General features: G+C 49.7%; 5 protein-coding genes across 6 annotated transcripts; 1 reads left to right on the top strand and 4 right to left on the bottom strand.

Annotated features, from left to right (window-relative positions):
- The first annotated feature begins 2836 nt into the window (after positions 1-2836).
- On the top strand, positions 2837-4468 carry EID2B (EP300 interacting inhibitor of differentiation 2B). Its single transcript, XM_080909178.1, has one exon. It carries the CDS (start codon positions 2872-2874, stop codon positions 3325-3327), a length of 456 nt encoding a protein of 151 aa, XP_080765304.1. The 5' UTR covers positions 2837-2871; the 3' UTR covers positions 3328-4468.
- Positions 4469-11677: 7209 nt separating this feature from the next.
- On the bottom strand, positions 11678-14880 carry SELENOV (selenoprotein V; the record flags this gene model as incomplete). The annotated part of the gene is made up of 6 exons (XM_080909109.1): positions 11678-11755; positions 11834-11908; positions 12002-12055; positions 12178-12202; positions 13868-14417; positions 14676-14880. 6 exons carry the CDS (start codon positions 14878-14880, stop codon positions 11678-11680), a joined length of 987 nt encoding a protein of 328 aa, XP_080765235.1.
- Positions 14881-16462: 1582 nt separating this feature from the next.
- On the bottom strand, positions 16463-25329 carry DLL3 (delta like canonical Notch ligand 3; the record flags this gene model as incomplete). Its single annotated transcript, XM_080908676.1, has 9 exons — positions 25220-25329; positions 24800-25081; positions 23702-23759; positions 22206-22448; positions 21832-22049; positions 19855-20077; positions 18077-18656; positions 17777-17898; positions 16463-16518 (listed from the first exon to the last, which is right to left on the bottom strand). The coding sequence occupies exons 1-9, from the start codon at positions 25280-25282 to the stop codon at positions 16463-16465; spliced, it is 1845 nt and encodes a 614-aa protein (XP_080764802.1). The 5' UTR covers positions 25283-25329.
- A 2590-nt stretch (positions 25330-27919) lies between these two features.
- On the bottom strand, positions 27920-36402 carry TIMM50 (translocase of inner mitochondrial membrane 50). The gene is made up of 11 exons (XM_080908598.1): positions 36271-36402; positions 35254-35404; positions 34477-34508; positions 34250-34271; positions 31886-31944; positions 31676-31795; positions 31275-31379; positions 31092-31190; positions 30349-30505; positions 29968-30074; positions 27920-29355 (listed from the first exon to the last, which is right to left on the bottom strand). Exons 1-11 carry the CDS (start codon positions 36376-36378, stop codon positions 29254-29256), a joined length of 1062 nt encoding a protein of 353 aa, XP_080764724.1. The 5' UTR covers positions 36379-36402; the 3' UTR covers positions 27920-29253.
- A 3448-nt stretch (positions 36403-39850) lies between these two features.
- On the bottom strand, positions 39851-65289 carry SUPT5H (SPT5 homolog, DSIF elongation factor subunit). 2 transcript variants are annotated; one of them, XM_080908339.1, is made up of 30 exons: positions 65223-65289; positions 64872-64955; positions 56858-57020; positions 56196-56261; positions 55654-55665; positions 55179-55248; positions 55009-55077; positions 54850-54915; positions 54618-54648; positions 54278-54346; positions 51932-52183; positions 50257-50346; positions 50075-50145; positions 48785-48890; positions 48544-48637; positions 48332-48468; positions 46209-46364; positions 45959-46105; positions 45014-45160; positions 44797-44922; positions 43844-43928; positions 43493-43600; positions 43320-43422; positions 43079-43206; positions 42877-42982; positions 42439-42597; positions 42165-42333; positions 41871-42074; positions 40313-40408; positions 39851-40234 (listed from the first exon to the last, which is right to left on the bottom strand). In XM_080908339.1, exons 2-30 carry the CDS (start codon positions 64944-64946, stop codon positions 40088-40090), a joined length of 3252 nt encoding a protein of 1083 aa, XP_080764465.1. In that variant the 5' UTR covers positions 64947-64955; positions 65223-65289; the 3' UTR covers positions 39851-40087. The 2 variants fall into 2 exon arrangements, with proteins under 2 accessions (XP_080764465.1, XP_080764466.1); XM_080908340.1 differs by lacking the exon at positions 55654-55665.
- Between the last annotated feature and the right edge of the window lie 4343 nt (positions 65290-69632).

The following is a 69632-nucleotide window of genomic DNA, read 5'->3' as shown; positions in this document are numbered from 1 at the left end:
TCACATAAAGCTGAAAAGAAAGAGAATGGTTGTTGGGGCTGGAGAGATGGCTCAGCCAGTAGGAGCACCTGTCCACCTCACAACTCCAGCTCCAGTGAATCCTGCCCTCTTTTCTGCCCTCCAAGGTCACCCACTGCACTGGCTGGTTTTGTGTCAACGTGACACAAGCTGGAGCTATCAGAGAAAGGAGCCTCCCGTGAGGAAATGCCTCCATGAGATCCAGCTGTAAGGCATTTTCTCAACTAGTGATCAAGGGGGGAGGGCCCCGCCCATTGTGGGTGGAGCCATCCCTGGCCCAGCCCATTGTGGGTGGTGCTATCCCTGGGCTGGCAGACCTGGGTTCTATAAGAAAGCAGGCTGAGAAAGCCAGGGGAAGCAAGCCAGTAAGTGACATCCCTCCATGGCCTCTGCATCTGTTCCTGCCTCCAAGTTCCTGCCCTGTGCAAGTTCCTGTCCTGACTTTTGGTGATGAACAGCAATGTGGAAGTGTAAGCTGAAAACCCTTTCCTCCCCAACTTGCTTCTTGGCCATGATGTTTTGTGCAGAACTACAAATCCTGACTAAGATACCCACACACATTCACACAAAAGTACATAAGCACACACATATAAATGAAAAATAGCATGTTTTTAAAAAGAGAGTTTGTTGAATTTTGTCAAAGGCCTCTTCAGGTTACGAACAAGCGTACATGGTACACACCTGTAATCCCAGCACAAAGGAGGTCAACTTGTGCTTTGTAGCAAGACCCTGTTTCAAAACCCAGAATCTATAAAAGTCCTCCTAAGGTTATGTCAGATCCACAATGATGGATTATGAAATCATGCTGAGAATAATACAGCATGATCTTTTATCTTTTTTTCTTTTTCAAATTTACTAAAACTTATGTAGACCAGGATGGCCTTGAACTCAGGGCTCCTCCTGCCTCAGCCTCAAGTGCTGATTGAGTGCAACACCACGGAGCTACACTCCCAGGTAGTGTGTGTGCACCTCCGATATACACATAGCATCAGAAGACAACCTGCAGGAGTTGGTTTTCCTTCCACTGTGTGGGTCCTGAGGACATAACTCAAGACATCAGCACCTACTGAGTCCCCTAACCCTATTTTTAGTCTTACTTAGACTGTGCCTGAACTCTGTAGCCCAAGCTATCCCTGAACTTTGTCTTTCTGCATCAGGCACCTAAGTAGCTGGGGTTACAGGCTTGAGCTGCTACAGGCCCAGCAGCTACAGTGTTGGGGACAGGTGGACTCTGGATTCCTCAAAGGCACAGGAAGGCAGATGCAGAGTTGATTCAGTGACCGTGGCGCAACTGCATTTCAGACAGAAACCGGGCCAGTTCGAAGGTGGTTGGATGCAAATGGCTCTCATACACTAGTACTGGCTAGTTTTGTGTCAACTTGACACAAACTGGAGTTATCACAGGGAAAGGAGCCTCAGTTGAGGAAATGCCTCCATGAGATCCAGCTGTAAGGCATTTTCTCAACTAGTGATCAAGGGGGGAGGGCCCAGCCCATTGTGGGTGGAGCCATCCCTGGGCTGGTAGACCTGGGTTCTATAAGAAAGCAGGCTGAGCAAGCCAGGGGAAGCAAGCCAGTAAGTGACATCCCTCCATGGCCTCTGCATCAGCTCCTGCTTCCTGACCTGCTTGGGTTCCAGTCCTGACTTCCTCTGGTGATGAACAGCATTGTGGAAGTGTGAGCTGAATAAACCCTTTCCTCCCCAACTTGCTTCTTGGTCATGATGTTTTGTGCAGGAATATAAGCCCTGACTAAGAGACACACTTTTCAACTTTTCACATTAGCCCAGGCTGTCCTAGAACTTGTCAAGTAGCCGAGGATGAACATGATCTCATCTTCCTACCTCCCAATGACTAAGATTGCACTGTGCTCCACCACAGACAGTTTTCTAGTAGGGTTTTTTGTTTGTTTGTTTGTTTTGTTTTTTTAATGATTATTAACAGGCAGTTGCAGCCATGGGAGAGATACAGTGGTGTGTTACAGTTTAGTAGATTAAGTACCACTTCATGGTCAAAAGAAGCACGGAGGGACCAAGACAAACAGCTACAAGACCCGTGACGGGGAGGAAAAAATGAAGACCTGTCCTGAAAAAGAAGCTTCTCGAGAAAATATGCCAGCAAGATGGATCCCTGGATGGCGGCGTTTGCTTGCCAAACCTCACAACCTGAGTTTGGATCCTCGTGGTAGGATGGAACTGACTCCTAAAAGTCAGGTTCTGATCTTCATACACATGCCATGGCTCAAACGTGTGTGCACACACAAAACTAAGCGTGACACAGAAGGCAGAGTGAAGCAGCACTAGCAACTAGAACTAAAAAACAGCCCCGAGATTAAAAGCTCTTTTGCAGATGACCCACGTCCGTTTGTTTGTTTGTCGAGACAGGGTCGTTCTATGTCTCTGGCTGTCCTGGAACTGGCTCTGTAGATGAAGCTGGCCTCAAACTCGGAGATCCACCTGCCTCCGCCTCCAGAGTGCTGGGATTAAAAGACGGGCACCGCCACCACCGCTGATTCCGATCTTGTAGAGGCAGAAGCAGGTGGATCTCTGAGTGTATATATCGGTTCCAGGATAGCCAAGGATACATGGACGCTGCCTCAAACAACACAATAAAATAATAATAATAACAATAATAATAGACAACATTAAAGTACGTGATGCAGCCCCTGCTGGGTTAAGAACTGGAGCGGCCATGGCGGTAATGGCACATGCTTCCCCTAGAGGGCGATAGAGGTCCGGGCACCGTACTTGCGCAACACTTTTGTTTTCCAGGGCGCCGAGGCCCGCGCATGCGCACAGCTTCCCACAGCCGCCGGAGCGGGTTCCCAAGTGCTTCTGAGGACTCCACGGTCTGCAATGTCCGAGCTGCCCGGAGAGAGCGGGATACCGGGCCTGTGCCCCATGAACGGCGTCGGCGACGTCCTGCCGGCGGGAATGGGCGGAGGCAATCGGGTCCCAGAAGCCCAGGAAAGCCCGCTGGCCAGAGCCGCCCGGGCCATGGCGGGGATCCCGGGCCTGGCTCCCGGGCAGTTTCCCGGCTTGGCCGACCTGATGGCCATACCGCACATCCCCACGCCGCTCCAACTTCTAGAGCTGCACGAGCAGCGGATGTTCCAACACTACCTGCACACCAACCCCCTGATCCCCACCAGGCTACTCCACGACATCGAGGAGCGCCGCCGGCTGTTCGTGGAGGGCTGCAGGGCCAGGGAGGCGGCCTTCGACGCCAACCCCCCGCAGATGGACTCGGACGCCCGCGCCTTCATGCTGGCGCTCATGGCCTCCGACGCCCTGGGCCCCACCGCAGACTGAGGGGTGGCCTCCGCCTATAATCCCAGCCCTCAGGCGGGAGGAGGCCCGAGGATCGAGAGTTCAAAGTCATCCTCCGCTATGTAGCGAGTTGGAGGCCAGCCTGGGCTACGGAAGACTCTTATCTTTAAAAAAAAAATGGTGGCCAGGAAGTCAGGTGACTCTTAGGATCAAGGGCAAAGGCAGATGTCTGGGCAAATGTCATGAGGTGGGAAATCCAAGCCAGAATACAGAATATAGCCGCGGGCAGGGTGGAATGAAGCGGGCCCAGAAAGAGATGGACACTCGAGGCTTGAGGCTCTTCTGACTTCCATCTTGTTGACTGTCAGCAATCTTTCCCCTTCCGTGCATTTGTTGGAAATCATGGTTGCTTCACTGTGAAGGGCGATGGTTTTGCAAACATGAAGTCTAAGAATTACCAATGAAAAAGACCGTAAAAATCAACGGAGATGCGGGAAGAAACCAGGGAAGAGTGGTTGTTAGATTCAGTTGCTCCTGGGTTTTATTGCAGTAAGAAGAAGGCTGTTGAAACAACTTGGACATTTCAGAACCGGGAATCATCTCATTGTCGGCTGACAAGCTTAATGTATCGTTCACTCTTGTGTTTGATGTTCTGTAGACGAGTTGTAAATATTCAGATAGGCGAAATCATGTACGTGGTGTGAGATGAATATTTTTTCAAGACCTTGTGTGATTGTATCCATGTGGAAATCGATGAGTTAATATTTTAATGATACAGACATAAGACCCAAAATTAGCAAAAGATACTGTGGGAAGTTAAACTTCTCTGCCAAACTGAAAACAGGTATCCATAGAGATATTTGGGTTAGGGTGGGAAGTTGTTTTCTGTAGGGTTTTCAAAACCGTTTTATAAGGCATATAGGAATCGGTACCAGTCTAATTATCCCCCATCCTGGGTGCTGCGGATGAATCACAAGCCTTCTTCCTTGCCAGTCCTTCTGAATTAGGGTAGGGTCATGGCTCAGTGCTCAGAGATGTCTGCTGCTATGCCTTATTACTGAATTTGAACCCGGAACCCACAGCCATTTCCTCCGAGTACCACGCATGTGCACGTGCTCATACAATGTAAAGAAATCTACAGAGTACATATATCAGCATCTCGGGTTTGTATGTGTTGTTATAAAGGAAGTAACTCTATATCATTTTTTAATGACTACTACTTAAGTCTGTATCTTAACGTATTTAATGAACTAGTTGTCTTCTGAACATCTGGATTGTTTGAAAATGTTTCCTTTTCGTTTTAAAGGCTTACGTGTGTGCGTGTGAGCCTGCATGGAGACGTGTGTGTAACCGTGTCAGCGCGAGAGACCGAGGAGACCAGAAGAGGGTGTCGGGTCCCCAGAGCTAGTTTCAGGCAGCTGTGAGCCCCCATGTTGGTTCTGGGAACTGAACCCATTCCACTGAGTTCTCTCTCCAGTCTCTTCTGTTGCTGGAAACAGGGTCTCTCTTTGTAACTCCAGCTGGCCTAGAACCTGCTAAGTGGGTAGATTAGGCTAGCCTCGAACTCACAGAGATCCTCCTGCCTCATGCCTAGCTTTTTGGTTTTTTTTTTTTTTTTTTTTTTTTTTTTTTTTGGTTTTTTTGTTTTGTTTTTTGAGGAGGGGGAAGGATGGTTCTGTTTGGTTTGGTTTTTGAGCTGGGGCTTCACGGCACTGGGGCTGATGGGAACTAAGGTTGTGTTGCTGTCTCTGGCGTTGCTTTTGTAAAGTTAGGCTTGTGTTGGCTCTTTCCCCCTGCGTGAATGGGAGCAGTTACAGGGCAAAAGCGTTGGTATCTTTCATAAGTATTCCCAGCCCTCTCTGGGCCTCTGTCTACTTCCGTTCACCAAGAAACTTGTGTCTCTTTCTCCACAACAGTCTTGGCTCTGGGGAAAACTCACAGGAATGCTCAGTGGGTCATTAGCTTGCCAAGAATCCTGGTGATACCCGGAACTGTGTGAAGCTGCAAAGGCTGGCTCCTCCAAAGGTGTCACCTCTCCACATGGCCCACTCCCACACAATAAGCCTTTAACAAGACCCCCTCCCCTCTGAAGTACACTCTGGATCCCCCCCCCCCCACGTTGAGTGCCTTTGATCCTCTGCCCGGCAGGAATGCTAATAGCTGTACATGCCCAGCCTTTGTGGTTTCCTGGCTGACTCCTTGCCACATGTAGCCAAGTGTTGTTGACATCTCCAGTCTCCGACTCAGAAAGCTAGGACAGGATGGTTAGATTTGAAGCTAGCCCGACACTTCATTGTGAGACCCTGTCTGAAACACAAAATCTTGGCTACTGTGAATGATAAAGGAGAAATGCTGACATCAGTCTTCATTTGGGACACTTGCAGCTCTAGGAGCACCCTGTCTCCAGAGACTTGGCTCTCTCTCCCATTTTTGCAGGGAGAGGGGTTCAACCCAGAGTCTTTCTGTAACCCTGGCTGTCCTGGAATCCCATAGACCAGGCTAGCCTCAGAGATCCACCTGCCTCTCTGCCTCCTGAGTGTTGTGTCTAAGACATGTGCCAACATCACCTGGCCCTTTTTTTTTTTTTTCCTATAATGCAACTTTAGGATCAATGTGATTATTTTTTACCAAAATGGGTAAAATATATTTTTTAATCTGGGCTGCATTAAATCTGTACGTGGATGAGAATTAGCATTTGTGCTGTGTTTTCTCACACAGTTGCGTGGCCCTCCTCAGTTTGTTTCCTGTCCTTTGTATTCTAAAGCTTTTTATAGGCCTTGCATGATTTTGGCTAAGAATATTCTGGGACTTATGACTGTTGTGAGTGAGGTTTTATTTGTAAATTGGATGCTCTAAGTGCTCCGACTTACCTTTCTTTGAGGGCACCCTTGCCACATGGTGACTGAGGCAGGGGGACCACATGCAGTGATGCTTTCTTCTTGCATCATGTGGCTCTCAGGTATCCAGCGTGGCCAAAACACCTTTACCCATGACACTGCCCCATCTTGTCACCACCATCTCACAAATAAACCGTTTTTTAACTTAATTTTTAAAGATCTATTAATACAAACGAGTGTCCTGTCATATCTGCAGAGGAGGGCATCGGATCCCATTACAGATGGCTGTGAGCCACCATGTGGTTGCTGGGATTTGAACTCAGGACCTCTGGAAGAGCAGTCAGTGCTCTAACCACTGAGCCACCTCCCCAGCCCCCAATAAGCCATATTTTTTTAGATAGGATCTCGCTACATATGTAGTAACCCTGGCTAGCCTGGAACTCAGGATGTAAACCAGGCTGGCTTCTAGTTCACAGAGATCCTGCAGGAATGCTGAGGGTTAAATACATGTGACACTGCACTTAAATAGGATGCTGTAAAACTATTACGTTTTTAAAAACTATTTTAAAAACTTAATTTGTTCTTATATAGATGGGTGTTCTTGCAGGTGTGCCTGAGCCCGGTACCCTCTGAGGCCCAAAGACGCAGTACGATCCGATGGAACGGTAGTTAGAGGCGGCAGTGAGCTATGACGTAAGTGTGGGGAATTGAACCTGCGTCATCTGGAAGAGTTTGATTCCCCAGAGCCCACGTAAAGATGGAGACTGAGCGGAGGCAAGGTAGCAAGTCTCTTTAATCCCAACAGTTAGGGGCAGGGTGATTTGGATCTTTGTATTCAAAGCCAGCCTCATTTACATAACAAAACCCAGGACAGCTAGAGTTGCACACACACACACACACACACACACACACACACATTAAAAAAAAAAAAAAAAAAAAAAAAAGGAAAGAGGACTGACCTCATAAAAATTTCCTCTGATTGTATACACAAGAATAGTAACGATCAAGTCACTCAAGTTTCTGAAATATTTTAATTTGATATGTGTGTGTATATGTGTATAGAATAGAGTTTATTCAGGATATGGGGATGGGGAGGGAAGTTAAAAGGGTAGTAGAGGCAGAGAGAGAGAGGAGTAGAGGCCGGGTCATAAGCATGTGGAGAGAGGGGAAGGGAATGGGGAGAGAAGGGACAGATGGGGAAGAGGATAAGAGAGGAAAAGCTGAAATATATTTTTGAAGAGAGAAGAAAGCTTTAAGATCAATCACAATCTTCCTTTCCATTTCAGTGGTTTGGTTTGGTTTGGTTTGGTTTGGTTTGGTTGTTTGGTTTGGTTTGGTTGTTTGGTTTGGTTTGGTTTAGTTTGGTTTGGTTGGTTTGGTTTGGTTGTTTGGTTTGGTTGTTTGGTTTGGTTTGGTTTGGTTTGGTTGTTTGGTTTGGTTTGGTTTGGTTGTTTGCTTTGGTTTGGTGGTTTGGTTTGGTTTGGTTTGGTTGTTTGGTTGAGACAGAGTCTCTCTCTGCAGCTCTGGCTGTTCTGAAATTCAGGGATCTGCCCGCCTCTGCCTCCTGAGTGCTGGGATTATAGGTGTGAGCCATCACCACCTGGCTTCGACTTTTAACAGAGCCAATAGAATCAAAAGTTTTCCAAAGATGCCTTGAGCTAGGTAGGCCGTTGGAAGAGATGACGAGACAAAAGTTACAGACTGGCTCTGACTGGCTCTGACAGGATGAGGAGTCGAGGCTGGGCCACCAGGAACCTGGTGTTCCTCTAGCCTTATATTCCAAGGGATTTACTTAATCAGCTTCCCATCATGGTCCTGAAGTACTTAGACATCAGTTTACAAGGAGAAAAGGTTCACTTTGGCTCATAGGTTCAAAGGCCTCAGGCCATGGCCACTGACCTTGGGCATATGGTGACATGGTACGCCATGGCTTACCTCCTGGTAGAAGGAAAGCAAGGAGAAAAAGGAAAGGTCTGTGGTCCCAATATCTCCTTCCTGTGCACACACCCAGCAACCTAACTTCCTCCCACAAGCCTGACCTCCTAATGCGGTTTCCACCACCTCCCACAGCACAGCCTGAGGGCCAGGCCCTTAGTGTATGAGTCTTCCCAGCTCTGCCTTGGACCAGATGGGAGAGATGCTGAAAGCCCCGTAGCAGGGGATGGCCTCAGACCTCAGGTGTGAGTGCAGTGGTGACAGCAGACTTTGTCAGACGCCAACACAGGGGAGCAGATTACACTCTTCTTTACTCTCCCAAACCCTACCCAAGTCCCAGCCACCATCAGAAAAGGACCTGGTCTGGCAGCATTTCAGTCCTTCTCATCATCCTGCTGAGGTTCCTGAGATGGGGAGAGAGAAAAAAAAAAAAAAACAGTAACAATTCCCCGTAAAAATATTAGTATCTCTATAGGGCTTCATATTCTAAGGCAGTGCTTGGCTATCACTCATTTGAGATACAGGTATATGTGTATGTCGGCCACTGAGCTGCATGCCCAGCCCTTTTATGGTTGGTATATGCGGTATATGTGCATTTGTGTGTATAGGTGCTTATGTTCTGTGCCTATACACATACACGTGGAGAACAGAGGCAGATGTTATCTTTTATCACACTCCAACTTATTGTTTTGTTTTGTTTTTTTTGTTAAAGTACATGTCTGTGTATACCATGTACATGAAGAAGCCAGGTATTTGAGTCCCTGGAACCAGAGTTACAGATAGTTGCGAGCCACCAGGTGGGTGCTGGGAACTGAACTCAGGACCTCTGCAAGAGCAACAGAGTACTCTTAACCCCTGAGCCTCTCTCCAGCCCCTTTTGACCAGGGTCTCGAGCCCACAGTTTCAGCTAGACTGGCTTGGTGGTGAGATCTCAGGATCTACATAGTCTCTGCCTCAAACACTGGAGTCACAGGAACACATATACACGTCCAATTTTATAGCCAAGTGCTGTGTGAATTTGAACTCAGCGTCTCTCTCTTCACAACCAGTGCTCTTACTCACTGAGCTAGCCCCTTAGCCTCCCCAGTCTTTTGGTTTCTTGAGACATGCTCTGAGGAGCCCCATACTGTCATCAAACTCTCAGTGAGTCTCCTCCTGCCTCAGTTTACCCAGTCCTTGTAAGTGGAATTACAAGTAACAGCTACCATGCTTAGCTGTTAAATATATATATATATTTTGAGACCCTAGATGGGATATTAAATGATCTGAAGACCTTTTTTCAGGTGTCATGATGGCCTCATATTCCCATTTTTAAGACTTTTCTCTTAGAGCCAAGTGGTAGCCCATACCTGTAACCCAGCACTTAGGAGCCTGAGGCAAGATATTCCTGAATTTTAGGCCAACTTGAAATATTTATTACCTCCCAAAGTCTAGGAACAAAAACTTTCCGTATCAGCTCAGAAGTGGAGCGCTTTCTTAGGATGCACCAATGAGGGGTTAAGGGCGTGACTCAAAATAGAGCACCTGGGGGCTGGAGAGATGGCTCAGTGGTTAAGAGCACTGACTGCTCCTCCAGAGGTCCTGAGTTCAATTCCCAGCAACCACATGGTGGCTCACAACCATCTGTAATGGATCTGATGCCCTCTTCTGGTGTGTCTGAAGACAGTAACAGTGTGCTCACATAAAAAAAAAAAAAAAAAAAAAGTCTTTAAAAAAAAATAGAGCACCTGCCTAGAATACCCCAGTGAAGGGGTGGGGGTGTGGCTCAGGAGATCAAATCTCTGCAATTCATGCCTCACACATCCAAAGAGAAAAATCCAAGCACCAATGGTATTTAAGTCATTGCAGACATCTTTTACGATCTTAAAATAATGCCGATTGTCTTTGAGCACTGTATCTACAATCCAATGCAGATCCACATAGCCCAATATACGAGCTACATCTCACTGCTGAGGAATCGAAATATGTCATGGCAACTAAGAACTGGGCTTTTAATGATTTTAGCTTTGATTACTCTTTTGCTTTGAGACAGGGTCTCTCTATGCAGTCCAGGATGGCCTTAAACTCACCTCAATTCTCCTGCCTCAGCTTCTTGAGTATTGGGGTTACAGGCATGTGCTACCACACCCTATCTCAAAATAAGACAGGAGAAAAAGAAGGCTTTGGATGTAGCTCTACAGTAAAGCTTTCAATTCCCATGAGTGAGGCCCAGGTCTGATGCAGGATATTTGATTACATTGTGAGCCCTGAAACTGTGTCATTTATTAAAAAAAAAAAAAAAAAAAAAAAAAAAAAAAAAAAAAAAAGGTGTTTTTAGGTGTGGTCTGGCTCAACCCTTAGCACACACCTTTAATCCAACAACAAAAGGAAAATTAGTTTGTAGAAGGAAGCAGCCATGTTTGAAAGTGATGTCTAATTGAGTGGCAGACAAAGTGACGAATCAGAGAAAGATTTGACAAAATAGGATACGCCCAGCTCTCACAAGGAGGGAGAGGAAAGGAAAGCTACATAAGAGGGCAGTGCAGAGAGAAAACTGGAGAAATGGAGAAGGAGTTTGACTAGGACAGTTGTGCAGAGGCAGGTTGCAAAGAGATAACAAGCTAGACACAAGTGAAGACAGAATGAGAAGGAGCCAGAAGATTAGAACAGATTCCCTAAGTTAGTGTGAGGCCAAGCAGAGCAATTCAGTGAGAAGCTGAGAGAAGCCAGAGTGAATCAGTCAGCTGGGAGAGGAGTTTGAGCAGAAAAGCCGCGTTGAACCAGCCAGAAGAACAAGAAAGGACGAGCTTATTCAGCAGCAAGTCTCAGGCTGGAAACATTCTAGGCCCAGATAAGATTGTACAGAGTCTAGAAGCTTCCGGGACTAGGCCTAGGTCAGCAGAAGGAGGCAGTAAGCCTCAGAGATGACAACTACATCAGGAGAATAAAAATTACTTCACACAGGTCAATCTTCAGCACCACAAGGAGATAGGAGGACTGAGAAGAGGGCGTGAGGAACGTGCCGTTGGTAAAATGCCTGCCTGGTTATGCAGGCTCTGGCTTCACCTGCAATACCTAAGAAACGACAGATGGTGGCCACGCCTGTCATCCCCAGCCACTGGGAGGTAGAGGCAGGTGGATCAGTAGTTGAAGGTCAAGTCTCAGCCCCAGAACAAGTATGTGAGATTCTGTCTCAAAAAGGCAGGTGAAGAGTTGAGGAGGTAGCTCAGACCTGTAATCCCAACACTTTAAGAGGCTGAGGCAAGGGAGTTCAAGGGTAGCCTGAACTACACGAAGGATTCTGGGACAGCCTGGGCTCTACAGTAAGACTGTCTCAAGTCGGAGACAGGGGAGTGGTAGTATTGCTCATTGAGTAGAGGCACTTGTTGCCAAGTTTGATGATCTGAGTTCAGTCCCCAGAAACCACACTGTGGAGACCTCGAACTTCCATATACACGTTATGCCATTCGTCTCTCTCCCTCTCAATATAAAACAAAAGGATGTGATGTGCCGTGATTTTAAGGTGAGGGTCAGCTGAACCGTGGTAGATCCTAAATGTTACCCTGCCCCTATTCACTTACTTGCACGCCTCCTCCCGGTCCTCCATCGCACCTCACTCATGTCCAGCTCCACTATTGCTGCTACCTTTTCTTGATCTCTTCATCAATAGCACTCACAAGTTTCTTCAGACCGGACTCGTCCACAAAGCCATCACCTTTCTGGGTATGGAGGAGAAAGAGTCCAGATGTGACTCAACCTCCCAGTACCCCATCCCTACCCTCTGATCCCAGAATCACCTTCTTGGAATGGACCAGCTTCCCGTCCACAAACACTTCAAACTCCCCTGTAATCTGGGTAGCTCTTTCCTCTTCCTGCCAAGAGTGTTGTGGGTGGAGGAGACTGGAGGGTTCTCAGGGGTCTGGGAACCCTGACCACTCCTCTCCCCGGGCTACTGGGACACTTACAAACTCCAGAAGGTTTGGAAACTGATGCTCCAAGGTCTTCTTCAGTAGAATGTACTGAGAGGGGGGAGAGGAGGTTTTGAAGTCATGGGGTCACAGGAGAGGAAAACAGGGACGCCCCTCCCCTTACAGTCTTCACATCGTTTGCTCGCTCATATTCTGAAGGAGAAACTACTCACCCGAAGGCCATAGCTTCAGAGGCCACTGGGAGCAGAGGGCAGGAGAAGGGATGCAGGGAAGAAATAGGGGACACATTATAGCAGCAGTGAGCCTGAATCTACCCCCATCCCTGCCTGCTTGGACGTTTCCCCCACTCCCATGGTACCAACTCGGGAGAAATCCTCCTCCTCCTCATATTCCTGAGTGCCCACGCAACTGTGCCCATCATACCTCCCCCTTCATCCCCCACCTCGCCCAGCCACAGGACCCTCCTTGCTGGGCTTTCAACATGCTGCTGGGGTGCAGGTGTGCGCTGCCTGGGGCCTTCGTACTGATAGGTGACTGCAAAATGCTCCTCCCTAGGAGGTGCATGGCTCCTCTCCCTTCCTCAGGTCACCTCAGCAAGGCCTTCTTGACCCTCCCAGTAGAAGTTGTGACCCTCGAGGATGCCTGTGCATCCTGCCCCTCCGCAGTAGCGTGTCAGAGCAACAAGGACAGGAGTCTCCCTCTGTGCCACAGACACCTGACGGGTGCTTAAGCAATAGCTGTTGAGCCGGGTGTGGTGGTCCATACTTTAATCAGGAGGAGCTCTGTGGATTCCAGGCCAGCCTAAGCCACATAGTGAGTGGTCCGGGACAGCCAGGGCTACGTAGGGAGGAGAGAATAGAGGGAACAAGAGAGAACTGAGCTTGGGAAGAGGAGGAACAGACACTGTGGGGCAGGAGAAGAGCAGATGGAAGTTACCTGGCAGGGCCAGAGGAAAGAGGAAGAGTTGAGGCAAGGGTCTGGAGTCCTCCAGAGCAACAGAGGTGATGATGGGGAAGACAGCCCTGACCTATGCCACTCCACCCAGGTGACTGCCTAGCCTGGGCCGGCATCTGAGAGCTGCATTCAGCCTCCAGAGCCTCTGTGCTTGCTCACCAGCTGCCCTACTATGTTCCCCACCCCGACCCCGGCTCTTCATTCCGCAGCCTCACTCCTCTCCTCTGAGAAGTGGCAGCTCAAGGGTCACCAGGGAGCAAGACCACCCTGACCACCCAGTTCAGCTCTGAAGTGGACAGCCTCTCCTCCTTCCTCAGGAAGTGCCTCTCTGTCACAATTCTGCAGGTTGGCTTAGGGTATACACCGCCAGGCCTGCTGGGAAGTGCAGGGGGACATGGGAACGGATTGCCAACCTTAAGAATCAACCGATGAATGTGTGAATGAATGAATGAATGAGAATACAGTTTAGAGCCATCGATCATGCTAATGGTGAATGGATGACAGTGGATGAAGAAGCTTGGCGCTTCTACCAATCGTAAGAATGAACGAATGAACGAACGGAAGAATGAACAAAGGAGTGAGTCCATGCATGAAGTTGAGAGGCAGGATTCAAGAAGCTAAATGAATGGTTCTGACTGCCGGGTGGGAAACGCACCAATGAAAGAATAAAAGCAAAAGACAGCAGCCAAGTCACCAATAGGAATGTCTGAAGAAGGAGGAGCGGAAACATGCAAATGAAAGCACGTGAATGAGTGAAAATCAAAGACAGAAATCACAAGGGTGGGTGGGGGTGACTGAAAGAAAGAAGCGAGCCAGGGTGGGAAACTGAACAGAGCTTTCGTGGATCTGCCTCCCTGCCTAGCTTGCACACCTGGGCCTGCACACACATGCCCAGAGCTCCAGCACCCGTCCGGCCCAGTTCTTTCCCGGGTAGGGGGAGCCCCTCACCAGTACATCACACGGATCAAGATTCTATTGCCCGCTGGGACGTCCTCGCTGGTGGAGGGGACCTCCTTAGAGGAAACGAAGCTGTGTGCTGGGGAAATTGTGGAGAGCCTACCCAGGTCAGGGGGTTCCTTCAGCGAGGAGGCCAAGAACTCTAGTGTAGGGTTGGAGCCCGGAGTGGGGTCCAAAGTACTGGAGGCCATGGCAGTGGAAGCCAAGGAGTCTACCGGAGAGGCGGAGTCCGGTACGAAGCTGTGTGTTTTGGAGGCCGAGGGAGTGAACGCTGAAAAGGGGACCTGGATGGCCTCCGCTAGGCTGTGGGTCGAGGGTTTCTGCTTTTGATCGAGCGTGGGATCTTTTGAGGGGGAGCCAGCACCCCCGGAAGAAAGGGGCTGTGCCGTGGGCGAGGACAAAGGCGGGAAGAACCTTGCTGGAGAAATCTTGGGAAAGATCCGACCTAGATTCGAGGCCCGGACTGGCGCTGGAGTCGGCACCGGTGCTGCGGCCGGGACAGGGGTTGGAGCTGGGGCTGGAGTTATGGCTGGGGCAGGAGCTGGGGCAGAAGCTGGGGCAGAAGCTGGGGCTGGGGCAGAAATTATGACTGGGGCAGGACCTGGAGTTATGGCTGGGGCAGGAGCTGGGGCTGGAGTTATGGCTGGGGCAGGAGCTGGGGCTGGAGTTATGGCTGGGGCAGGACCTGGAGTTATGGCTGGGGCAGGAGCTGGGGCTGGAGTTATGGCTGGGGCAGGAGCTGGGGCTGGAGTTATGGCTGGGGCAGGAGCTGGAGCTGGGGTTATAGCTGGGGCAGGAGCTGGGGCTGGAGTTGGGAACCGGATTGGAGCAGGGTTAGGGATTTGGGCAGGAGGCCTGACCCGGATAGGGGTTCGGATCGGCGACGGGTTGTGCGCCGGGCTCGAGGTCCTGACTGGGGTCGCAGTTCGGATGGGAGTGGGTGTCCTGGACCGGGTGTTTGCCCGGACTGAAGAGGGAGCGGGGATCCGCGCCTTGTTATTCATGGGGACCAGGTGAGACCCGGGTACCCCAGGCTGTGCGTCCCTCCTCGCCCTGCTTCCTTGGGCGGGGAGAGCTTTCACACCCCAGGGTTCTAAAACGGAAGCTACCACAAACAGGCACTGTTACACCGGGTTCCAGTGAGGCGGAGATTCCAAGCTCTGGGCCTGGAAGGTGCTGCTGTCCTCAGATCTGATCTAACCGAATGGACCCCGCCCCTGTCTCCATCCCACCGCCACCCTGACACTTGGTGTTTAGCCTGTTGAGTTCTTTAAGCGCCCTCCTAGCGCTGGGGATTCTGGGGACAAAGCATCTCTGCCCCCTTGTGTCCTGCCCACGATAGGAGATCACACCAGTATCCGCCTAAAGCCGGCAGAGCAGGGGAGAATCCCGGGACCCATAAAACCCAGCAAGGAGGCCCCTCTGCAGGTCCTCTTAGAGAGGACCTCTGAGACTAGGCAACAGCGACAAGGTCCAGAGAAAAAGAGCAACATGTCACACAGCCCTATTTCCACAGAAAACAGAAGCTATGCAATTGCCCAGTAAGGAGCTGAGTCAAGATTCTCACATCGGTTTGTGGGTGTGGTGTGATTTTAACCGCTGCAGACAGTTCCCCGGGAGTGGTCAAAGTAAGACCCTGTCCTCGTGCTGTATTTCCCCAGCTCCTAGAACAAGACCTGGGTCAACAAATTCTGGGGAACCCGAGTTAGGGAGATAAAGGGGAAGCCTGCACCAGGAAAGGGGAAGCCTGCACCAGGAAAGGGGACAAGTTTGAGAGCTGGAGTCTAGGCAAAAGGCAGAGATGACAAGTATTGGTGCCAGAGACAGTGACCACGTAAGGCCAGCCAGACTTCTGAGGCTCAGGAGGGCTAGTAACTCTATCTACCGGACCCAGACCCCGTGAAAACTGTAGGCCCCAGAGTGCAGATGTGCGTCCTGGTATACAGTGTTTCGTGTGCATCACCATACTGTGTCCCCCGAGAAGCCAGCTAAGTCGCCATCTTTGCTTCCATAGGAAGAGCACCCAGATGTTGTACTAGGAATTGACGGACCCCCTTCTCTAGTTGGCTGGGTTTTAAATTTATTTTTGTTTTGGCTTTCTTTCTGTTGTCTTTGAGAAAGACATACAGCTGTATAGCTTAGGCTAGCCTTAAACTTATCATCCTCCTGCCTCAGGCCCCCCCACCCCCATCTGAGACAGGTCCCCACTATATATCTCTGACTTTCCTGAAATTTGCTCTGACCAGGCTGGCCTTGAACTCACAGAGAGCCACATGCCTCTGCCTCCCAAGTGCTGGGATTAAAGGCCTGTGCCAGCACACCAGACTAATTTTAATTATTTTCTAATTTCTTAAAAAAGATTTATTTTTATGTATATGAGTACACTGCAGCTGTCTTCAGACACACCAGAAGAGGGCATCGGATCTCATTACAGATGGTTGTGAGCCACCATGTGGTTGCTGGGAATTGAACTCAGGACCTCTGGACGTGCAGTCGGTGCTCTAACCACTGAGCCATCTGTCCAGCCCTCTATCTAATCCCTTGTACTACAGCATAACCACAGCCTAAAAACTTTCAGTGAGCCCGTCAATCAAAGGACCAAGCCTCGTCCAGTGCGCTGGTGAATGCCTGTAATTCCCAGTCTGCAAGAAGCAGAAGCTGGAAAGTTGCAACAGATTTGATGCTAGCTTGGTTTGCAATCCAGTAGGTCTACAGTGAGTGAGCCCCAGGGCAGCCCAGGCTACAGAGAAACAACAGGCTCTTGCTCTTCTCTCTTGCCTTCTTGCTCTTTCCCCCTTTGTCCCCACCCCATTGCATCCCCCCCCCATCTCTCTTCATGTGTTCATGGCCGGCCTCTACTTCTCCTCTCTCTCTACCCCTACTGCCCTCTTAACTCCCCTCCCCATGCCTTGAATAAACTCTATTCTATACTAAAGAAAAGAAAAACAACAGGTTGGAGAGATGGCTCAGTGGTTAGAGCACTGGCTGCTCTTCCAGACGTCCTGAGTTCAATTCCTGGCAGCCACATGGTGGCTCACAACCATCTGTAATAGGATCTGATTCCTTCTTCTGGTGTGTGTGAAGACAGAACCCTCATATAAAATAAACACATTTTTTAAAAAAAAACAACAAAGAAAAAAAAGAAAACAATCCAGTGACTCTCAACCTTCCTAATGCTTCCAGCCTTCAATACAAAATCATCTTATTGCTACTTTCATAACGGTGGTTTTGAAATTGTGACGAATCGTAATGGAAATATCTGATAAGCAGGATCTCTGATATGTGACCCCTGTGAGGTTGTTCATACCCCAAAGGGATTGCGACCCACAAGTTGAGAACTACTGGTTTACATAATAAGCTTCCCTCTCAATTTAAAAACAACCAAATACCATTATTCCCCTTCTGAGACAGCTCTCTTCCTTAGTTTCAACATCAAAAACAAAGTTCACCTGTTGGGGTAGCACACGCCTTTAATCCCAGCACTTGGGAGGCAGAGGCAGGTGTATTTCTGTGAGTTCGAGACCTACCTGGTCTACAGAATTCTAGGACACCCAGGGCTTGTTACCCAGAGAAACTCTGTCTTGGGGCGGGGGACAAAAGTTCTCAGCCTGATGTAGCTGATCAAAATAAGAACCTTTATAGATGTCTCTGGGGAGATGAGAAAAATTAGGTTATAAATAAGCAATATGTACAATAAAGCCCTTTCAAACAGCCTCCAGTCAGGGAGGGGGCAGAGACTGGACACCACGGAGCAAATAGAATCATTCGGGTTCCATCTCCAGGCAATGATCGAGAAGGGGCAGCATCAGGCCTGGAAAAAAAAAAAAAAAAATGAGAAAGGAGCGTTAGAAAAGATAGTGGGCGTGGGGTGGGGAGGCTGGCTGCGGCTGAGCCAAGTGCCCAAGGCCTGGAATGTGGGAAACCGGGACGTGGCTACCTCTCGTGCATAAATGGAAGGGGCTGGTATGACATAAATGGGTCGAGAGTCTCCATCTTCGGGATGGTTCCAGTCAGCCGACGAACTGTGGGAGGAGAGAGACGGGACGATTCAGACGCCATGAAATTCTCATTTTTTTATTCCCCACATCCATCGAAGAGGGAGACCGCAGACTGGCAAGGGGGAATTCTGGGTAAGAAAATCCAATGGGCTAGAACCAGGCCAGTCAATTGGCCACAGTGACAAAGGTGCGCCGCCCTCACCTGGGGCCGTTCCCGGCACCGTCTTGTAACCTCAGGTTGTTGAGTGCATCGGGGAGCGTGTGGACCGAAGGCTCCGGGGTCCCGGAAAGCAGGCGGGTCCCAGTATCCCGGCCAGGACCTCGGCGGCGAACGTGGATGAGCAAGAGTGCGGCGCCGGCCAAAGCTGCGGCCGCCAGCAGCCCCAAGGCGGGAGGCAGAAGAAAGCGCTGCGGGTCAGCCTGCCTCAGGCCCCGCGGGGCCGCGGCCACCGCGTCCGCGCCGTCGGGGCGCACAGCGAACTCGCATCTCACGCCCATGTAGCCGGGCGCGCAGGCGCAGACCAGGCCGGAGAAGTGGGCGTAGCAGCGGCCTCCGTGCGCGCAGGGGCGGGAGGCGCAGGGGTCGGCGCGTTCCCGGCAGTCGCGCCCGCCGAAGCCCAGCGCGCACGAGCAGCGGCGCGCGCCGCCGCCCTCCACGCACGTGCCGCCGTTGGCACAGGCGCGGCCCGCGCAGTCGTCCAGGTCGTGCTCGCAGCGCGGCCCCGCGAACCCCGCGCGACAGCGGCAGCGCAGCGCGTGGCCCAGGTCCAGGCAGAGGCCGCCTGGGGAGGGGGGTGAACGGTGTCAGCGCCATCGATCCCCGCACCCTCACCCCCTTGTGTCTTTTCCACTGTTGGACGGTACTGTTCCCGGGCTGAATATCTGAAGAGCCACGTCGTTGAGCTAGCCTGGAACATAGGGTCCGCCTGGATTCTCCTCCCAAGTGCTAGGGTTACAGGTGAAGGCCGGCATGCAGCCTTGTCCATGGCTACTTGAACCTAGGCATCTTCTCATTCCTTTACCCCCCTGCCCACCACTTTTCCCTCCAGATCTGTCTCTGTCTGCTTCTGTCTCTCTGTCTCCCTCCCTCCCTCTCTCCCTATGCCCTTTTCTCTGGGAAGCCCTCTAGCTTTCCTTCCGTTTCAGCCCAGAGCCACTGTGTCCTGTGCCCTCATCCAGCCCTGCTGTCTGAGTCCTGAGAGTGGGTAAGAGCCCCTGGGAAAAGGCAGCTAAAGGGCATGGTCTAAAACAGTCCCTTTGGTCTCTAGGTCCAAAGGTAACAATTAGCCCAGGCAAGCTTTGAATTTATGGTCCTATGGCCTCTGGCCTCCAGAGTGCTAGAATTAACTAAGCCGACGTGTTCAACTGTCGACAGTATTTGACTCACTGTATTTACCAGGGTCATGGTCGTATTTAACCTTTTGTTTGGTTTTTTTGTTGTTTATTCGTTTTGGGCTAGCATGAAACTCATTATATAACCCAGAATGACCTTGAACTCTTGATTCCCCTGTGCCTCTGCCTTCTAAAGTGCTGGGGTTTATAAGCATGTGCCACACTACCCAGCTTGGCCTCATTTAATCATTTAGTACCTGTGTCAAATCAGGGTTCTCCCCTGCTTCAAATCTTCCTGTGGTTCCATCTCACCCCCCATCCTAGCAGGTCACAGGGTCTGTCCCTGTCACCAGCCTAACCTCATCTCTCACCAGTCTGTTCCTGCCACACTGTCCTCTCTTGAACAACAGGGATTTTATCTCTCTGCTAAATCCTCCACACCTAAATTTAAGCCAGACAGGCAGTAAATCTTAATAAAGACCTACGAGATGAATATTCTTCCTGTTTCATAGACCAGGCCGGGAGGGGGGGGTCATGTCCCCAGGATTTAGGCCACACAGCACGTACAGGCAGCCTTCCCACCCAGGATCATCTGAGCTTTGCAGAGACCCCACCCCCACCCCTGGCCACTCTGGCTTCCCCACTCACCATTCTGACATGGCTGCAGGCTACAGCGGTCCACCCTCTTCTCACAGTTAGAGCCTTGGAAACCAGGTGGGCAGTGGCAGACATAGGCAGAGTCGGGATCTTCGCCACCGACACACAAGCCGCCGTTGAAGCAGGGTCCGTCTGCGCATGTCACCCCGCTCACCTCACAGCGAAGCCCATAGAATCCCCGGGGACAGGCACATTCAAAGGAGCCAGAGGTTTCCTAAACAGAGAGAGAAGATGACTTTGGGCAAGACACTCCTTGGAGCCAAACCCCTTCCTTCTCCTTTACCACTGTGGGTGGCTCTGTGTTCAACCCCAAGTCCCCGGGAATGGGATTTCCCGTAGGAGTGGGGTTCATACCCCTTTATCCCATGCTGTTCCACACTTGGAATCCTAGAGTGAGGGAAACTCTATAAGCCCAGAAAGCTGTTCCCATCACATCCAAGCCTACCACATGACATTTACCTGCCCCACACACACACACCCACACACACACACACACACACACACACACTGCTCACATCCCCCAGAAGAGCAATTTTAAAAGACAGGCCTATGTCCCCAGAGGCCAGGATGGCCTGGAACTCAGGAGCCTCAGTGTCCCAAGCGCTAGGGTTACAAGAATGAGCCACGCTACACCTATCCCCAGGAAACATTTTTTTTCCTGCCCAGATGAGACCTAGCACTGTGTGTGTGTGTGCAAGGCAAGTGGTCAAACACTGAACTGTGGTCCCAAATTTCCCACTAAGCTCCTTCATGTATGAGGGATTGAACCCTGGGCCTTTCTAATGTTAAGAAAGTGCCTGGTGGTTTAGTCTCTGGAGCTCTGGAGGGTCTGGTTGGTTGATAATGTTGTTCTTCCTGTGGGGCTGAACATCCCCTTCAGTCCTTTTTCTAACTCCTCCATTGGGAGCCCCGTTCTCAGTCCAGTGGTTGGTTGAGAGCATCCAACTCTGTTTCTCGGGCTCTGGCAGAGCCTCTCAGGAGACAGCTCTATCAGGCACCTGTCAGCAGGCACTTCTTGGCATCCACAATATTGTCTGGGTTTGGTGACTGTATATGGGATGGACCCCCGGGTGGTGGCTTTATCAGGCATCAAAGAGAGGCCCTTGGTCCTATGAAGGTCCAATACCCCAGTGTAGGGGAATGCCAGGGTGGGGAGATGGGAGGGAGGGGGTGGGTGGGGGAGCACCCTCATAGAGGCAGGAGGAGCGAGGATGGGATGGGGATTCTAGAGGGAAAACTGGGAAAGGGGATAACATTTGAAATGTAAGTAAAGAAAATATTCAATAAAAAAAGATAAAGTAAAAAGAAAGAGAAAGAAAGAAGGTGCTTGACTCTTGAGCCTGCACCCCAACCCTCCCCGGTGAACAAGTGCTCTATTGCTCAGTCACAACCCCAGATCCCCAGTTCCTTATTGGAGGATTCCAGGCAGGCCCTCTGTTGAGCCAGTCCCCAGGCCCTCACTGGTGAATTTCTGACAAGGGACAAGGACGCTTACCACTGAATTTTAGCCCAGCAAGGACTCAGGAGCTCCCTTTAGCTTGAGTCTCACTGTTTCGCCCAAGGCCTAAACAGTTCTCTGGGAGTTCAAGACCAGCCTGGTCTACGTAGTGAGCTCAAGTCCAGTAAGGAGCTACACCGTCAGACCCGGGGATGCAGCTCAGAAGGTAAATAATTTCTGTGCAAATACGAAGAGCTGAGGTCAGATCTCTAACACTCATGTAAAAGCAGGCTTGGTGGTGCACGTCTGTGATCTCAGTGATGCTGAAGGAGTCGAGACAAAAAGACTGACCAGACAGACAGACAGACAGGTCAGCCAGACTGGCCAGCTCCAGGCTCAGTGAGAGTCCTGTCTCAAAAATTAAATGGAGCTTGATTAAAACACTGGTTTCTATCTGGTCTCCACATCTGCACGCACGTGCACTCAAGCACATAGACACACACACACACAGTTGTAATTAAAATACTAACACTACAGCTGCCCCCATTGGCACATGGGTTTCCATCACAGGGTCCAGGGCCAGGTATAAGGCATCCAGTGCTGACAGGACCGGGGACCCTAGAGTTCAGGCAGCTGCTGGTGGAGACAGGGACCGTGCAGTGGGGTCCGGTCCAGCCCTCCAGGCAGTGGCATTCACCAGGTTCTTCACAGTAGCCGTGCTCTGGGCTGCAACCCGCTCGACATACCGCTGCAGGAAGCAGAGGAGAGGCAGAAAAGAACACGATGTGAATGCTAGAGCAGGTTGGGGTCCAGGACCCTCGGTCCCTAAAGGAGATCAGTGGGGCGTGAGAAGGGACTGGGATCCGCACTTAAGCAGAAGAGTAGGACACACATAGGGACTCACGCGGAGCTTCGCACTCGGCTGGGAACGGCGCGCAGGGGCGCAGTCCCGGACCACACCGCGAGGTGGCGCTGTGCGAACGGCACAGGCGCGCACAGGCGGCCCCGACGGCTGGCGGCTCGCAGCGCGCGCGGTATGAGAAATGCAATTCCCATGCGCCTGTGCGCTGCACATCGCGGGCCCACGGTCCCCCAGCCGCCAGGCGTCTGCGACCGGCCACACGCGCTAGCAGGTTCCAGGCAGGCCCTGAGGGGAGAAAGTACAGCACTAAGATTCAGGGCATCCCCACCCCTCGTGGGAGTTCCTTGTCGTGGATAGGTAAAGAGTAGAAACCCTCCTTAGCAAGCCTGGCCTCCCCTTAATGCACCTAGTGTTAAGATAACAGGTTTCTCAGAAACCAAATTACTCCTGTATTTGCCCCAAGACGTTTGAATTTTAAGACAGGAGACTTCTAACGTCGTGTGACATCAAAAAGTGAAGTCATAGCGCCCCCTCGAGGTCTTCTTATGCATAATGGCTCCACTCACGCCTGGAATCCCAGCCAAAGCCTCAAAAAAGAGCAAAGCAATGGGAGAGCTTTATGCAGAAAGCTAAGAGACAACCAATCTCTGAGTGGTGGCTCATGCTCATAACCCAGCATGCAGGAGGCTGAGGCAGGAGAATTGTGAATTCAAGGGCAGCCTGGGCTAAGAAGCAAGTTCAAGATCTGTCTACATTAGGTGACACCCCATTTCAATAAAAAGTCTTAACATTTAAGTGCAGCGTAGTGGGGGCAACTCCTGTAATCCTGGTATTTGGAAGGTAGATGGGGAGAGCCAGAAGTTCAAGACCAGCCTCAGTTATATCCGCATTTTGAAGACAGCCTGGGCTACAGGAAACATTGTCTCAAATACAAGAAAAACAGGGCTGAGATGGCTCAGCAGTAGAGAGTATGCCAGGGAGGGACGAGGAGCAAGGCTCAGTGACAGAGTCCTGCACAGCATATGGGGAGTTCTGCTGCATTACAAGGGATTAGCTATGATAAATAGATGTTGGAGCCCTTTGGATGTCTCATTTTTGGATCAGAGATGCTGAACCTATACCAGGATATGGTCTTTACATTGCTACCATAAGGACTTTAAAAAATACTTTTTAAATATATATATATATTAATGTGTGCGTGTGTGCGCTTTACTTGCATGTTTGTGAGCAGCATACAAGAGAAAAGCAAAGAACCTTCCAGAATTAGTCATGGACGTGAGCCACTCCATGGGTTCTGAGAACAGAACCTGGTCCTCCACAAGAGCAACAAGCACTCCCAACTGGTTGAGCTATCCCTCGGGACTCTTCTATACACAAATTGCCCACAGATTTATAACCACTAGCCCAGCACCATACCGCAGGAGCTATGATGACATCGTAGGCCCAGCACGAATGCTCCACTTTAGAGGTAGCCCCATTATCTGCCCTGAACCCCACACTGCCACTACCTACCTACCGGTGAGACTGAAGACACTCACCTCCAGCGTGATCTCCCAGCTGCTCTCTCCAGGCTTCGATGATGACGGAGAAGGTACCCTGGTTGGCCAGAGAAGGGAAAGAGGAAAGAAAGGAGGCCGGTGGTCAGGGAAGCTCAGTAAAGACCAGAACACAGCATGGAGTCTGGAAGCTGGTTATAGGACTGATGGATGGAGCACTCCCGGTGGGGGCTGCCCAGGGAGCCGGCAGCATGCTGGTCTCATTCCGGATACCCCGTCATGCCAGGTGCGTTTGTATATACCTGTAGTCCCAGCGCTCAGGAGGCCGAGGTAGGAGGGTTTTAAATATGAAGTCAGTTTAGGGTATCTAGCAAGACCCTGTCCAGAAGGAGGTATTTGGGTGTTTCCATCTAAGGTGAGGAAATTAAATATGGAAAAAGTCCCCAAAGATGTCTACATTTCAAACACAGGGCCTGATCCTTTCTGAGATCCGGAGGGTACAGGGATGGGCACCAGGATTCAGAAAGTGACCTGATATCCCAACCAGATGAGCTAAGGTGGAAAACGTGAGAGATTAGGGGAGCTCAAGAAAGTGCTGGGGAGGAGCCCCGGGTTCAAAGAGATCTAGAATAAAGACAAAGGTCCCAAACCCAGCTTGCTAGTTGTGCCCCTGTAATTCCAGCACTTGGGAGATGGGAGTGGAGGCAGGGGGATCGGGAATTCAAGACCAGATTCAGCTACATAGTGAGCTCAGAGACAGCCAAGCTTGTCTGTAAAAATACAAAACAAAATGCAAACAGTAACAACAAAACCGGATGACAAAAAGCTTCACTGGGTAAAAAGCACTTGCTGGAAACCTTAGTTCGATCTCTGGGTCCCACGTGGTAAAGGACAGACCTGAAATTGTCCACATATCACTTTCACGTATTTGTGAGGACAACACACCACACACACACACACACCATATATAACCAACCAACCAAAACCACAAAGAGATAAGAGGCCCAGTTTTTAGACATCCATAAAGAGGGGAACTGAGGGGTCTGGGAATGTGGGTTTAGAGGTGGAGGTAGTTAAGGCTCGGGGGCACGGGGTGGTGTCGGGAGCTGGGAGACAGAAAGAGGCGGCGGTTGGGCTTACCGGCCAGGCATCGCGGAAAGGCACTCGTACGAGGCCATCGGGCAGCGGCAGGGCAGCCGCCTGCACTCCGGGCTGCTCCGTGTAGACCGGGCCGCTCGTGCTCAGTGCCGCGCCCAGGGCACACAGGGACTCGGCGGCCTCCTGGGAAACTCCGGGCTTCAGGCAGACCCTGAAGAAGAGGCGGCAAGGGCCTCGGGCGCTGCAAGGGGAGCGTGGGGTCCCGGGGCCTGGTCCTGGTCCGAAAGAATGAATCTGTAGCTCGAAGACACCAGCTGGCAGTGCCTGGGACAGAGAGGGCCACAGGGTTAAAGGACCTCGGGGACGTAGGTGTCTGGTCTGCCCCACGAAACTCTCCAAGACTTCCAGGTCTCAGCCCGATCCCATCTGTTCCTCGCCTTTCTGTGTCCCTCCGAATCTGACCTGAGGAAGGAGAAAAGCCAGGATCAGCGTCTGGGGAAGTAGAGACACCTGCAGGGAGACCATCGCTTTGGGGGACAGGATGGGGAGATAGTCTCAGGAGTGGCAGCTGCTGGATCCCGGAGCCTTATATCTGAGGGAACGCCCCGCCCCCTCAAGCCAGCCTCCTGGTTACGGACGGGGAGAGGGGTCGCAGGAAAAAGGACATAGTAACTAACTCTTATGTGGGCGACTTGGTGAGGTTCATCCTGAGTGTGACTGCATGCACCAATCTGGAAGTGACAGGGGTTAATAAGCCTCTGTGTGCTTGGTGGTACAGGTAAGGCCCACTGAAAGATGAACTCGTGTGTGTGTGTGTGTGTGTGTGTGTGTGTGTGTGTGTGTGTGTGTGTGGTATATGGCTCAACCTGTGTGGACAGTTAACACGGTTGCGAGGTTATAAAGAATTCTAAGATTCTGTGCATACTGGGGTGGAAGAACGGAGATACAGGTGACTGTACTGTGGCCGTGTGCAGTCCTCTCTATCTCGTACGTATTTATGTGAGGACCCTATGAACCCGAGTGCTGTGAATGCGTCTCCAGCCGGCTGCGTGTGAGGTTACAAGTAAGCGTGTGTTTGCGAGACCCACAGATGAGGCGGTGAGTAAGAATCCTAGGTTCTTTGTGTGGACCCCTGTGTGTATGCATGTGTGTTTCCCCTTCTTAAAACAAAGCCTCCCTCCGCGAAGCCAGCACAGCCACCAGACGCCAGGCTAGGAGCCCTGTCTAGGAGGGGCTTCCAGCTGTATGTAAATGTCGCCATCTGCCGGGCGGCCGGGCCCCTCCCCCTCGGGCCGCAGCTGGGCCTCCCATTTGGGCTCAGGAAGGTGTGAGGGGCAAACGGGCAGGAAATTAGTCTCCAGGCACCAGGGGCCCACTCTCCATCCACCCCAAAAGAATGTAGCCGCCCATCCCACCCCCCGGGGGTGGGGGCGGGATGTCGCAGGATCCAAGCAAATAAAACCACTTAGATGCAGGTGCAGGTGCCCAGGCTATGGTCACAGTACGTCGGTGTCACACACGAAGCAAAGCCGCTTAAACAGAGGAAACCCACTGCCCATCCCCAGTAAATAGTAAGTTAATACTCAGAGCTAATAATTTGAGGGAAAATACAAGTTGCACCTGTATCCACATTTATTTGTCTTGCAGAGGAGAGGCAGCTATAGACCCACACTCAGTGTATGTTTAGTAGAAAAAGAGCCATGGGTGGACATGGCAGACCCGTGATCGCAGCACTCAGGGGCAGGACACGCAGGAGAAAGAGGCCAGCCTGGACTACATAAAACCTTTCTCAAAACCAGTGCACAAAGGTACCACAGAACCCTACCACACCTGGTTTTGCTTCAACCACAAGGCAAGGTGATATTTCCAGAACTCTGAATCACAAATAAACAGACTTTAAGGATTTCTGAAAGTTTTCTTAGCTGTTTAGGACTTTTTGTTAAATACAGAAACAGAGGCCATGTTAAGGTCTGGGGCACAAAAAGGATCCTGGGAAGAACTCACAGTGAGGAGCAAGTGCAAAGGCCCTGGGGTGACTGACCATGCCTGCTCAACCAGCCATCCCAGTTTTTTCTCTCATTTCATTCTAGGCGCTGCGGTCACACACACCTTCCCGAGAAGCCTTCTAGAACATTCCATCTAGTCTAAAACAGCATCTTCCAGTTGGTGAGGTGGCTAAGCCAAGGTGCTCACTGCCAAGCCGGTGACGTTTAGTCCTTTGGATCCACATGAGGAACTGCCCCCAAATGCTCTGACCACACGTTCATGCCCACCCTACCCCCATACATATAAAAATGTAAAATAGATAAAACACCTTCAAGGCCCCAAACCACCGCCTCTCTCCTCAGTTCTCAGTCCTGTGGGAAAGACTGAACACACCTCATGCCTGTTAAGTTAGCGCTGTGGCTGAGCTCCATTCCCAGCCCTTTACTATTTTGACAGTATGGCCACCCTGAGACTCTCCATCCTCCTGCCTGTTTCCTGAATAGGTAGAATTGTAGGCTTATGTGTCCCCCTTTTCTCTGCCCCTCCTTTAATCTTATCCCCCCACAATTGCCTGCCTTGCATCTCCCCTGAGGGAACAGTGGGACACTGCTTCCTAGCAGCCTTACTCACTACAGCCTTGGGGGGACTGGGCTGAATCAGCTGGTGCTTAAGCAACAAACTGCCATGAAACTAAAGCTCACCCCCAGAGACAGATGCCAAGGCCTTGTCCCAAGAGCTTCAGTGGTGGGATCTCGGGATTCTGACCCCACAGCTGGGTGTAAGGACGGGACATGATTACACACAAACAACTCCACACAGAGCCCTGGAGCACAGGGCATTTGGGGTTAACTGCCCCAGGCCTCATCAGGGGAGCACTGTCTGGGGGATTCTGTGGCTATGCTCAGCTCTCCTCCAGTGTGAGTGGCAGGAGACAGGGCCAAGGGACCAGACTCAAGTGGAATGTCAATTCCATTCTAGAAGAGTGTTTGGGCACACAGTTGTAACCCCAACACTCAAAAGGCCGAGACAAGAGGTTCACTCAAGTTCAAAGCCAATTTGAGCAACATATATAGGAAGACCACCTCATCAAACACGATGCTCCCCTCAGAGGACCCTGAGAGACAAAGTATGTTCCTCCTACTCCAAAGGCCAAGTTCCCTCCATCCACAACTCATTCCACCCAGATCCTATTTCTTTTAAGATTTATTTATTATGTGAGTGCACTGCAGCTGTCTTCAGTCACCAGAAGAGGGCATCATATCTCATTACAGATGGTTGTGAGCCACCATGTGGTTGCTGGGAATTGAACTCAGGACCTCTGGAAGAGCAGTCTGTGCTCTAACCACTGAGCCAGCATTACACCAACTGGGTATGGTGGTACATGCCTGCAATGTACCATCAGGAGGTGGCTGAGATCAGGAGTTCAAGGTCATTCTTTGCTACACACCAACAAACTAAAAACCAGAATGAAGGCTCAGGAGGGTGAAAGACTTCAGTAAGGACTGGAGTTCTGTCCTCAAGACCCACACGGAAGAACAGACTCCCAAGTTGTCTTCTCACACACACAGACCCCTACCTCACAGGGAGCAATCCGGATTAGAACAGGGCTCACTAATACGGTGCCTACTTGGTACACTCCACAGTGATAATAAAAAATAACACCAGAGGAATTGGATGGTCTTTTTGTTTTTAAATCTTGATTTCTAACAGAGAACAGTGGCACATACCTCCAGTCCCAGCAACTTAAGACTGGGAATTCCAGGCTAGCCTGAGGTATGTAAGAGCCAGTCTCCAAAAGAAAAAGAAAAACTGGGGCATAGTTGTGCACGCCTTTAATCCCAGCACGTGGAAGGCAGAGCTCTTGAGATCAAGACTAGCCAGCTCTACTCAGTGAGACCGTGTCTCCACAAAGATTAAACAACCCAGATTTCTGGCTTCTATGAGGTGTGGATGACCAAACAGCTCCAGAACCATATTCCCAAGGAGCCACATGAGCCACAGCCAGGCCGACAGCCCTGAGGCAGCTCCCCACGGGCCACACTCCTCTTTATTTCCACAGCACACTAGGAGTCCAGAGAGAGGGGGGGGGGAGGGAGAGAAGGAAGAAGGGAGGGGGAGGGAGGGAGGGAGGGAGGGAGGAAGAGAGAGAGGGAGAGAGAGAGAGGGAGAGGGAGGGAGGGAGGGAGGAAGAGAAAAGGGGAGGGGGAGAGGGGGGGCGCTTTTCTTTACAGCTCATAGAGTACATGGGAAGACGTGTGCAGCAGAAACCCAGGTTTAAGTTTCAGGCTGGCAGGAGCCCCACTCCAAGGACACACTCAGGGCACCCAGCCTAGCGGTGGTGCTCAGTCACTGTGTATGATGACGTCACCCCAGTGCCCCATCTGGACTCTCTGGACACAGGCATTGTGGCATCTGGGACTCGCTTTATTGGACATATAGCCGTCCAAACCTTGCTCTGTGAGGGCTGGGGCCCAAGGCCCAGGCACCGAGTCTCTGAGGAGCTCTAATAGTCAGGGCTGTTTGGATCGAGGCCACAGGCGGCTGGTGAGTGAGCCAAAGAAGAGGCTCTGTTTGTTGGACTTGGAGAGTTCCGCTAGGCGCTGCTGCTCCTCCTGGGGTCAAGGGACAGAAAAAGACAAGGGTCAACTCAGTAGCCTCCCTACCATTACACTCAGCCCAGTACAGAACCCAAGTCCACACATGAGATCCAAACCCTGGAAAGAGCAGCTCTGAGCCCCAGGAGTGCAGGACAAACAGGCATGAGACAGCCTTCTATCCGTAACACACTCAATTCTATCCGTAACACACTCAATGCTGCCAACCAAGACCGTCAGGTGTGAAGCAACACCTGTAAACGTAGCATTCAGAGGCCTGAGGCGGGCAGACTGAGAGTTTAAGGCCAGACAAGATATTGTCTCAAAAAGAAAACTAAGAAAACAGTCTTTCCCAGACCCCGAGGCCAAGACCACAGATCCATGTGTATGAGCTCTAAACACAGGCTACCATGAAAGGTCCCAGGACCACCCAAGGCCATGGAGGATTTAAGTGCTCACTATTTTCTGTGTCTTGCTCTTAGTCCAGGCTGCAAAACCAACAGAACAGTCCTGCAAGACAGGCTGTTTGAGAGCTCCACAGGACGGGTCAGGGCCAAGACGGTGCTCAAGTCCAGGGCACCCACCTCTTTTGGGAGCCTCACAAGTGCCCAGAAGGGACTAGAGCCTAACCTGCTCAAGCCGGCTCTGTCGCTGTTTGAATGCCTCCAATGGGTCATCCTCTAGAGCATAGTGCTCCAGCACGGTCCGGACATCCTCCACTTGGTTCAGCGCGATGGCTGTGGGCACACCAGGAAAGAGGTACTAGTTAGCCAGGCCTCAGCATGCATACCCTGGAATGTTCTCAGTGTTGAAAGGGTTCCTTCCAACATGCCCAAATAGCCCCTAAGAGAAATGCCTGGACATTCCAGAAAGTTCCAGAAGGTTCCAGGATACTCAAAGGTCTCTTGCACTCTGATTGCTCAGTTTTACACCAATGACAAGCCAAAATCAAGTGTCTGCCATTGTCTTCAGGGTCAAGGGCTGTGAACCAGACACTAGGGTAAGTCTCACTCTTGAGGAAGGCAGAGAGGTCCAGCAGGACACGGTCATCTGAGTTGCCATCCCAGGGCCGCAGGGCGACACCGTTGAAGGGCTGCAGGCGGAAAGCTTCCTTCTTGCAGTCCACGACTACTACTCGGGCTGGGTCCCGGTTCAGACATGAGATGTCCTGGAAGTGAGGGTTACGGATCAGGGCATCAGCTCCCCACCCTGCTACCACAGAGGGACAGACAGACACTGAGGATGTGGCTTGCAAAGTCTCCCAAATACAGATTATTGAGGGTAACCTCAGGCTTCTGGAAACTGGGGAGCTGGTAACATGGACACCTAAGCCAGGGGTCTCTGGAGAGAACATGGGCTCTGTCTGGTGGGTTCAATTCATGTTCCATGTCTGCAATAGGCTACCACTAGACTCACTACAAGCCAGGAATTACAGACAGGCCCTTGTCAAGCCTGAGTTTATACTGTACAATGAAACAAACCTCTGAGTCACCAAGACATAAGGGAGAACCTAACAAACACATGTCTAATAGGAACCTGGTCAACACAGATGCTTCTTGGCAAGCCAAAGAAACAGTTTCTATGACAGTCCCAAGCACAGCCTCATGGAAGTCCTTTACATCTCCATCACCACAGCCTAGGTCCCCACCCCTAACACAACCTAGAGGCAAGCACTGACATCAGAGCGAGCAAGGCGCTTTCTCTCAGCACCCCCAAATCTATCCCAGAGGCCCACTGTGGTCCCCACATGGCACCTTCACATGATGTCCCTCCATATATCTGGTGGCGTCCCGGAACAGACGGTAAGAGATGAAGCCGTGGGGGTCCACACTATCAATGAGTGGAAACGCAGTCTGTAAGGATGGAGAGAAAGTGAGGAGAGGCTAGGCCCAGCCCCTGTCTCACCCACCTGATTAATTTCTGCCTCAGAGCCTCACCATGCCAGTCTCTGATGTGAAGATGACTATTTCATACAGAGGGGCAAGCTGTTGAAACAAGGTCTCGATGCCTGGACGCTTCTTAAACCTCCAGCCGGTGGCCAGCTGCAGAGCAGTAAGGACAGGGGAACATTTAGACCAGACAGCCCAAAGGGTCAAGACCCTGCCTGGGGGTCCCAAAAGCAGGCATCTGTCTACTCCTGGGGGTTAAGGAGCATATGGCTTGGCGTCACTCATGTGGCACATCTACTCTGAGCCAAGGCTGATTCATGTTTGTCAACCTAAAGTAGGTACCAAAGGACACAAGGCAGCAGGGAAAAACACAGCAGAGGGGCTGACCCTAATACTCCTAACCCAGCCCCCCAAGAGGATCCCAACACACTGCCTTCTGCAGAACACACCGACCACTCTGGATGCAGCAGAACCCCGGTGAGCTCCAGGACCAGTGTATAAGGCGGCTGGTAATAGGGCTCCCGCAGAGGGTCTGGGAGAAGGCAGGGACTGGTGGGCTCGATGATCATCTGCAGGAGGGAATGGGTCACTCATGCAGATACAGGACTGGGCATGGGGGATGGGGGCTGAGCCGGGCCCCTCTACCCCCACCCACTCACCTGTCTGTAATCTTTGAAGTATTTGTATGTCCGGCGCAACTGCTGAACCAGAATTGGATCTAGAACACCAGGCACAAACGGATTCCAAAGTAAAGTAAGCCGCTGCCCCACCTCCCGGACAGACGAGCTTACTTTATTATTTCTTTACTTGCAGAGCAAACAGCTCTCTTAAGGAAAAGTGATAAAAAATTCCCAGGAGTAGGAAGGTTTTTAAGGGAAGAATACTTATTTTATTGTTTTGGGTTTTTTGTTTGTTTTTTGGCTTGGTTTGGTTTCTCAAAACAGGGTTTCTCTGTGTAGCCCCAGCTGTCCTGGAACTCAATCTATAAACCATCCTGGCCTTGAACTCATGGAGATCCACCTGCCTCTGCCTCCCGTGTGTTGGGATTAAAGTTGGGTGCCACCACACCTAGCTGACATTTTTAAAAGGATTTATTATTTTATGCATATTAATACTCTATCTGTATGTACGCCTGTGTGCCAGAAAAGGGCATCAGATCCCATCAGTTCTGTGCCACGGTGTGGTTCCTGGAAACTGAACTCAGCATCTGGAAGAGGAGCCAGTGCTGCTAACTGCTGAGCCGTCTCTCTAACCACTACCCCACCAGGCAGACATTTTTGTTGCTATTGGAGGATATCCACACCCCCCCCCTTAAAACATTAATTTGTACACGTGGTCTCAGTATGCAACCCTGGCTGTCCTGGAACTCACTATGTAGACCAGGCTAGTCTTGAACTTACATAAAGATCCTCCTGCCTCTGTCTCCTAAGTGTGAGGATTAAGTAAAAGCATGCCTACTTTCATGGTTCTAATACTAGCATCTGATGAGCAGATACCCAGAACACGATTTAAAACATCTCACAACACACAGGACAGAGTCCTGGCAACAAGGAACTACCTGGCTGGAAGTGGGAACACAGCTGGGTTGTAGGGGCATGGGGCTGTCAACCCAGCTATTCAGGTTAAGGCAGGAGAATTACAAATTTGGGGGCAGCCAGGATGGCACATTGAGTTTAAACTCAGAATAAGCAATTTTGTAAACTCTTGTCTCAAAAGGGTAGAAATGGGGGTGGGGATGAGGGTGGCTGCACCAGCAGGCAGGAGATGGCCCAGCAGTTGGGTCCCTGGCCCCCATGCAAAGAGGATGATAAACAGCTGTTACTGTTATCTAGCCTTTGAGGGCACCTGCATTCATGTGTCCCTGCACACACACACCTAAGTTTAAAATGAAACAAGCTGGGGATGCAGACAGCCCTTGCCTAGCACCAATCCTACGACCCCAGTAGCCACTGACCCAATAAAAACCATCAGTGTTAGAGCCAAGGATGAAAACTCTCGACTACACGAACATATTAAGTTCAGTGGAGATACTTCAGTGTGTTGTTCTTAATCTAGCTCTGTGAGCCTGCCTCTTAAAAGTCACAATGTGAAAGCCAGTTTAGTAAACACACTTTAATCTCCCATGTTTACCTGCCCAATTTGGGTAATTTGTTTAAACCGGTGGGGAGCAGGGCATGGTGGTTCAGGCCTTTAATCCCAGCAATTGGGAGAAGAGACAAGTGAATCTCTTTGGGTTCGGGGTTAGCCTGGTCTACTTAGTGAGTTCAAGGACAGCCAGGGCTACATAGAGATACCCTGTCCCAAATAAAAATAAGAAAAATATAAATAAAATGAGGGGATTGACCATTGTCCAGTTAAAAGAGCAGACTCACCCATTGGCCTGGTGTAAACAAAGCAATCAGTGCTTGTACACACTGCACACACCTCCCACAATCAGTGCCTGTACACACTGCACACCTCCTACAATCAGTGCTTGTACACACTGCACACCTCCTACAATCGGTGCTTGTACACACTGCACACCTCCCTTTCTGACCCACCAACCTCACTTTCTCTAAGAAGGGTCAGGTAAAAACCACAACTATTCCACTATCTAACTTATCGGAAGTTCCTTGACAAACTCTGGTGAGTCTGGTGGGTGTGTGGAGAAGCAGGGGCAGAGGCAGACACAGAGAGACATTGTTTTGGAAATGAGGCATGGGTTGGAGTAGGGACTTAGAGATTAAAGAAGAAGGGTGTTATAAAAGAGTGGGGGTCAGGGGCTGCAGATGCCTAGATCTAAGGCACAGAGAGCCTTGTGTCTGGGTGAACTGCTGACTCTCCCTGCCCCCATCTGTTCCTGGCCATCTGCTCCAGGGTGGAAGGGCGGGGAAAGGGAGCTGAAGCTTTTGTCATCCCCAGCCATCTAACTATTGCACCTCCATTGATGGAGGAGAGTAGAGTACAGGATAGGGGAATAGCACTCTAAACAAATAAACAAAGCAGCAGAGGTGGGAACCCCAGCTCTGTGTTTAGTCACTCACCACTGTCGAATTCATCAGGAATCTAGAAGAGAAAAAGGAAAGGTTTGAAATGGCAGCGGCAGGAATCCAGCACAGCCACTCTGGGAGTTCAGGGCTGAGTAGGCAAAGGCCCCAGGAGAAGGGAGAGGCTCACTCCAAACTACAGAAGATCCTGAACCAACGCAAAGCAACCTGCCTGCACCCTTACAGAACAGATTCCTGGAACCTCTGCCTCTCATTCTCCTTACCTTGGTGCCATTTTCATCCACAGGGTTGTTTCCTGCAGGGGAGGGAGACAGAGACAAATAAAAGAAATTGGAGCCTAGTGTGCTGGGACTGGAGTGGAGAGAAAGAGTGAGGGGCTTGTTTCCCCACTTGAAGGGAATATTGCTAGAGGCACAGCTCCTGGAGAAAGGGAGGCAAAGGTTGGGGGCCAGAATTCCAAGTGGGCTATGGCTGAGATGGGCCCACAGGGTTAGTTTTTTGTTACTTAGATGGACACATAGCTTCAGACACTATGATGGCTATTCTATTTCTCCGCCAATACGAATCTCAGTCCCTTGTCCTGGGTCCGAAACCAAACCTACCGGTCTCGCCCTATTCTTCTTGCCATTCCCTTAGCTCCTGAATTAAGGTACAGGGAACAACTAGAGGAGGAACTTTTTTTTTCTTAAGAATTGTTTATTTATTTATTTATGTGTGTGAGTACACTGTAACTGTCTTCAGACACACCAGAAGAGGGCATCAGATCCCATTACAGATGGTTGTGAGCCATCACGTGGTTGCTGGGAATTGAACTCAGGACCTCTGGAAGAGCAGTCAGTGCTCTTAACCACTGAGCCATCTCTCCAGCCCTGAGGAGGAACTTTTAAGTAGAAGGGATAAAGAGGACTTCTTGAATTTCAAGGTTCCTAGTTGATGGCCTTATTGAGGGAGGAGCCAGGGAATGAACTCAGTATGAGGAAAGAAGGGGGAGCTTTACGGTAGACCTGGGGGGGTCAACAATTGAAGGTTATGTCTCTTACCAAAAATGTAGACGATGCTGACAGTCCCACCAGCCCCAAGCAAACCAGCAATCCACAGTGCAATTCTTTTGGCATAGCTGGGACCCTCTGAGCCAGGCTGATGCTGTGACCCTTGGGTCTTGGAGCCCCCACGGTTGGCGATGTCAGTAACCTGAGTGGAGGGGAAAGGAGGTCACAGAGAGAAAAATAACAGAATACTCTGACACTAAATTTGGTCCAAGTAGACTCAAGATCAAGAGCCAGGAAGTGGACACCCAGAACAGCAAACTGTGTCCTTGTAGGGGTAGGTTCAGAGGTTGATCCCCTCAAAAGGTCAAAACAAAACTGTCTAGAGAACCACAGGAGTTCAAGAGCTGAAAGGCGAGATTGCCCAAGGTCTTGGAAGCAAGAAGACTGCAGGGTCTGGTGCCAGGAAGTGTAGGGCAGGAAGAGGGGCGTGTGTGTATATGTGTTAGCACGGGGATGTCAAAACTAGGGGGACAGAGGGCACCCAAGGGACAAGACGAACACCCAAACCCCAAGATGGAGGGGCTTGAAAGGGAAGGAAGCATGGGCAAGGAAAGGTAATCCCCTGTCTGGGACTTAGGGAACCGAAACTCATGGACTTGGAGGTCAGAATGGCTAGGTCGAATCGGATGACCGGCGGGATCCTTCCCGTTGTTTTCGCTCACCGATGCGACTGAAATGTCACTGGGACAGAGCCTGGGTCTCTGGTGTCCTGGGCCTCTCCCCCGTCAAGTATCACCTGAATGGTCACTGATATCAGAACAGGTGACCTCTCCCGGCACCCACGTGGTTGAGACGTGGGCTCCATGGGATGCACTTGGGCCCTCCAAAATCCAGCCCTCGGGGAGCAACTCTGGTCCACACAGGAAGCATGGAGAGATCGAAAACGCGGCTCCATCCCACTCAGCACCCTGAGGTGCGGTATTCCGGACTCCTTGCCGGGCTGTGACCATACGCCCAAAACTTTAGAAAGGATCCCCATAACGGGGCGCTGGTCCCGGCGCCGCTCACCTGCTCTGTAGTGCGGGGAGGTGGCGGCGCCAGCCGCGTGCACAGTCCCCGCGCGCCTACCCGGAGCCCGCTCCGCAAGCGCGAGAAGAGAGCCGCCGAGGCCGCCATCTTGCGCTGACGCCATGCGGCCCCGCCCACTCGCTCCCTCTCTCCCGCCCAGGAGAGGACTGCAACCAATGGGAACGCTGAGGTGGTGCGTGTGGACAGGAACCCGACAGGGACAAAAAGGCGTGGGCGGAGTACCTTGGGTGCGCTCCTAGTCGGTTTTTTTTTTTTCTGGCTGTCCCCGAGCGCGAAATTGGAATACTGTCATCTGGCACCACGCCCCCTGGGCCCCTAAGGACCGCCACCATCCAGTCGCTCGGACTTGGCATTCACCGTCAGAGATGGACAGAGGCCCAAAACACGAGCTGAACCGGCAGCCCTCGGTTTTTCTCACGTGGAGTAGGCGGCTGAACCCGGCTTCTTTCGCGTGTCCGGTCGCTTTTTACCTTCCGCCGCGAGTTTCTAGAAAGGACTGGAGATCTACCAACCGTCTGGATTCAACCAAAGGAACGGTCCATGCTGACTGGTTGAGGCTTGAGAGTGATTAGGAAAGCAGTGAATTTGGAGGACAAGAAGCCACCATGAGTCTTCCCCAGGTTACTTTCTATTGACTGATTGGTTCATTCTCTCATTCATTCGTTCATTCATTTTTTTTTCTTAGAACTTTATTTACAATCGTTCATTCATTTAATGAGTGCACTGTCTGAGTGTACACCTGTATGCCAGAAGAGGGCATCATAATCTCTTTACAGATTGAACTCAGGCCCTTCGGAAGAGCAGCCAGTACTCTTTTTTTTTTTTTTTTTTTTTTAATTTTTTATTTAGTATATATAAGTACACTGTAGCTGTCTTCAGATACACCAGAAGAGGGCATTAGGTCTCATTACAGATGGTTGTAAGCCATCATGTGGTTGCTGGGATTTGAACTCAGGACCTCTGGTAGAGCAGTCAGTGCTCTTAACCACTGAGCCATCTCTCCAGCCCGCAGCCAGTACTCTTAACCGCTGAGCCATTTCACCAGCCCCCCACAAGTTGTTTTCAAGCGGAGGAAGGAGTCAGATTTTTACATTTAAACTTTAAAAAATCCAAAGTACTGAGATAGTGAAAATGCAAAATTAGGCAAAGGAAAGACAGAATTCAGAGCCGTTATTTTTTGGAGTGGGAATGGATTGGGGTGCTGCTTGTGTGTGCACTCTCACGCCACAGGGCGTGGTCAGAAGACAGTTTTCAAGAGTCCGCTCTCTGTTTCCACCCGTGGATCCAAGGAATCAAAGTTGAGTCATTTGAATTAGTTGGGTGAAAAATGTCCGAAGCTAATGGTCAAAACACTACCTTGACATGGTGAGTCTTGTTGGCCTTATATTTCTGTATCTGCGTGGAAGGAACATAGGTCTTCATGAAATGTATCTTAATTTCTAAACGCTAGTTTTATTTTACATACAGGGTCTATGTAGCCTTGGCTGGCCTATAGACTATGTAGACCAGAATTCAGAGATTCCCCCTACCTCTAACTCCCCTATGTGCTGGGATTAAAGTTGTGCACCACTCGCCTGGTTGGGGTTGTCAGTCAAATATCTGCTTCCATTACAGGAGCCCAGGTGAAACTGAACTCAAGGTATAAGGTTTGGCAGCAGTGCCTTGACCCATAGGCCAATCTCACCAGCTGTTGTTTTAGACTCTCTCTCTTAAGATTGATTGATTGATTGATTGATTGATTATAGGTACACTGTAGCTGTCTTCAGACACACCAGGAGAGGGCATCAGATCCCATTACAGATGGTTGTGAGCCACCATGTGGTTGCTGGGATTTGAACTCAGGACCTCTAGAAGAGCAGTCAGTGCTCTTAACCACTGAGCCATCTCTCCAGCCTGAAGGCATGGTCTCATGCAGCTCAGGCTAATCTATGCAACTGAAGACCTTGAACTCCTGATCCTCTTGCTTCCGTCTCCCAAGTGCTAGCATTAGAAGCACATGCTACTTACCCTGATCAATGGGATGTCTTTAATACATGAAGTCTTTTCTAATATATTTCCATTTGGGCCTCAGATATGGAAAGGAGCAAGGTACAAAGCCTAAAATTGTTAGGAGGCTTATTCCTGACCTTAAATTATCAGACTTTCACAAGCAATCCTTCGGTTACTGCTCTGAGCACTTGGAGGGCTGGAGACAGAGCTCAGTGGTAGAATGCTTAGAATCCACTGGGAATGTAGCAACAGCACGGGAGAAATGTAAGAGTCCCTGGGGACACTGACTTGATATTTTACTTAGCTACAGAGGTAATTTTCAGTCATATGGCAATCTGCTTTAAGGAAATCACCAAACAACAGAAAATTTAAATTTCATATTCAGTATAAGCTAGCATTGTTTCAGCTCTTCCATAAAACCTCTGGTTGTTCTGCAGTTGCTTCTGGCACTTGAGGGCTGTATACTGGAAACAAATCTCCTCACCTTCATCTCCGGGCCCACCCAGTTTGACCGAGGTACTACTACATCCTGGGGATTAGTCTCATATTGTCTCCAGACCAGACACTGTATCTTTTTGTGATCCTTTAGGAAGGAGAGTATAGGGCTTGTGGAGCTCGGAGGTCAACCTGCACAAGTCAGTTCTCTCATGTGGGTACTCAGGATTGAACTCGGGCCACCAGGCATGGTGTGAGTGTATTACCAGGTGAGCCATCTGACTAGATCTCAGTATCTGGTCTTGACTCTCAGTTGGTGGCTGTTCTGGTTAAGGCAATGCTCACAAACAGACTCCAGAAGCCAGATTCTTTTTCTAGATTTAGACTTAACTTCTTCCCTCTCGCATTTCACCATAGGTCGGTTAAGTTCTGAACAATCCAAGCTCCACATCCTTAAACATTACTTTTTACAAACTGGGAGGTGAAAGCCATGGCACCACACCGCCTCGGAAAGCACTCATTAGGCTGTCTCAGCTTAACTGAGTAGCCGGTCCACTCCCCAGACAGGGCCTTACTATGTAACTCTGGCTGTAGGCCAGCAGAGATCCACCAGCCTCTGCCTCCCAATGCTGGGATCAAAGCCTCGTACCACTGTGCCCTGCTCTTGGACATCTTGAGACTTGGTCCTAAGGCAGCAGTTCTGAACCACACACTGCAACCCTTAAATAGTTCCTTATGTTGTGATGAACCCCGACCATAGAAGTCTTTTGTTGCCACTTCATAACTGTAATTTTGCTAGTTATGAAATAATGTAAACATCTGGTATGTGACCTCTGTGAAATGGCAATTCAATTCCCCCACCAAAAAGGTTCACTACCCTCAGGTTAAGAACCACTGCAGTCAAGGGGCACGTTGTCCTTAATGGGACTGTTGCTCAGATAAGTCATGAACATGCGATCTTCCTCCCCAGTTTGCTAAGTAGCTTGGGTAACAGTCCTGAATCGCGAAGCCCAGCCCTAATCATCTTTCTTCGATCTTCGTTATCCTCTGAAGAGCGTTTTGGAGATCCAGAAGCATTATTTTTCTAGATGGGGAACTTAGTTAAAAATAAGACTAAGAAAACTCTTCATACCCACACTTTTCAAACAGCTTCTCTTTATTTAAAGACCTAAACACAAAGACAAGCCAGGACAGCAGAAAGAAGACAGCAACACTCCTCAGACTCTGTTCTGATTCCTAAAGTATCAGGGAAGGAGGAAAAGGAAATCCAGAGTGACTGCCCTGGCTTGCTTCAGACTCAGGGTTCCATCCCAGGCCAGACAAGGCCAGAGTGGGCTGCTCGCGCTCCATGCCTGCACTGCACACTTGGGCTTCAGGCCTCCAGGAGCTTCCCGAGGAAGCGGAGGTTTAGGATCTTGATCTGCTGGTCTTCCAGGTCCATCCGGATGATGCCATCCTCACCGTCAATACTCAGTAGGACCCCAGTAGCCTCTCGGTCCTCACCCAGAATAACTTTCACCTGGAGGCAACAGCCATTGTCAGACCCAGCAGCAGCCTGTCATTCCCTCCTATGTCCTACCAAAGGCCCCATGTCTACCTTGTTGTTCTTGGTGGGGGTGATGGGCTCCAGATGTTCACTGGAAATGCTGACCACCTTCTCGCTGTCCTTCAGGTACACGGAGCACATGCCTCCCTGCAGAAGGACAGACAGCCTGCTCAGCCTGTCCTCTCAATGCCACTTGGAGCCCACCATCCAGATGGCACAGGCTGGATAGGGCTGTGGTGTGAGCAGTTAAGACTAAGGAAATCAGTAAAATGTAACTATGTCGGGTCAGGAGAGCCAGGCATTGTGGCGCACACCTCAGTCACAGAGCTCGGACACTGGGCACAAGCAAGATCTCTGGATTCTAGGCCACATCTTTTTTTTTTTTTTTTTTTTGGCTTGCTTTTTTGTTTTGTGGGGTTTTTTTGTTAGTCTGTTTTTGAGACAGGGTTTCTCTGTGTAGCAAGGCAGGCCCTGAACTCAAGTCTCCTCTGCCTCCCAAGTGCTGGGATTAAAGGTGTACACCACCATACCTGGCTGGTCTATATATCCATTTCCAAGCTAATCAGGGCTACAAGATTGGCGAGACTTTATCTCAAAAGACAGTAACAAATCAAGAGATAATCCTAAACTAGCCTCATCTCTCCACCTGTTGATCGATCCTCCAGAGCCCTTGTCTCACATCAGCCCTGACCCCAACCAAGTTCACCCGATCACAGTCACTACCCTCTTGCTGTGAATCCTGTCAAGTCACCTGCCCCTCCTCCCTTCCCCACTTCCCTGCTACAGAACACCCTGACCTCCCTTGACACCAGTGTCACTATCCCAGTGGACCCATGCAACATGGAAAGGCAGGTCCACATCACAGACCTGGTCTCACCACGGCTCCTCAGCACCTCTGGACAGTTCTGTTGCCTACCACTCTCCCAACCTTGCTGCTCACCTTTCCTCCCCCTGGGTATTCTCCCCCCAAGACAGGGTTTCTCTGTGTAGCCCTGGCTGTCTGGTAGACTGCCGGAATTAAAGGCGTGTGGCATTATCCTCCAGTTCTGGACCTACTCTTATTTCCTTCAGTTTCAGCTTCAATGTCTCCTCCAGGAATCCCTTACTCCCCAAAGCTGGGTATGGTGCCCACTCAGTTACCCCTAAGCTTTCTGGGCTCTTCATCCAAATTCTGCCCACTCTGGGCACATATCTCCCATAATGTAAGGTGAGGCCTGGAAGGGCGGGGTCTAGAGCTGCACTTGTCCCTGGTGTTTGCTCAATCCAATCAGAACATCTACAGAGGGTTACAAGGTTCAAAGCCTTTATACAGAAACTTGGGCTCCTAAGGGAAAAAGATACAGGTACTTTCCCCCTTAAAGTTAAACATATGCATTGAGACTTTAATTACCCAAGCTAGGGTTGACACTCAACTTTTAGGCAGTAGGCTAGGATAGCTCAGACCCCCTAAGACACTAAAACTATAAACAGTAAGTTGGGGATATAACTCAGTGGTAGGCACTAACCCAGCATGTATGAGGCCTACGGTTCCATCTACAACAACACAGATAAACAGGTGACTACAAAGGTTGGGGGGGGGATAGTGTCTACCTCCTAGGACCACACTTACCGTGACACTGCGGATGACACCTGTCTGCCCCACTATTTGTGTGTCCAGATAGGTGTCTCGAACCTTCACCTGGATATCAGTGGTCACCCAGTCGCTAGAGTTCTGCTCAATGCCTGAGCCTGGCGTGTGTGGATTGTAGCCTCCAGGAGAAGGAGCTCCAGGGGTCATTGGACTGTAGCCAACAGGGCTGGGGCTGGGACTTGCCTGGAAGAAGACAGGAATGAACGGTCCTGGGCCTGGCCAACCCAACCAGGGCCCACCTGAGTTCACACAGCCTTCTGTGACACGGCATACCTGATAAGCCATGGGCGATGGTGTCGGGTGGTAGCTGGCTGGGGAATGGGTGTTCTGATAGCCTGCTGGACTTGGTGCCACTTGGTGGTAGCTCTGGGGGCTGGGGCTGGGCTGGTATGACCCCTGTGGAGAGGGGGCAGCGTAGGGGGAGAACTGGTCTGTGTTGTACCTGTAGACAGAAGAAAAGGGTGTTATTCTTGGCAGAAAGGGTCAGGAAGTGGGGCGATGGGTGGCTGTGTGCAGGGCTTCTCGGGCTCAGCCCTGATGGACTCACATGGCTGGCGTCCCTGGTGTCTGCGGGTTGTACTGTGGGTTGACCTGGGGGGATGATGGGTCTGGGTAGCCGGGTGTTTGGGGATTCGGGGTTCCCCCATATGCTTGTGGGGATGGGGTGGGCTCGTCGTCAAAGGCATACTCGTATTCCTCCTCAGCCCTGGTGGGGACAGAAGTCTTTTGAGAATGATGGGTGGTAACAGATCTGACGAAGCTTGTAGAGCAGCACTACAAACTGGACTCTCCTCACACCAGAGCCATTCCACAGCTGAGCCGATGGAGCAGAGACAAGAGCACACACGTGGCAGTTGTCCCCAAGCACAGAGTAGCTGTATGCTGAGGCTGGTGATTCAGACAGGACTGCATTCCCAGAGCACAATACTCTAACATAACCACTCACACCCTTGCCAACACAGCCCACCCTAGAAATGGCTCTCACCTGGAAGGCGTGTTTGGATTGTTGGGGTCCCAGGCTCCACTCTGAGCAGGAGTGCGACTACCATCATGCAGGGGTGTCTGTGAGCCATAATGTGGAGTGCGGCTACCTGGATAGAGAAAATGAACATGACCTTCATTCTATCCTATCTGCTGAGCCCTCTACCACCCCACTGCGTCATCCCCAGTACTCTGAACATACTTACCATCTTGCAAGGGTGTCTGGGAGCCATACATAGGTGTTCTGGAGCCAGAGCCATACATGGGTGTCTGAGAGCCATACATGGGAGTCCGCCCGTAGGTGGAGGTCATGCCACCCGGACGCTGGGAGTCCCTGTGGACACAAGGGGAAGTGGATGAGATGCCTAGCACCTCACGCTGGCCCTCTCTAGGCCCAACCATCAACCCCACTCTGGTTTTCGCTAACTTAACTTAAGCCGGACTTACACTGTGGTGAGCCGCTGGCGGTCCACAGAGATGGTCTGGCAGGTAGAATGCAGTTCTACTCGGGCTGTGGACTCTGTAGCATCCTTCACCACACCGATGTAGCCTGTCAGGAACGGCAGTGAGAAGTGTGGGACTTCCACCACAGCCCTGCCTCCGCACACTCCATGACTCACCTTTGTAGGGCCCCTGGGAGATACGCACAGTCTGGCCTATGAGCTCGTTGTCTCTTCGCCCGCGACCCCTGCTCATGCCACCTGGGCTTCCAAAGCCACCATGCTGACCTGTAGGGTGGGAGGATGTTGTGGGAGCCCAGGAATTAAGTTTGTCCCTCTTGTGCTGTGCCCATAGCTAGGACATCCTCAGATCTCTCTCTACCAGCTTGAGCCACCCAGTTGGGTCAGGAACCTCCTCTACCTATTCCCTAAACCCAGGCCTTTCCTGACTGCACTCTAGCCACAAGGCTCTCAGGTTGAACAGTTAAGGCTCCTCCCAACTCTAACCTCTGAACTCTGACCCCATCTCACCTTCAGCACTGGGGTGCATAGGGCTGCTGATCCGGGGGCTCATAGGAGTGAAGCCACCAACGGTTAAATTGGTCACATCCCGGGGCTGAGAGAGGGATAAGGAGTGAAGAGCCAGGCAGGACAAGAAGGAGAAAGGCCTCCAGCCCGCTCCCCACAGTGACAATGATAGGGCTAGGCTCTGTCTGCAGCTGCCCAGCAATCATCCCTCCTTCTAGGGACAAAGTGCTACCCCTCTGCCTCTGGATGCCTGTCCATCAAAAAGCCTGGGTCACCCCACACCAAGATACAAATCTTAGCCATAGTGAGTCAGAAATATAAGTCCCCAAGTCACCGGTACAAGCCACCTCATCTGCAGGGCATTAGGGTCACCTACTGGCCCTGACTTCCATACTTTTTATTTACTGTTATTTTTGAGACAAGGTCTTGCATAGTTCAGCCTGGACTTGAACTTGCCGAGTAGCTAAGGACACATGACCTTAAACTAAACAGCCTCCTGTCTCTTCCCAAGTGCTAGTCCTATAGGCGTGTCCCATTGCATCCTGCTTCCGATTTCCTTTCCAATATCCAGTTCTGCACAACTTTCCAGCCAGTCCTGTCTCAGGGCCTGGACAGAGGCTCTCATATCCCCCCGTCCCTCTGTCTGCCTCAACCACGGGCATCCCTGTCACTTCTGGGAAGAGGGGCATTCAGGAAAAGAATTGTCGCCTCCTCACACTTTCCCTTGTACCTTTTTCTCAGCTCCAGGACGGAGGAGACTTTCATCTCCTTTGAAGGTACCCCAGGGTGTCTAGTACCCAACATGTACCTCACAAAAGTGAGTGACAGATGACAGGAGAATAGCTCAAAGTCCCAAAGAAACCGTTTTACCTTCCCCAAGAACCTGGCAGAAAGAACCACTCTCATAGTCCCTACCAACCCTGGTCTTGCCACTCTTGGAGCCCTGACCTTCTCACCTTTGAGCCCCCAGCCAACACCAGGTGCCGTGCCTTACAGACAAACATGCCGCCATTCTCCACCAGCTTCTTGCAATGCAGGAAGGCAAAGCTGCGGTACAGATGGCGGATCTCACCTTCTCGGCCCTGGCAGGAGAGGAGGGTCACGTGCTGGGCAGGGTAGACCCCACCTCAACTTTTAGACTCGTCCAGAGAACAGCAGCTGATCAGCACTTACTGAATGTGGGCCATCAATGACCTTGACAATGTCCTTCACATGGATGTTGTTCTGATCTGAGTCCAGAGCCACAGCAAAGCGGTTGTCCTTTTTCTGCGTCACGGCCTGGTGCCTCACAGTCACTACCTTCCCGTGCATGTTGAGAACCTTTGGAGGGAGAAGGATGAGAAGGGATGAAATGAGATGCTCCTTCCTTGGGGGAGACAACCCTAAGATCCTGAGCCCTACACAACATCCTGACTATGAGGCAAAGTCACAGCACCACCCACCAGACACGAGGTCAGCCATAGACATTTTAGATCATTCCAAAAGAGCCTATGGGAGGCTGGGCTGTAGCTCAGTCACAGAGTGCTGTCTGAGCAAACATAAAGCTGAGCTTGATGGCCAGCAGCACATAAACTGTCAAATCCCTACCGTCTTAACACTCAGGTGGAAGCAACAGAACAGAGTTCAAGGTCGTCCTTGGCACACGGGGGAGGAGGGCACAGTTTAAGAGACTCAGCCTTCCTGACTGGGCATCAGGGGCATGAGAGGAGGAGCCCATTGATAAGCCACGCCTCCTAATTCACACACTTCCCTCTGAGAGGAATACAATCACAACCCCTACCTTGTTAGGAGGCCAGGGTCACACAGTACAGGAGCAGCAGAGAAGACACAGACTCCTAGGTACTGTGCTAATGCATACATGGGGGTGGGAGGGGGCAGAACTGGGACAACTGTAGCGCTCCAAACACTGGAGCAAACATTCAACTTCACAACCAATGAAATGCATCTTCACTAAGTAGGCAGACAGGAAAAATGACAGGCCACTTGCCAACGTTACACAGAGAGGCTTCAGTGAGCCTTACCAGGCCTGCACTCAACACAATTTGTGGGCCTGGTCACTACAGAGCTCTACCTCCTGGGATGTGGGACTCTTGGATAGGGACGGAACATAAGACACACCTGGAAGGTCTCTCGCTCTAGCCGCACGATGACACCCACAGTCCGGGGATCCAGCTGCACCAGCTCACCCCACTCATGTTGGCCCCCAACATCCACACCTGACGCTGTCTCTGAGCAGAGCTGCAGGTCCCGGGGAAGCACTTTCAACTGTGGAGAGACAGTGGAAGGAGTGAGGCAGGCCCCAGGGAATTACCTACTGGCGTCTTGGCTTGGTGCCCAATGCCTCTTCCATGCTCTTCCAGGCACTTACCTCATGCATGGTGAGGTCCGAGAAAAGAATAACAAAGTTCTCTTCCACCCGTACAATGAGACCTGTGTCACCCTCAAAGCGGCCAGCAATCACTTTTACATGGTCCCCCATCTTGAAGTACTTTCGAAGTTCCTGAGCTGGGAACTCAAGCATGTCCTGGGGGATTTGGCCATGGGAACAGTAAATACTCAAGAAAAGCCACAGTCACCTGGCCCACTTTGTATCACCTCAGTCACAGAAGAGACACTGGCAGACCAACTGCAGCTTCCCTGCCACCCACCAGAGACCTCCTGAGACACTTCCTCGGGGGGCTGCCTAGGCAGGTAGACCTTTTACCCCATGGATGGCCAACCCACGAGCCTTATGCACATGCCTGAACCCAGACAGCTTGTCCTCAAATACGTGGACCTCTCTTGGAACAGTTTTTTGATGCCATTCCCTAGCACAAGACACTGAATAGTGGCACCAATAACTCATCATGCATGCGCGTGCACGAGAGCACACACACACCCCTCTGTGACTGAAAGCAGGCTCTGACCTCAGATTACTCCACAGTCAACCCCTCAACCCAATAAAACCCAGACATGGGCTGGAGAGATGGCCCAGTGGTTAAGAGCACTGACTGCTCTTCCAGAGGTCCTGAGTTCAATTCCCAGTACCCACATGGTGACTCACAGCCATCTGTAATGAGATCTGATGCCCTCTTCTGGTGTGTCTGAAGACAGCGACAGTGTTCTCATATATAATAAATAAATAAATCTTTAGGAAGTGTGGCCTTGTTGGAGGAAGTGTGTCACTGTGGGGGTGGGCTTTAAGATCCTTGTCCTGACTGCCTAGGAGCCAGTCTTCTAGCAACCTTCAGATGAAGATGTAGAACTCTCAGCTCCTGCACCTTGTCTACCTGGACACTGCCATGCTCCTGCCTTGATTGATACTGGACTGAACATCTAAACCTGTAAGCCAGCCCCAATTAGTCATAGTGTCTCTTCACAGCAATAAAACCCTAATTAAGACATTAGGAAACATCCCATAACAAGGACCTACTGGTCACAAGCTAATCATTCCAATTACTAGAGAGAATGAGGTAGGACCACAAGTTCGAGGATAGCCTGAATAATTTAGCAAGTTCCTGACTCGAAAGTCAAAAGAAACAGTGAGATGGCTCAGCTTTCTGCCAGAGCTAGTAACCTGAACTCTAGTCCTGCCCTTCCTCATATACATACATAGACATTTAAAAAACAATTTTTTGTTAAGTCAAAGGAGGTTGGGCATAGTGCCAAATGTCTTTAATCATAGCATTTGGAAGGCAGAAGCAGGCAAATCTCTCTGAATGTAAGGCCAGCTTGATCTACATAGTGGGTTCCAGTTCAGCCAGTGCTACATAGGAAGACCTTGTTTTAAAAAACAAAAACAAACCAAAGGGCAAAAGAGATCAGCAAAATGGCTCAGTGGAAAGGGAACTTGGCCCAGTCTGTCAGCATTTCCATCCTGAGTAAAGACTGGTAAAGGAGGGTACAGACGCTGACCTCCATGTGCGCTGTGGCATATGTATATGCAAAATAAATCAATGTTAAAAATAAAAGGGGAGCAAAGACTATGACTCAGTAGTAGAAGCCACCAGTGAGGGACACCTGCCTAGATGACACTAGCAGGGGTTGGTGCTGTGACTCGGTAGTGTAACACATGCCTAGAAGTTATCACTGAGAAGTTGGAGGTGAGGCTAAGGGGCGGGGCACTCATCTAGCATGCAAAAAGCCCTGGGTTCCATCCTCACTACCACACATATGCACCAAAGGCTGAGGTGCTCCTGGGAGTCGTTCTTCCTCTTCTTTAAAGACCCACAGAGGTGTGTCACTATCACATTCTTCTTCATACACAGGACAGAGCCCAGGACAGAGCAAGGACCCTCCAAGTCCCCTACTGACGGGCAGAATCAGGCCTGGGACTTCAACTAGACACCTACTTCCCTAATCACAGAAAGCAGGCATAAATACTCTCAACAGACCCATTAGCACAAGGAGTCAGAAAAGGCTCCAAACATGTCCTCCTTAAGGACAGAAAACACCGCCTGAACATTTACACACATCTACCATGACCAAACATGGCCAGCCCTGTGGCATCACCTTGAGGTCCTCATGCTTGGGCATAATGGTGATCTTGTTGCCATCCACGCTGAGGACCTTGCCCTGCAAGTTGATGAGCTCACCCTCGCACACCTCCACATTGTCCCCAGGCTGGAAATTGTGCTCCCGCTCCTTCCCTGAGGGAACAGTGCAGAGTTAGCTGGGCATTCGATTCCAAAGCCACAGCCGGGTGTGCGGCCAGGACTACATACCTGTGCTTTCAGTCACCACCTCCAGGTCAATGCCCTCAGGCTGATCTTCAAATTTTTCCAGCTCTGACAGGGTGGGCTTCACACCTTCTGTAATCTGAGATCCAGGGTGAGGGGAGGAGGTGGAGAGAGGTCAGTGTCACCATGCTGTGGTCAGAACTGCCCAGGACAAACCACTGGAGACCAGGGCTCCAGGAAGAACAAAAGCTTCACCACCCCGTGAGCACTGCCCACCAAGCCTTACCACAGCAGACATGGCAAAGCTCTTGAACAGGAAGCCCTTCCGGCTGTAGCGGTTCCCCTCAAAGATGAGGAAGTCACCATCAGAGGCAACGTCTCCCCCCAAGGACCTGGGATTCAGGATGAGAACAGAAGACGGTAAGGATGTGTGTGATCCATCCAGGAAAAGGGCTCAGGGCCCTTCAGTTCACAGCCTTGGTGGCTTGAATGACTTCTCACACTCAAAAGGCAAGCTATGGACTCCCTGCCTTACTGGGTCACTGGAACTGGCATGTCAGCTCCATCAGGGCAGGCCTTCAGGACCTACTGCTAACTCTGTTCTCAGTGGGTATTGCTGGGCAAACAACACTCAGAAACACAGATAAATGGTATTCTTGGAAGGCAGGGACAAGACTCCCTGCATGTTCACCGCGGTTCAGATGTCCCCAAGCCCTGTGACATCAGAAGCAGGATATCATTATCCAGGGAAGGTGATCTCAAGATGGCTCAATGAAAGGCTGATGGTTATGATCTAGGCAGGGAGGAGTCAATCCTGTGTCTTAACTGCAGTCTGACCTGTCAGGGTCCCTAAATAAAGGGTAAAGCACTTAGCTTAAGCTCCCAGTATGGGAAGATGGTGGCCGCTATAAAGAAACATTCAATGGCCATTCCCTCAGCCATCTTTGCCCCATGGTGAGTCTGGGTACATTGAGGGCCCCCCTAGCATGGCCTAGTGGTGAACATGTGGACAATATGCCCAAAGTTCCATCCTAGCATCAAACCAAAAACCTGCCTGACTACCTCACACACGGCAGGTTCCAGAACAGGACTAGAGAAAACCATGGCCCTTCTCTCTTTTGCCTGTCACCAGTAACCTTGGGCAGTCCTAGTTGTTCTCACCAGAGGCTCTTCCAAATCATCAACCTGGCAGATATCCAGACTCACAAGGACAAGAGAAGAAACTGTAAAGCTGGGAGTTCTGCTCTAACCAGACAGACACAAATACACACAGTCAGTTACTATAACCCTGGGAGACTGGGGTGGCTCATCATTAACAACATGCAGCAGGCTGGGATGCGGCTCGGTGACAGAGTGCTTACTCAGCATGAATGAGACCCTGCATTCAATCAATACTAAAAAGAAAAGGAGACAAATCTTCACCAGAGCAGACTGAGGTCGCAGGACAGTGTGTGCCTGCCTGAGGCTAGACTGCCCAGCGAGGTGTTCACACACTGCACTTAAGCTGCCCGAAGAGACCAGCAAAGCACACTGTACCACACAACCAAGAGCCAAGCCTGGGCCCCAGTATGCTCACCTAATTTTCTCAGCATCAAAGAGCCTCTGGGGAGGCCGCTTGAACTTCTTCTTTTTGGCAAACCAGTCTTTCTGTGGAATACAAGGGACACATAAGGGACACATATGGGAGACATGAGGGAGGAGGGATGGCCACTAGCAAGGATACAGTGTTCCCCCAGCAGATACCACAGCTCAAAGTACCAAGCTCATGCGGGCTTTGATGCGGTCATAGTCAATGCGTGGGATCATCTTCAGGGAAATGGTGTTCTGGCTGGGCTCGACGTAGTCCACCTGGAGGAATAAAGGTCAGCAGGACCCAGTCAGACTACACTAACCCTAGCAACCTGAAAGGAAGTACTAGAGGGGCCAGAAAAGAACAAAGAAGAAATATGCTTGCTCACAACTCCCAGAAGCCTCTCTGCCCTACCTAACACTTCTGTGCACTGGAAATAAAGATATTCTGCCCACTTGCCTTCCCACTTGGATATCTGAAAGTTCCCACAAACACTGGACCACAGTTTCATGACTGCTTCCTCCAAACTGCTCCATTCCCACCTGCTCCCCATCTCCCATAACGCTGCATTCTGTTCTGCTCAGGCCACAGCCTACAGTAACCAACCTACCTACCTACCTACCTACCTACCTACCTACCTTCCTAACCCTAACCCACCCACCCACCCTTCTTTCCTTCCTTCCTTTCGTTTGGTTTTGAGACGGGTTTCTCTGTGTAGACCTGACTGTCCTGAACTCTCTGTAGACCAGGCAGAGAGAATTTCGAATATTTGCGTGCCTCTGCTTCTTGAGTGCTAGGATTACAGTGTACACCAAGACCTAGCAATTTTCTCATCTTTTAAAGGCAGGATCTCACATAGCCCAGGCTGGCTTCAAATTTGCTGAATAGCTAAGCATGAACCTGAGCTTTTGACTCTACTCCTGAATCCTGGGATTATAGGCATGAGCCACCATGCCTGGTTTTATGCAGGGCTGAAGATTTAAGCCAGGGCCTCCTCCATGCCAGGCAAGCACTCTACCAACTTAGCTACCTTCCCAGACCTTTTCTGTCCCATTTTCTCCCCAGGTACAGGGGACTAACCCACAGTCTCGTGTGCTCAAATCAGCCAGCTATTATCAGTTCAGAGGCCCTGGCAGCCACTCTCAATCCCTTCATCTTTACATACCATAAATACCCTCGGCTGTAAAATTTAAGATCCCAACCTTCTCTGCTGGGCGTGGAAGGGGTTCCACGGTAGAGCATTTGCCTAGAAACTACCAGTGACAGGCTTGGGGTGTGGCTCAGTGGAAGAACATTTGTCAAGAATGTTTAAGGCCCTAGGTTCACTAGCCATTGCATAAGAATATTTAAAAATCGGATCGCATTACATAGAACCTTCCCCATTTCCATCCACCGACGCCAAAGGTTTACAAGCTTTTAACCCCAGCACCCCAGAGGCAGGTGAATGTGGGGCCAGCATACTCTACATAGTAAGTTCCTATCCAGCTGGGACTACAAAGAAAGACCCCGTCTCAACAAACAAACAAACAGGACCTAAAATGAACCATGAGGACAATTACCTCAAAACTAAGTTCCACTTCCCTCCCTTCCTGCTTCAGTCAGCTTGAGGCCTCTCTCCAGCCTTGCCTCAGGGATCTTACCTCCCACGAACTCCATGGGGCTCACCATCAGTCCCTTCCTCAGCCTTTACTCAACTTGCCTTTGAATGTCCTAGGAATCCACGTCCTGTGTGCCCAGAGCTACACCCTCACCTGCGTCCCTTCCCTGAGGGAGGCTCTGCTCTTGGCTCTTGAAAAGGGGGTGGGGAGGAAGAAGGGCAGTGTATATGAACACTGCCCACTCAGCTGCTCCATCGCCTCCCACCTGAGCGATGTCATCTTTGTAGATGCCTCGTTTGAGGCGGACCCAGGACTTCGGTTTCAGGTTGGCCACCTCCTTCACCACCTTGAGCACATCGGTCATCTCCTTAATAGGCACCATCTGTTGGTTCCAGTAGCCAAGCCGAAGGTTGCCCACACCCTCAATGGCCTGCTTCACGTGGGTCTGTTTGTAGGCCTCCACATAGATGTAGCCCTTCACATGCTCTGGGGCAACCACTGACTTAATCTGCAGGGGCTGGAGACAAAGGTGGGAGACAGACAAAGAGGAAACAGTTTGTGAAATCAGGATGCGACCCTTTGGCTCTCCCCAGGAGGTGAGTCCACAGAGGTACTGCCCAAGTGGCACACACATTGGGATGGATGGTCACATAATGGAAGCTTCAAATGACTTGAGTTTTGTTCTGAGCTGGCCTAAGTTCCTGTACCTTCTGAATGCTGACATTACAGGAGCACACTGCACGACTGGCAAGGGACTGGTTCAGTTATAACTTACCTACACTGCAAGCAGTGAGGCCAAACAAAATGAGGGACTCGGAGGGAATGGAGTCACTACTAGCGGTATTAGTTTTGTTCTCTTTCCTCTGCCACCCCCTTTTATGTTTTCTTTTAAGACAGCGTTTCCCTGTATGGCCCTGGCTGTCCTGGAACTATGTAGACTTTAAGTCTACAAGTGCTGGGAGTAAAGGTGAACACCACCACGACGGGCTTCATGGTGTTAGTTTTCATCACATGTTCTAGAACTACAGCACACTGATGACCGAGACATAGCCCTGAACACTGAAACATGCTGAGCTTTACATTAAAGAGGATTTAACATACTTACAACCCTAGTAGACTGAGGCGAGAGGATGATTATGAGTTCAGGGCCAGCCTGAACTAAAACGGAAGACCTTGTCTTTAAAGTGTTAATGAGGCATTTACTTCTGTTAGCCTGTGTGTGTGTGTTCACATACATTTGAGTAATCACTGGACTCTGAGGTCACCCTCATGTGTGCAGCCTGCCTTATTCTGTATGAGGGTCTCTCAATTGGCCTTCAGCTCACTGACGTGGCTAGACTGGCCAGAGAGACCAGGGATCTAGTGAGCACTGGAGTTACAAGCACACACTACCACCCCTGCTTCTGCACACGGGTACTAAAGATCTAAAGGTACTAAAGAACTCAGGTCTTAATTCTTGCATAGCAAGCGTCTTACCAAGTGAATCATCCCCCGAACCCCTGGCTGCTTTAAGAGAGGGAATCACAGCCCAGGCTGGCCTAGAAATCGGTATGTAGCCAAGGACAATCCTGAGTCTGGTCCTCCTGCCTTTACCTCCCAAATTCTGAGACCACAGATGTGCATCACTGTATGTGGTCTTACGCAGAGCTGAGAAGCAAGCCCGGAACCTCTGCCTGGCGAGGACACCTCCGGTGCTTTTGTTTTCTGAGACAATCAGCCTTGAACTCTGCTGCAGTCTCCCAAGTAGTAACATTTCTCGAATGGGCTACCATATCTAGCTAAAAGACTTCTTGTGTGTTTTTAAAATGTTTTTATGATTATTTATGTTACATATTACCTGTGTGTGTGCCTGAGATCAGAGGGTCAGATCTCATGGAACTGTAGTTACAGGCAGTTGTATCATTGTGAGCTGCCTGACATGGGAGCTGGGAATCCAACTCAACTGAGCCATCACTCTACTCCATTTTTTAATTTATGTACACACACACACACTCCTAGAGACATGCTTCATTCAGAAAGAACATCTGTTTAGCAAGTGTGAGGACCTGTATTTGAATACTTAGCATACATACAAAAAAGCCAGGAGGTATGGAGACAGGAAGATCTCTGGGCTTTGCCAGCCAGCATAGCCAAAAAAAAGGGGGGGGGGGGGGACTCCAGGTTCAGTGAGACCCATCTCAAGACATCTCAAGAGAGTTAAGACAGTGACCAATAGGAAAATACATGATATTCTGGCTTCTTCATGAATGCAGATGTATGCATCCAAACAGCAGGTGCATAAACCACACACTACTCCTATATACTGCATATGTACATGCATATGCCCCCAAAACAAGGACTGAAGAGATGGCTCAGCCATTAAAGGCTAGCACTCACAACCAAACGGGCAAAAGTTCAGTTCCCATCATGAGTCAGCTGTTTCTCCAGCTGAAAACAAACGATACCAACAAGCAACATAAAGTCCCAGGGAGGCAGAGCCCTGGTCGGGCAGTGGTCTTGTTTTAGTCCGTCCATCTGCTCGCTCCCTCACTGCAGTTCTGCTTGCCCAGAGCACTCTTCCACCCAGGCTGAGCCCTGCTCCTCACCCACAACGGTCCACTACTTGACTTACTGTGTCTGTGAACTGGTACGCAATGAACTTTCGCATCAAGGAAATTGCTGTGGCTCGCTCCTCTCCAATCTGGAAAGAGAGATGGGTTTTGGGGTGCTGACAGGGAGAAAGCAGGACACAGGAGAAGCAAGGGAAGGTAAATGGAGGAAGATAAAGTAGGAGAGAGAGGGAAGGGGTGGATTCCAAGAAAAAGGCACTAAGGGGCAGGAGAAAGGGGCATAAAGGGGGGAAAAGTGGATAAGAGGAAGAGGCAGCTACAGAAAGACCAAGAGACTATCCTGTCCAAGACTCAGAGAGACAGGATCCCTCCTCACATGTAGCCAGAGATCAGAGCACATACCTTACACTTAACAGTCCACAGGTTGGGGTCCCTACACAGCACAGGAAGAGAAAGACAAGGAAGCGGATTACCAAATGTGTCTCCTCTGTAAGTCATGGTGTACACCACCACCTCCCTTCCCCTCTGGACCAGGAACCACATCTCATGAACCGCACACAAGTCTTACTCCCTCCACTTCTATGTCTTAACCACGTATGGGATTCCACCCTGGTTTCTATCCTTCTACTCTTACTTGACTCCGGGGAGCAGCTGCTGCTGGGTGATGTCATCTGAGAGTTCATCAGACCCTCCATACACCCTAGAGAAAGAAGAGCATCAAGAAGAACGGGATGTCGCATCAGACCGCACCCGCTTTCCACACAGGGACCACCTGCATCTACCAGCCACTTACGTCTCTCCCACAGATGACTTGGCGTATTTCTTCATGTAATACTCGCCCAGTTCTTCTTCCCTCTGGTCCCTGGAATATGAGGAAAGCAGGATGAAGGAAAGTGGAGGAGCGCAGGCCCCACATCTATCCAAGGAAGCTAGGTCCCACCCAGGCCCTCCTCACTTGCTCACCTCCAGAGATTCTGCAGGCGACGAGCCCCAGAGCGGTCTTCATCCAGCACAACGTTGTCAATATTGGAGGCTGGAAACAGACGTGCAAAGGAGTCAGGCTAGGAATGGGCTTGGGGAGTTTAGGGGCCACACCTGGCCCTGGGGCAGGAAGACACCTGGCTGAGGACACCCATCCTCCCATCCTCTGTCTCACTCAACCTCTTGTTTCTCATCGCATGTGCTCAGGGATAGAGCCAGCAGCCCTGATGGGGGACATCCAGCAGTTGTTCATCTCACAGCTGCCAACTAAGCACACCCTGAGCTCTCCGTCCCCACACTCCTACATACACTATATTAGACCTATGGACACAGAAATGTATACTTTTCCTAGGTCAGTGACCCAAAACTGCCTAACCCTGCACCCATGTGAATCAGAGCCCCAGGGCCACACAGGATATGGGAGGAGAGCCACAGACCACACTTTCCCAGTTCTTACCTTCAATCTCTTCTACTCGGAGGAAGAGGAGAAGGTGGTGGTGGTAGTGGTGGTGGTGGTGGTGGTGGTGGTGGTGGTGGTGTGCAGGGTAGACAAAGTATGAGCCAAATTATAGCAGCGAAATCAACCAATGGGGTGGGGCAGAGGGAGGGACACAGGAAGGTTGACAACCAAAAGTAAAGGCCAGGCACCAGGTGGGTGGGGAGAAGCCGAAATGTATGAGGCGCACAAAACGGAAAATAACAGGGGAGGGGGCACTGGCCCAGCAAGTGGGGGGTAATCAGGGTCAGAGCCCACCCACCCTACACCCCACAAAAGGGATACCCAGAATCTTCTACCCACAATACCACCCACCTGGCAGTCCCCGCCCCCCACTCATGGGCCTAAAAGGAAAAGGGTTGGGGAAGCTGTCTCTCTGGCAAGGACAGAAAGAAGCAAGGTGAAGAAAGTGAGGCTGGGGTAGGGAGAAGGGCTTAAAAGAAAGACACCCTCCCAGGCATGATCCACCCCAAAGTGGTCTTGTAGGCAGGTCCCGCACACACCTTTCTCCAGGATATCTTCAGCTCCATCTTCCCACTGGTCTTCATCCTCATATTCATCGTCAACATCTGAATGGGAAGCCAAAAGGATCAGCAGGGAGGAAGGGTGACCTCAAAAGGACAGACCCGGGAACCCACAGACCTGGACAGACGCTCAGAGGCACAGTGCTCTTTACCCAAGGTCACACCACACACTGGTATGGGGGCAGGGTGTGTGTAATGGAGACCTCCCTGTCTCTAACAGCCACCTCCGCCAACCCACCCACATATATCCCTTCTAAAAAAGCTAGACAGAGATGGTACGGAGGCAAGCACCTGTGTCCCCAGCATCCTGTGTCAGGCCCATGAAATAGGTTAGCCATCCCAACTACTTGAGAGATCAGCAAGAAAACTGCAAGTTCAAGTCCAAGGTATCAGGGATGTGGCTCCACAGAGTAATTATTTGGTATAGCCAATCCCCACACCTTCCGTTCTTTTTTGTTGGCCTGTCTCCTCCAGCTCCCGAGTGTGGAGATTAAAGGTGTGCCACCACTACCAAGTCAATCCCCCCATTTTCACGTGTACACACACACACACACACACACACACACACACACACACTGGAACCACAGACTGTCTCATGTACTCTTTAAGCTTGCTCAATGCTTCCTGGCGCTGTGACATACCAGCCTCATCTAAAATGAAGCCTCCATGGCGTGGTTTCTTGGGGGGCCGGTCATCATCTTCTTCCTCTTCCTCCTCATCATATTCTTCCTCTTCCTCCTCCTCCTCTTCCTCAGGGTCCTCCTCTTTTTCACTGCCTGCAGCACTTCGTCGGTCTTCCTCTACCTACAGAGATCAAATAGAATTGAGGCACCAGGATTTTACTATCCCCAAATCCAGAAAACCTCATCAGTCTCTGTGTGTGTGCGTGTGTGTTCATCTGTCTGTCCGTCTCCCACACACATCCACAATGCTCTAGAAATCCCAACCTGACCAGGCCTCTGATTCTGTCCTAACTCAAGTGACAATATAGCCAAGACCCAGTCATCCAACCAACCCCTGGGAGCCAATCTTGTCACTAGATCCCTTGCTGAGAGCCATTATGTGCCAAGTTTTTGTGGCTTGTTCCTCTGTGCTTCCTGAAAAGTCTAACTCCTAACTCCAGGATCCATTTTGGGTGCCTGATACTCACCAATGGAAGTCCCTAGTGCTAACCCTTTGCACTTCCTAATACTAAAAGTCAACACAGCTGCTACTTCCCCTGAGCTCCAATTACTTCCCTCATGTGTGTGTTTGTGAAAGAGAGAGAAAGAGAGACAGAGAGAGAGTGTCATTCAGTAATGCAGACTCCGTTGGAACTCACTGTGTAGCCTAAGCTGACCATGAATGTACAGGTATAACCCACCATTCACAGCTTCCACTCATCCCATAAAAGCAGCTTTGCACGGACCTTCCATGGACCTAGGCTCTGTCTAGGGCCATTTACCATCTAAGACCTCAGCTCCTATCTCTGCTGCTGCTTGTTCTGCACTGTTTTCCAGAAACAGAGCCTCCCCACATGCAGCAGCCTCTGGGTCTGCTACTAATTCCTACTCCTTACCAGCTACAAACAGATCCACAAACTCTACTGCCCAAGCATCAACCTTTGGCCTCCCTCCATCTCCAATTGCTGTATCCTACTTACCCTGTATTTCTGTATGTCACTGTTATTTTAATTTTGCTTATTGTATTTATTTGCACATGTGCATGCACTCAGCATATATAAATAAATGCCGGATATGTGCAGGTGCCCTCAGAAGGTATAAGGTCCATTGAAGCCAGAGTTACAGCTGTAAGCCACATGACAGAACACTGAGGACCAAACCCAGGTCCTCTGGATGAGCAAGTGCTATTAACTGTAATGAAAGCTTGGTTTCTTTAAAAAGCCAGTGATGTTATATGAATGTTTATTTAATCCCAGGTGTGGGACATGGAGCTGCTTCAGTTTGTCCACAGCTGTTAACTACGATTATCTTGTGCTCTGATATCGGGGCACAATTTTGCCAGCTGCATGTAGTTAATTCTGGGATCTCTGGAGAGGGAATACATGCCAGTGTCCCAAGAGGCTGCTACTCCTGGTTGCTGTTGTTGCTGTTTGACAAGAAGTAGTTGGAGTGATTCAGATGACTAACACTGCAGTGGCCCCAGGAAACACTGTCCCTAATCAGTAGGAGGCAGTCTGCAGAGGTCTCTGCCCCCTTCCCCTCTAACCTTTCTCACCGACCTAGTGCTGGGGCTGGGATTAGGGTGGAATAAGAGGGGAAGAGAGGAAGAAGTGCAAGAGCCAATAAACAGAACTAGAGCTTCAAACTGCTCTTTGCCTTGTCACGGAAGCTCCTGTGTTTTATGTCTCTATGTGTATGATGTCTGACCCACATTATCTGTGCACCTTGTGCACACCTGGCGCAGAGAAACCATCAGATAAATCCCCAGGAATCAGAGTTAAGGGTAGTTTTGAACTGGTGCAGAGACCTGAACCCAGGCCCCCATTCAAAGAGCAAAAAATGCTCTTAAGTACTGAGCCATCTCTCTAGCCCAAGAAAGGAGAGTTTTTAGTTTTGTTTTTCAGTGGACAGTGCTTAATACAAACTCATAATTGACCAAAGTGTCAAGAATTCAGTTATAAATGAGACAATCTACACTCCCCCCAACAAAGCTCAGGGAACACTAGACAGAACATAAGAGCCAAAACAGGAGTGTTAGAGTGCACAGTTGTGCCCTGTGTACAAAGGTTTTATCCCTGTATTATTCAAATGCTAATTTCTGTGCCCAGAGAATGGGCTATAGGCTGGACTTGGGCACCGTCATTATTATGAAGCATGCAGCCTTAGTATTTTGTAAACACTGTTCTCCATCCTCTTCTGTTTGGTCAAACAAAGAGCAGAATGGTCAGTAGCTGGGCTGGAATGAAGGCTCAGGTGGGAATCTGAGTCCAGAGCGTCAGCCGGACAAGGACAAAGAAGCAGGTGCCAGGACCAGACCGAGATGGACAGATAATAGGCCACGTGGCAGGATGTAGGCCAAGCTGGTTCTGTCAGGTTAGAATAACTGAGAATCTGCCCAGCTATAGTACCCAAATAAGTTTCAACTCAGAGCAAGAGCAGACATAAAGTTACAGCTACAAAGGAGTGATGTGAAACACTGTATTCTAGGTATGATGTGGCCACTGAACCATGACTCTCAGCAGCTGTGAATACCTATGCACAAGATCAAGCCAGTCAGTAATTCCAGCAGGCATGGGAAGGGACGCATGACACTAGCTGAGGACTACTAGCAATTAATGGTGGCTAGGAGAGTAGGGGTAAGTTTTCTTCAGGTAGGCCGCTAGAAGGTTGTCTATGCTCATGAAGGCAGCACTAATCAGATTCAGAGAATTTAAAAGAATAACCACAGGCTGGAGATAGAGGTTAAGAGTAGGTTAAGAGCACTGGCTGCTCTCCCAGAAGTCCTGAGTTCAATTCTAGCAACCACATGGTGGCTGTAATGGGATCTGATGCCCTCTTCTAGTGTTTGAAGATAGCAACGGTGTACTCATACACATAAAATATATAAATAAGTCTCTAAAAAAACAAACAAACACAAAGTTGGGAGGGTCACTGGAGGAGCACGGGAGGAGTAAGAGGGGTATTGGAAGTGTATATAATCAAGATCCATTAATTTGACCAGGTGAAATCCCAACACTGGGGACCAGAGAGATACAAACTGAAACCCAGTCTCAAGAAAGAGATTTAAAAAGATATAATGTATATATGTGTGAAACTGTCAAAGAATAAAGAAATATTTAAAAAGAAAAGTAATAAATACATTTGTATTAATATGTACTTCTAAAAAATTGTATTAATTTATTTTACACATGAGCGCTCTTTTGCATACATGCCTGATTTACCAAAAGAGAGCATCAGATCCCATTTTAGATTGTTATAAGCCACTGAGTGGCTTCTAGGAATCAAACTCAGGACCTCTGGAACAGCAGACAGTGCTCTTAACCCTGCGCCATCTCTCCAGCCCCCAATATGTACATCTAACATTGCTCTGGGCTAAAGCCATGGCTCAGCAGTTAAGGGCATGTGCTGCTCTTCTGAGTTCCAGGGTTCAATTCCCAGCACTCACATTGGGTTGTTCACACTGCCTATAATTCTAAGGCTGGGAGACCAGAGCCCTCTTTTGTTCTTGAGGGCACCTCATATCACATAGCAGTCACAGCAGCATACGATCACACAGAGATCCACACATACACACTAAGAAACCTTTAAGCTGGCGATTACTTTTCCTCCTCCTTTTTTGAGACATGGTTTCTCTGTGTAGCCTTAGCTATCCTAGAACTCTCTCTGTAAACCAGAAGATCTAAGTGCTGAGATTATAAAGTTATGCACGATCAGCACTCAGGAGGCAGAGGCAGGTAGATCTCCGAGTTTGAGGCTAAGCTGGTGTACATAAAACCACTATTTATTCTTTGCCAGGCCTGGGATATACTCCCAACGCTGCAAGAAAAAAGTTATTCCTGAGCTGAGTTTGTAGCTCAGTGTTAGAGCCCTTGCTTAGGATGCACAAGGCCTGAGTTAGGCTACTTGGGTCAAAGAAAAGAAACAAAAGCACCTTCCTGATGCAGACCGACTACCTGCTCCCTTCTTTCCCGGGTGAAGCCAGGCTCCTCCCTACCATCTCTGAACACTGATCTGCCAGAGGCTTGGGCAGCAGTGGATACCCGGCACTGCCCATCCCAAAGTGGGCATATGGTGACTGAGACTGGAGCAGGAGCAGAAGGTCAGGAGGTGAAGGACTCTCTCTTGGCTGAATAGCAAGTTCCAGTCCGTCCGGACTACATGACTCTGCTTCAATATCTGAGAAGAGAAGAGGGCTGCTGATGCCTCCGACACAGAGAACCTGCTCTTCCAGACGGCCTGGGTGGGTTCACCAGCACACCCCACGATGGTTTACCGCTAGCTATCCCTAACCCCAGTTCTGGGAGATCCAATGACTTCTGATCTCTGCAGGCACAGATGTGGTACAGATAGACATACAGGCACAGATGTAATTCATATATACATACAGGCAAGCAAAACACTCATACACAAAGATAAATACATCGAAAACAAAACAAACAAAAAAACAAAACCAATCACTGACCAAGGTTTACTCCCAGCATATGGGACGCTGATGGATCTCTAACAAGTTCAGAGCCTACATAGCCAGTTCTAGGCCTGCCAGGGATACTGTCTCAAAGTTAAAAACACTAGAAGAAAAAAAGGAATTCCCTTAATATTAATACCGACTAGACCACAGTATCGCACATTACACTTTTTTTACACATATATATTTGTGTGGCTCATATGAGGAACAGCCTTCAGGAGGCTGTTCTGTTTCACCACACAGACCTAAAACTCAAACACAGGTCCTTGGACTTGGATGAGTTATTGCGCCAGTCCAATGCCTCATGTTTTAAAAGGCCCAACTCTATAGGCCCATTTCAAGCAAATTTGCCACTGTGTCCCTGGCTGGGTCCCAAAGAAGCCTTCTTTCCTCTTCTGGAGCCTTTTTCTCTGAGGTAACGGCTCTGGCACACTTCTGGGTTTCCTGGAATCTAGACTATAGTCTTTGGTTTGCGTTCTGTTTTGGTTTTGGAAACAATCTGGAATTGTAAGCATAAACTGAAATGGCCAGTTCTTAGTAGGTCTCATACATGAGGACCATAGTGAAAGCCTGAGAGAGAACCTAAGAACTGAGGAGCACACAGTGCCACAGGTCTCATTCCTCATTCCTAAGGACACTGTGACACTGTCCTCAACATCCCTGCAGTCTCTGCCCGAAGACTTAGCTCCAGAAGGGAGGCACTAAGCCACCATGCCATCCCTGAGCCCTTGCTGAATGAAGGGGTAAGATGGGAAATGAGCTGACTCCTTCAACAGCAAGCATGCTGTTGGCCTGCCAGCCAGCCTATCTACACAACACAGGACATCTGGCCCAGTCTCCAGAAGCTAGGGCAGGCCTCATACTGCTTCTGCTAGGTGTCAACAGCCAGCCCGCAAGTGACTCATGGGTCTGATGAGATGCAAGTGGAAAACCAGGGACCCTGGTCTCATTACCACCAGACCATAAGTACCAGTGACCTGAAGCCATGAGTCAGTGTCAAGGGCCCAGTGCTACAGCTTGACGTAAAGGCCGGTCTTGTCACCTTCCCACCTGCCCTCTATCACCACGGTACCATGATACCTACCTGGGAGCACAAGACCACCCTCAAAGGCACACAGACTGGCAACTAAATGCCTCCTGAAGACAACCAGACCATGTAAAAGGGTATCAAGGGAAACCCACAGCCCCGAATCCTGATAACCTCCTTCCCTGCCTAAACTCTGCCTGAGGTAAGCGAGATGAGACATGGCCACTGACGGGCCAGCACCGGAGCAGCTGGGATGGGCACAGTGCTCAGCAGCAGCATACTTGCCTAGTATGCCTGAGACCAGAGCTCAACCCCATTCCTGTAAGGAGGAGCCACTTCTGAGCAGAGATACTGTTGCTTCCTTCTGTTTCCCACTGAGGAAACAAACAGTGACTTGGAGCTTCAGGTTACTGTCTGGTGGCTGAAGCCTGATAATGGCAACGACACCAGGGTCCCCAGTCCCTTCCTCACGGGTTTTACTGTCCACAATGAAATCGTGGAAAGCACTGACAAATGACTTAAGTTAATTTAGGGAGCTGTAGAGATGGTGCATTCATTGTTCATGCAGAAGACCTAGGTTCGATTCCCACCATCGATGTGGAGGCTCACAACCATCCTTAACTGCAGTTCTAGGAGACCTAACATCTTCTGACCTCCAGCATACCGAATGCATGTGGTACACAGCCCTATACACACACACACACACACACACACACACACACACACACACAAAATAATAAAATTACAAAAAAAAAAAAAAAAAGGTAGGGTGGGAGAGATGGCTCAGTGGTTAAGAACACTCACTGACTGCTCTTCCAGAGGTCCTGAGTTCAATTCCCAGCAACCACATGGTGGCTCACAACCATCTGCAATAGGATCTGATGATTTCTTCTGGTGTGTCTGAAGACAGCTACAGTGTACTTATATAAATATAATAAATACATCTTTAAAAAAAGTTAATTTAGGGCTTGGTAACACAGCTTGGTGACAGAGTATCTGCCTAGCATTCATTTGTGAGGCTCTAGCCCAAGAACTCCTTACACACACATACACACACACACACACACACACACACACACACACACACAGAGAGAGAGAGAGAGAGAGAGAAAGAGAGAGATGCTAAATTTCACATTAGCTAAATGCTAATCTTCCTAAATGCTAAATGTAACCAAGTGTAGCTCAGTGGCAGAGCTCACACTATTGTGCACATCATATTTACTAATGTGTACAAAGCCCCAGTTCTATCCCCATTATTAAAGAAGGGAAGGTCAGGCATGGTGGGCACATCTTTCCCAGCACTAGGGAGCAAAGGCAGGTAGATCTCTATGAGTCAGCCAGTCAACTAAGGTTACACATAGTGAGATCTTATCTTAAAAGAAACAAAAAAGAAGAAAAAAATGAAAAAACAAACAAACAAACAAAAAAAAAATCCAGATTGCCACATGACCCCCACTCTCAGTAAGTCTCCACTTAAACGCCACTCTGACCAACGGCTTGAAAGTGCAGCTAGGACCCTCTACTTCCAGTTTGTGCTTGGATTTTTCACCAGAGTCCTAGAAAGAGTTATCTCAGGCCACTTAGCCTTAATTCACAGCTTGAGACAGGATGTGACTAGATTTCAGGTTTTGGGCTGTTCATGCTGGCCCAACACTTGTAATCTCAGGAATCTCAGCACTCAGGAGGCAGAGGCAAGCAGATCTGAGCTCAATACCTCTTTCAGATCTTGGAGAATTTTTGGATTATTTGAAAATACACAGTAAGATACCTTGGGAATGGGACAAGACACAGAATTCATATATGTTTCATATATACCGCGCACACAGCAACTTAATACAGTATTTTAGTGTGCTGGTGTCTTGACTTTGACCTGTCACACATGGGATTTTTTTTTTTCCATTCGTGGCATCAATACGAGGCTCAAAAAGTTACAAAGTAATCTGGGTTTTCAGGTTCGGATGCTGAACCTGGGAGTCTTACATTTATTGGCTATATTTATTCACATTAGCAAATCCATGTTCACTTCTCTAGTGTGGATTTACATTTTAAAATCTGTTAACAGGAGCCCAAGAACAAAGAACTGTGGCTGGCACACAGTAAGCAATACATATATACTTCTGGTACAACTGGACGTACCTAAAAACACAAACACGAAAAAAAAAATACTAAGAGCTGAGGCTGTAACTCGACGACAGTGTCTCCCTAGCATGTCCCTGAACTCACTCCTAGCACTGCAAGTAACACAAGTAAACAAAAAGAAACAAATCAGGTACCTGACCAAAAAAGCCAACGACGTCTGAACGCAGCCCCCCAACAGTGCGCCTGGCGCACCCCCACCTTCCCGATCCGGTCCCTCTGCTCCTCCCTGACTTGCACACTCGTCCATCTCTCCCGAATCTGGAATTCCCAGCCGTTCCGAGTCCCCGGCTCCCACAGGGCCCCTCTCTGCCCTGCCCCTGTCCCCAGGAGCAACGTCTCCCCTAAGAATCCCAGGCTCTGACCTCGGCCTCCTCCGCCTCGCTGCTGCGCTCGCTGTCCTCTTCCTCCGAGAAGTTGCTGTCCTCGCTGTCCGACATCCTCCGCGACTGCAGAGGAAAACCGCGGCCTCAGAGCATCGCAGGACCCGGAGCTCTACCTCACCCCCCCCCCGCGCGCGCGCGCCCCAGCCTCAGTTTCCCTGCAAGTTCCACCTGAGCAGAAAATCCCCAGGCGCACTTCCGGCAGCCCGGTTCAGGCAATCGCGAATCCGCGGCCGTCTGCCTATGCCAGCTAGCACACCCCACTCTGGCTGCGGCCGGTACACCTTCCGTGCCCCCGGCCGCCCCCGGGGCTACCGCCCCAATCCCTCTTACCGATCACTTTCCACCTGAAGCTTCTGCGCCAGCTGCTGATCACACAACGCCTAGCTGGCCTGAGCGCTCTCTCGCGAGAACTGGCGCGTTAGCCTCACCTAACGCGAGACTTTCGGGGTCTGCGCTGAGGGAGCCATCGCGGGTCCACCATCTTGGAAGTGGCTAGAGTAGTTTAAGCAGATGGTAGAGCCGCCATCTTTAGAAGGTCGGAAAAGAAGCGGTTTCTTCTCCTGACCCAGGCCTGAATTGAGTAAACTGTTTATTCGTAAATCCTCTAATCTTCACTAGAAGGTGTCAAGGACACCTTCACTAGAGGTGACGGGACAGAGACGCTGCTTCACACCGCCATCCTCGGCATTCTGAGGAGTTCCCCTGATTTTAGGGACCTAGATAGACCTAGACTCAGGTTAAATCCGAATTCCTGGCGATGCTCAGAACAATCTCAAAACTTGTCCATTCCGTGCACATCAGGATAGTGTTATTAACGACCTTGTTTGTTTGTTTGTTTGTTTGTTTTGATAGGGTCTTACTGCGTAGCCTGGCTAATCTCAAACTCCCAGAGATGGGCCCATGTCTGTTTCTTCCTGCCTGGTACTGAAGTTAAAGGTGTGTGCCACCGTGCTGACAATTACAAACACTTTATTTAATACGAATTACAGATTTAAGATTGAGGGTGGACAGAAACGTGCCAGGAGTTAAGCACAAAACCAGCCAGTTTACATAATTCAGGACAGCCAGAGTTACTCGGTGAGACACTGTAACCAAAACAAAACAAAAAATTAAAACAACAACAAAAAACCCTGAACTGGAGAGATGGAGCAACTATCAAAGAACTCTGGCTGCTCTGAGGCTGGGTTCCATTCCCAGCAGCTCGGTCCATTCGTTCCATTCCCAGCAGCTCACGACCCACTTTCACTTCGTCTCCAGGGTTCTAATACTTTCCCTCCTCTGACCTCTGCTGACATTGCATTCACGTAGTGCCCTGACAACCGTGCACACTTAATATCCACGTACATAAAATAAAAATGCAGGACAAAATCAAAAGTAAATAAAAGCAGCATGCCTGAGCCACCTAGATGGCTCATCAGATAAAGGATCTTGCTGATCTGGGTTTGATCCCTGGAATCTATATGGTAGAAGGAAGAATACCCAAAAAGTTGTTTTCTGACTACTACAGCCATAATATGGCATACATGGCCCTCACCATTTATATGTATATGTGTGTAATGTATACACAGAAATGTATATATATATATATATATATATACACACACAATACATACACATACATTTATATACATATATACACACACAATACATACACATACATTTATATGCATACATATATATATACACACACAATATATACACATACATTTATATACATATATATATAAACACACAATACATACACACACATTTATATACATATATACACACAATACATACACATACATTTATATACATATATACACACAATACATACACATACATTTATATGCATACATATATATATACACACACAATATATACATATACATTTATATACATATATATATAAACACACAATACATACACACACATTTATATACATATATACACACAATACATACACATACATTTATATACATATATACACACAATACATACACATACATTTATATACATATATATATACACACACAATACATACACATACATTTATATACATATATACACACACAATACATACACATACATTTATACACACACATACATTTATATACATATATCTATACACACACACATTTAAATGCATATATATACACACAATAATTGTTTAAATTTAGGTCACATGTTTCAGCTAGGCGTGGTGATACCTATTTTGTAATACTAACCCTGGGCAGACTGAGGTAGGAGAATCTGAAGTCCCAAGTGACCTAGACTACAAAATGGGACCCTTTTTCAAAACAGCAAAATGGGGGCGGGCAGGAGGAAGAGGAGGAAGAAGAAACAGTAAAGTCCACCAAACGACTGAAAAGCAGAAATTAACACCAAAAGAACGTTTATGCAGAGCGAAAGAAGCCAGGCAGTGGGATCTGGCAGAGGGTATGAACCCATTCATACAAAACTCCAGAGCAAGCAAAGCCAAGCTGTTCATAGGGAAAGCAGATTAGTGGGTGTCTGAGTGCATGAAATGAAGTGGAAACGTGTCAGTGTCTGCCCGGCTGGGAATGTTCACTATACATGTGCCTTTGCTATGCATAAATCGGGCCTTAATAAAGTTTAGTCTGGACTTTCCTTTTTTATTTTTTTTAATGTCTGGCTTATTTTATTTATGAAGACAGGCTCTCACTACCTGTTCTGGCTGGCCTAGCACTCCTTATGTAGACCCAGGCTACTCTAATGAATCCCCCTTGACTGAGCCTCTGCCTCCCAAGTACTGGGATTACAAGTATGAAAAAACAAAAATCATTGGAGCACAAGGACAAGCTTATTAGATCTTTTTCTTTTGTATTTCATTTTATGTGCGTGGATGTTTTGCCTGTGTGTTATGTTTGTGCTCTCTGTGTGTGTTCTGGGTGCCCTTGCAGGCAAGAATAGGGTGTTGGGTCCCCTTGCACTGGAGTTACAGACAGCTGTGAAACTGAAAGACCGTGAAGGTCCTGGGACGCAGATTAGAGTCCTCTGGGAGAGCGCTGAGTACTCTTAGATGCTGAGCCATTTCTCTAGTCCAGATTTTGGAGAAAAAAACCATAGGGCTGGCAAGCTGAACATCTCAGCGATTGCTGCTTCGGAAGGGTGGTGATGGCAGAGAAGAAGCAACCCGTGCCTTTTTGAGTTGAGGTGCTGTTGGGTTCCGTAGGAGAGCTGAGAGAACTCACACTCACTTCAGATGCTAAAGCTTAAAAATTAAAGCTCTATTTTCAGTGCGCTCAGCGAGGTAGCCAGCTCTGGGGTTAGAACTGTGCCCCTGGAGAGAGATTATACAAAATTTGTAAAGGACGGGAACAGAAAAGCAAGAAAGCAAGGGGATTTGTGTGCCTTAGTTTAGATAACAGGATAAGAGCATCTTCCCTTTTTACACCCTTTACTGGCTAACAGACAAACACGAAATGTCTGAAGAAGCAGGAGGAGTTGGGTTCCAGGGCCTGGAAATAGGAATTCAGTTTTGGTCCTGCCAGCATGGTGGGATTCCTTCCTGAGATGGTTAAACTCCTAACAGGTCCAAGAAAAGGCCAGTGAGTTCAGCAATGGAGGTGGAAAAGCCACTGCATGGTGGGAGGAGAGAGCATTTTCTTTTTTTTCTTTTTTTCTTTTTCTTTTATTTATTTATTTATTTTATATATAAGTACATTGTAGCTGTCTTCTGACACACCAGAAGAGGGCATCAGATCTCATTATAGATGGTTGTGAGCCACCATGTGGTTGCTGGGATTTGAACTCAGGACCTCTGGAAGAGCAGTCAGTACTCTTAACCACTGAGCTACTTCTCCAGCCCCGAGCATTTTCGAGAGAGTGGAAAAGCCCAGAGTGTAAGGGAAACCATGCTTAGGCTTTTGGCTATTGTTGAAGAAAATACAAGGGGTATGGGTGAGTAAGGAGAAAGAAGGAAGAGAGAGATAGAAAAGTACTGAGTTCCAGCTCAGAAAAGAACATAGGGCTGGGGAGAGCCTCATTCTTTAAGGGCGTTGGCTGCTCTTACAGAGTCTGGTGCCATTCCCAGGACCTACGTAGCCACACACAACCATCTGCACCTCAATTTCCAGGGGATTCATCGCTTCTGGCCTCTGCAGGCACTGTGTACACGTGATACACATCACAAGACACTTAGGCATATAAAATACTTTCAAAACAAAACGGAAACAGGCTTAGCTGTGCTGCATACACGAAATTCTGTAGGCAACTGCCTTGGAGTGTATTTACTTTTAAAAGCAGACTAGGGATTGAACCTAGAACTTCACATGTTGATTAGTCAAGTGCCCTACCATGCCTGGGGCCAGCCCCAGCAGGGTCCGGTACTGAGGTGGAACTTGGTGTTGGAGAATGTCTGGACTTGTAACTCTCTCTTACTGTTCTGGGGGCTAGAAGCCATGGCCTCTGGCGATTTAACTCTGTCTTGCTACTTTGTGGCTAAAATCCACTGGTTTTCTGGCAATTATTTTCTGTTGATAGCTGCAGGAGATTAAGATTAAAAAAAAAAAAAAAAAAAAACCTTAGTTACTTGGGCTCTTTTCTCTCTGGTTCAAGAGTCCCTCACTTGCCAGTCAAGAGGCTTGGAGTTCATTCACTCTTTGTGAACCAGGGAGGAAAAGAAAAGATAAGAGGAGAAAAGGAAAGAAAAGGAAAGAGAAAAGAAAGACAGATACATATACTGGATGAAGCTGAAGAAGGCTACACCTCCTGTTTTATTGTGGTTCTTAGTTCTTA

The sequence above is a fragment of the Micromys minutus genome (genome assembly GCF_963924665.1).
Source record: "Micromys minutus genome assembly, chromosome: 32".
Lineage (NCBI taxonomy): Eukaryota > Metazoa > Chordata > Mammalia > Rodentia > Muridae > Micromys > Micromys minutus.
Note: the sequence above shows the minus strand (reverse complement) of the source record. Positions and strands in the feature narration are given on the sequence as shown.

Coding starts and splice junctions, on each gene's coding strand:
- EID2B (XM_080909178.1), top strand. CDS start 2,872: ATGTCCGAGCTGCCCGGAGAGAGCGGGATACCGGGCCTGTGCCCCATG.
- TIMM50 (XM_080908598.1), bottom strand. CDS start 36,378: ATGGCGGCCTCGGCGGCTCTCTTCTCGCGCTTGCGGAGCGGGCTCCGG. Junction 34,509..35,253: donor CAGCATCGTCTACATTTTTG/GTAAGAGACATA, acceptor CCTCCCCTGCAG/GAAACAACCCTGTGGATGAA. Junction 31,945..34,249: donor TCCTGATGAATTCGACAGTG/GTGAGTGACTAA, acceptor CTGGTGTTCTAG/ATCCAATTCTGGTTCAGCAG.
- SUPT5H (XM_080908339.1), bottom strand. CDS start 64,946: ATGTCGGACAGCGAGGACAGCAACTTCTCGGAGGAAGAGGACAGCGAG. Junction 43,929..44,796: donor TGTTGGCTGGGGGCTCAAAG/GTGAGAAGGTCA, acceptor TCCCTCTCTCAG/CCCCGGGATGTGACCAATTT. Junction 43,601..43,843: donor TATGCACCCCAGTGCTGAAG/GTGAGATGGGGT, acceptor CCCACCCTACAG/GTCAGCATGGTGGCTTTGGA.